At 47.1% G+C, this 72,089-nt stretch overlaps 1 protein-coding gene and 1 long non-coding RNA gene across 2 annotated transcripts; both read right to left on the reverse strand.

Annotated features, from left to right (window-relative positions):
• Nucleotides 1–11,923: 11,923 nt before the first annotated feature.
• On the reverse strand, nt 11,924–14,049 carry LOC112880136. The gene is made up of 3 exons (XR_003226242.1): nt 13,948–14,049; nt 13,742–13,806; nt 11,924–12,387 (listed from the first exon to the last, which is right to left on the reverse strand). It is a non-coding gene; the product is annotated as an uncharacterized LOC112880136 (long non-coding RNA).
• A 19,145-nt stretch (nt 14,050–33,194) lies between these two features.
• On the reverse strand, nt 33,195–36,673 carry LOC112889757 (receptor-like protein kinase 5). The gene is made up of 2 exons (XM_025956530.1): nt 34,025–36,673; nt 33,195–33,916 (listed from the first exon to the last, which is right to left on the reverse strand). Exons 1-2 carry the CDS (start codon nt 36,612–36,614, stop codon nt 33,435–33,437), a joined length of 3,072 nt encoding a protein of 1,023 aa, XP_025812315.1. The 5' UTR covers nt 36,615–36,673; the 3' UTR covers nt 33,195–33,434.
• Nucleotides 36,674–72,089: the final 35,416 nt, after the last annotated feature.

A 72,089-nucleotide genomic window follows, 5' to 3' on the forward strand; every position in this document is an offset into this window, starting at 1 on the left:
GCCGGTAAAATTTTGCTGTTCACATATCATCTTAATGCTAATTGCTCAGCTCTGTGCCCTGATGGAACTATATATAAGCTTGTTGATCCACACATCCTGACCTGGGCAAACCAGAGGAGAGAGTAGTGTACGTGTATGTGTATCTGTACTAAGTCTCATATTTCCCTCTCTCGTACGTGAAACACGCTACTAAGCTTGATATTTTGAATAATTCTATGTAGCATTTTGTGGGCAATACATGCTAAATGAATCCACATACCATGAATGATAGTGTAAAGTTAATTGTCCCGGACCTACATGCATGCTACTGTAGCAGTCTGGATGATACCTTCTAATTATTGGTGTTTCACTTTTGCCATAGAACACATAATGCATGATGAGCACAATTCAGCGAATACGAACCCAACCTAGCTAGATGTACCATTCATCGTGCACTTTACCTAGCTAGCTGCTATTTTGTGCTCAAAGGTCTAATGCCTCTGAAATCAAAGTCCAATTATCCGAGTTCATAGTCGTTGCTAACAGTGTTTCAAAAGGCGGGCTATACTAGCACAATAGTGGTTTTATTATGGAGCTGCGTCTACTGTAATATCTCATGTTTTCCGGAATGTTAATTTCTGCAACAATTTGGATTTTCAAAAAATTTTGTGCAAGGTGTGTAAATGACTAGATCATTAAAAGATTATATTATTTTCTGTGACTAGATCATTAATAGATCTGTGTTCACAGTTTTTTTAATTTTATTTCAGGCTGCACAACAATTATTAGCGCTGTTTTGGTCCGAGGGAAGGCGGTAAAAGATGCAGGCAATGGGGGTGGAGGGGGCCGCGCAGCAGGTGCTACCAAATCCTCTGGCTTACCTCTCAGGGATGCCTGGGACGCGGTCTAGCCTTGCCCTCCGCGTCGTGCAGTTTGTTGGCGCCATGTTGGCGGCTGTCGCCATGTTATCGGCTGACGACTTCTCTGACGCCAGTGCATTCAGGTTAGTCTGCACACGGCACACTCCTCCATTCATCTTGTTCTTCTTATTTTCACAATATGAAAGCTAATAGAGGTGAGGAGTTGCTTTTGCCACGCAGCTTCCTGGTTGCAGCATGTTCTCTGCAAACATTGTGGTCGTTCTTGCTTGCCGTTTTGGACATAGTCGTGATGGTTAGCCATTACCCTTTACTGGATCACTGGGCGGCATCTAAGTTTATATTTGGAGATGTGGTAAGTAATTTTTCTTGTTTGTGCTAGTTGTTTTGTTTCGGTGCAATGTTTCGGTGCATTGTGCTACCGTTTGTCATTTATCTATATCTTATATGATTGTACGTCCTGCAGAGGTTGCAATTTGACCCTAGAAATTTTTTATCTTGCATGGTTTCCACAGATCACCGGTACGTCACCTTCTGCGCAGCGACTGCATCGTGCGGCATGGTCGTTTACCCCCATTACGACATTGAAACATGAGCGACGGAGTTCCAAAACGCCACAGTAAGCGCCTTTATTAGCTTCGCAGCGGTTGTCCCGTCGTTGATAGTCAATTACATTAGCCTTTGAGCAATGTGACTGCAATAGCTTGCTTTGATTTAACTACTAATTGGGCAAAACTGAACTGTCCTATTCTCCGGAATATATGCTCTGTGCTGAGTGAATTTACGAAGCAGTTTTAGATGTACATGTACTGCTGATTGAAGCCAAGTCTAATAATTGTTATGTCAACAACTCAACATATTTAACTAATATTTAATACTCCGATTATTTCTTTTGTTCTCTCGCTATTCATCGACAGGAGAGAGGCTCTCTATTATCTTATTATTATCCTAAATAAGACTTTGTTTCTTGTTCTAGTCCGCTCTATAGTCCATCGTGGAAAAAATACCCTAGTGGAAACAACATAAAATTCATAACAAAAATTCTGTTATGAATTTTTTAGAACCCTTTGAAAAGACATTCAAGGGGTTCTCTAATCAAACCAAAAAAAGGAAACTTCATTTTATGAAGGTTTTATGTTATGCAACCTTTTGGATGGTAATGTAAATGAACTATAACTTTGTAATCCTATTCCGAACAGACTGATACGAAAATAGCATATCCAAATTATAAGAAATCATATGGAAGCTACAAGTGTGGAATTCATACCCTTCCGATTTGGATTCTTTTTCTACTACATAAATATATTGTGAATATGGTCTCAGTAATAAATGCCCAAGTTGTCTTAGGATCCCAATTCCAATAGGATCCCCATGCCTCATTAGTCCATACTGCTCCAGAAAGAATACCTATGGTTAAAAGAGTAAGTCCTAGACTAATGACATGATAACTCCAAGAATCCAAAAGCTTAATTAGTGATATTTGTAATAATTTAGAAATGCGGCAGAAGAGGTGTTTTCCAAAGCACTTGTTTTTGCATATAAATTTGTAATGTGAGAGTGATCGTTCTTTTTGCATATAAATTTGCAATGTGAGAGTGATCGAGGCGTCGAGCAGCACTGACCGGAGGTTTCCAGAATCAGGGGTGTTGGATATAAATAAGCAATATGAGAAAGCTTTTAGCCATTGTTTACAGAATGTATGGACATACCTGGAACGGAAAGCACAGCGAACTAAACACCGTAGAATTTAATAATATATTAACAGGTAAGAGTAATATGAGGATTGAATTGAATCATATGAAGAGCAGAAGTCTTCTTTGACTTATTTTTATTTATTTATTTTTGCGAGGACCTTCTTTGACCTAAGGAAAGTCTAGAAGACTGTAGCTCACTGGTTTGTATATTGTATCTGGCATAAAGCATAAAGAAATTTGTAGCTAACTAGTGATTAGGGTCCAGGAAAGTTCAAGTTATTACAGTAAACGAAAATGATATAAGAAACCACGTCATGGCTAACTATATGTGGAAAAGATTTTCTTTAAGGAATAATCAACGGGGGCAACCAGCCCAAAAGTCAGCTTGTTGTGACATCTAAACATCCATGTTAATAAATCAACCTATGAGCCTAACTACAAAGTGTCACCTTAAAAAAACACTGTGCATCCATAGCATTCTCTTACTCTCCTCCGTATTGTTCATCCTGTAAGTAGGCATCTTTTCCTATTTGACCTGCTGCAAAGTTCCAAGAAGTGATGAACACATCTTAGTTAATCAATAGAAATATCAAATATGGTTGCTAAATTAATCATGATGTTACACCTTGCAGTTCGCAAAGCAATAGAGTCATGCAGACCATATAATCGCAGAAAGAGTGAATTAATATGAAAGTTAAGCTGAGAAAAACAACGAGAACCGATGAAACATGAATGCCTTCGCTTAGATTCATATGACACAGAAAATTGAAGCAAATGAGACCGGGAAGCAATCGGGACTGAATCAGTTGTTTTATTCAGTGAAACAAATTAGTATCCTAATGCCTAAGGAAGCAAAGGCACATGCACACATCAGTCAGAGGCAGTGTCGATATTCTGGTAGTTGATAATGAAAAAAGTTGCCAAAGATTACCATTTCACTGAGCTAAACTGATCCTATCACACCCCAAATTTTCAATTTTAGGATATAAATATCTTTTCGAATTTGTTCGTCCATCATTTATGTTTCCCCGGAATTTACCAAATTTTTAAAAACTTATTCTCAATTCTTTTAGAGCTAATCCAATATACGAAAGCATCTAGATTCCTTTTCGCGAGCCTTGAAATATTTTATTCAAACTCCCTGTATCCTAAACTTTCTCTATGAATTTTTCTGGAATTTTTGAGATTACAATTTTTTGCTGACCTTATTTCATTTTACTTTCTACCTATTTTCTTTCTCTACTCCTTTTGTCTCCTGGATCACAAATTCCTTTCTCTCTCCAGCCGACCCATTCCCTCGCCGGTCCGTTCCCTCTCTTCCCTTCTCCTACTACCCACCCTCTCTTCCCTTCTCCAACCATCGCGCATCGGGGTTCCTATCTATCATATATATATCATATAGAAGATGGCCAGGGGCGAATCTAGAGCAGCTCGGAGGGGGGTGCACCACTTTATCCTAAGAGCAAGGATGCCATAGTGTTTAAACAATACATCAAAATAATTTTTCATCTACCATGCTTTAAACATCAATAGTTCAACATACACGATCAGGAGCAATACAAAGTTAACAAATTCAAAGTATCAACAATAATGTTTACCCCTCAAAAAGATAAAGATAATATTGGTCACTTCATTGTAGTCAATGACAGAATGCCAAAATCATAAACAAAATATTTCTGTCGTAGCAAAATCCAAAATACGTCCAACATAAAAATCCGACTGACCTAGAAAAGAAAAAGGAGGCAGTATTTTTAACTAAGAAATTGTAGAATTATTCTATTAAAGACAGGAGCATTGCATTACCTTCAGAGATCATATTTACGCCCTTTCCCTTCCATGTTCATGAAACGATCAACCACTGCCTCATTGGTAACTTTTCTTAATATTTCTTTCTCCACATAGCAAATAAGTCTATGACTCAGGTGCTCATCACCAATTTTGTTAGACAAATCTGTCTTCACAAGATTCAAGGCTGAAAAGCATCTCTCCACTGTTGCAGTAGCAACAGGTAATACTAGTACAAGCTTCAAAAGTCGATAAACCAGTGGATAACAAATATCTTTAGTTGTGGCCACCATTTTTGAGAAAGCTCACCAATAGTATTTATGTTGGATAATCTATCATCTGCTCGTATATTAGCAATGTAAAGGCAATGTTGGTGTCTAAGATCTCTCAAATTATCAGAATTGAAATCATCAGGATATAATTTTGCTAGGCTCATCAAACTCTCCACATTAAAAATCATGAAATGAGTCTCTTGGATTGAAAGCAGCCGAGCAAAGAAGCAATTGAGAGCTTGTCTCATTAAAGCGGTTGTCAAGCTCTTGAACTAGCCAATCAATAACTTCATTAAGGCAATCCACTTCATAATGATGCTTGTTTGTAATTCCAATTTTTTTCTAGGTTGTTGGGGATTAACATAGGTATCTTCCATTTTCAATTTGTCAATCTCATGCTTGTCACAAAACTCAGTCACTTCATCTAATAATTTGTCCCACCCATCTCTTCTAAGACTATTCAAATGGAGTCTAGTTGATCCCACACATCCAATGGCATTCACAATGTCCTGATCCTTACGCTGCAATGCTAATGACAAAGTGTTTGTGGCTGCTAATGTAGTCAACATGAGATGCAAATAAATGACAAAGTCAAAAGATTTGAAGTACACTAGAAGATTTGATGCTTGATCTCTATTCTTCCAATCTTTGTCATCCTTTTCCACAAATTTTAGCACTTGAACTATTGTAGTAAACATGTTGATCAAACTTTTGAGAGTTCTGTAATGTGAACTCCACCGAGTGTCTCCAGGTCTTTGAAGGCATTGCTCTTGATTTAACCCTGTCTCGGTCTCAAGTTGCCCACAACCTAATGCCTTTCTTAGTTCTTCAGCATTGATATCTCTAATCATGTCCCTTCTCTTAGCTGATCCACCCATCACATTTAGTAAGATAGAAATCCTAGTTAAGAAATTGCTTATACCCTTATGTTTTCTCACAACTGCCACAACGACTAGCTAAAGTTGGTGAGCAAAGCAATGCACATAATAAGCTGTTCTACTTTCTCTCATGATCAATGATTGCAAGCCATTGAAATCACCTCGCATATTGCTAGCAACATCATATCCTTGGCCTCTGACTTGCTTTAAGCTTAGTTTCAACTTTGCGAAAAGAGAATCAATAATGACTTGAGATGAGAAGAACTTGTTTCAGTCACGTGCACAAGACCAACAAACCTCTCTTTCACCATCCCATGTTTGTCAACATACCTCAAAACCACAACCATTTGTTCTTTGCAAGAAACATCTCTCGACTCATCAACTAGCAAACAAAACACATCATTCCCAAGTTCCTCTAGGATAGAATGTAGAACTTCATGTGCAAAACATTCAACAATGTCTCTCTGAATTTCAGCAGCCAGCAAGCAACTATTACCTGCACCATTTTCACCCATTGCCTTGCCTAACTCTGGATAATGCTCTGCCAAGCACTCATGAAACTCTCTGAAGTTCCCTTTGTTGAGGGAGTTCTTTGACTCATCATGGCCCCGGAAAGGCAATCCTTGGTTCAATAATAGCCTAGCAGTATCAATGGAACCATTCTGCCGAGCAAAGTAAGCCCTCTTAGCAATATGACTAATCTGATTGAAAGCAACATATATATGTTGGTCTCTTTGTAACAAATCATCACACTTCTTCATGGCAATAAAGTGTGAGCCACCAACATCACCAACATGTGACTTTAGCCTTTCTTTCCTATGATAACCATTCCAACCATTTACAACAAATGCATCATATCCTGCATCCTTCTTTTCTCTAAATAAGAAACAAAAAAAGCAGTATGCTCTGTCCGTGGACTCACTATATTCAAGCCAACTTCCAAACTCATCAAACCATTCTGGATTAAACCTTCTTGGTTTCTCTCCAATAATTGTAACTGGAAAACTGCAGTTTTGAAGCTGGCAAGGCCCATTTTCCAAGTATTTTCTTCTCACCTTCTCTCTATGATTAGGATGATAAGCATCAATTTATTTTCTAATTCCTGGATCATATTTGATTTCCTCTTCCCAATTGATGTCATTTGGACATGGATTTCTTGAACTGTTACCACCATCAATTTCTGGTGCTTTCCGTTTAAAATACTTCTCCATAATTTTTTATTTACCTATCATTTGCAAAAAGAAATAAATTTTTTCCTTTGATGTCATATAATAAGAAAACCCTAGTTAAAACCCTAACCATGGTCCATGGGCGCCTACAATCTGAATAAATAGCCTAGAATTCAACAAATAAGATAAAGTTTCGAGACTGAATATCTGAACTTGATGGAAATCAAAATTATTGAAATAATCCAAGAGGTTCCTTGCCTTGCAATTTGGTCGAGAACGATCGGCCTGAATGAATTGTTGTTGCCTAATCTCGTGCCTGGTGCCTCCATGGCCGCCGGCGCTTCAGCCGCTGCTGCCGCAGCAGGGCGCGCTGCTGGCTGCTACTAAGCTAGCTATGGCCGGCACTTGCTTGGGCAAGCAAGGGCGAATCTAGAGCAGCTCGGAGGGGGCTGCACCACTTTATCCTAAGAGCAAGGATGCCATAGTGTTTAAACAATACATCAAAATAATTTTTCATCTACCATGCTTTAAACATCAATAGTTCAACATACACGATCAGGAGCAATACAAAGTTAACAAATTCAAAGTATCAACAATAATGTTTACCCCTCAAAAAGATAAAGATAATATTGGTCACTTCTTTGTAGTCAATGACAGAATGCTAAAATCATAAACAAAATATTACTGTCGTAGCAAAATCCAAAATACGTCCAACATAAAAATCCGACTGACCTAGAAAAGAAAAAGGAGTCAGTATTTTTAACTAAGAAATTGTAGAATTATTCTATTATAGATAGGAGCATTGCATTACCTTCAGAGATCATATTTACGCCCTTTTCCTTCCATGTTCATGAAACGATGAGAAGAAGTAGAGCATGGTGCATGTAAAGAAGGCTCGCCACTCGCTGTGCAATGCTTCCAAAAGCCCAAAGCCCAATACTGGACTCTGATTGATATACTTGCCTTGCAGCCCCCATGCAAGCTGGGTTGAAATAGTCAGTCATGAGATTGTTGCGAAGTGTTAGGCTTTATCAAAGGCTAACAGAGAGCAAAATATATAGAGTATCACAACTTGCTAGGCCTGTTTGGCTACCAGCAGTTCCTTTGTTATCTCTTTCTAATGGTACTCTTTTTACTAAGCTGATAGATTAATAAACACGGTTGATATGTAATTATGTATGATCATCTAATGGTCTAGATTAAGTAAAGAGTCATATCGTCAAATGAAATTAATAAATAGTTTAATTATTTATTTCAATTCCAGATAAAAGCAGAATAACAAAATAAGTATTCTATATAACATAAATTAACAAATAAGTAAAAATATAATAAAACATAATGAAAAATTATCGAATTGAATTCGATATAATATGAATTGTGAATAGAGTTGTTGGTGCAAAAAATCGAACACCATGATGATTTCTCACGCGCAACACACTGGCCTAGGAGATTTGCTTAACTCCAGTGCAGGTCCTGAATCTTGAGGTTCGCGGCATGCCAGTCAGTCTGATCCTGCAGCTGGCAAGATAGATAAATTTATGATCAAAAAGTCGATCAACCGATAAGCCGATGTGTCGATATCAACCAATGTCAAATAGGGTTTTTATATAATCGGCTATGTCTGATGTAGATTCTGACAAACAATGATATGAAGACCATAGTCCAATTCATTCAGCGGATGATAATATGATGAAGTGGATGTCCAAAGAACCAATTGACCAATATTGATACAGAATATTAAATGTAGGCTCAATGGTCAAAACATACATCAGCGGAAGGTCCAATGTAAAGATAATTTATAGGCTAGCACTCTGATAAAATGTTAGCATGAACCTATTGACCTAACAAGACTTTGATTACCAAAAGCAATTTAGGAAATAGAACCTAACCGAGACAATATGAGATTGCGCTTAGTAATCTGATCTCATTGAGCTGATAAATCTATCTAATGTGATGGATATAACAAATATATCTAAAACAGCATTATAGAGATATATCGGCTAAGATAGAATATTGGACCTAACCAAGAAAGTCCGAACTAAACCGATACGTTCCTCAACACAATGCAATTAAAGATATAATTGAAATATCGAGTAGGCAAATATATCAACCGAACTGAACTAGAGCAATTCAAGAGATCGAAACGATGCAACCTTAAATAAAGCCAATATAGCTGATACAATTGTTAGAGCAGGCGGAACTTAGGGCTTACCCCTTCACTGGAGATCGAAGCGATGCAACCCGCATCAAGTGCCAACTTCTGCCGATGATAAAATCTCGGAAAAGAGCGTGGTGATGCAATGAAAGTTGTATTGACGAGAGATAACGATTACAAGCTCTGGTCATCTATATTATACTCTAAACAAAAAGACTCCTAATCGGTTACGACCAATTAAGTGTCACAAACTTGCTAAACAAGAAAAATCTAAAAAAATATTAAGATACACGGACTCCAATTTCCTTTTTTGAGTATTTGCTAATAAAGCTTCCTTGACCGATATTATCTGCTTTCTTCCATATACTCTATTGGCCATAAAATTATCAAATTTTGGTGCGGAAAAAGTATATAAATAGTGGCCCATGTAAAAGATGATTCAGGGTGACTAACTATGGGATTAAACGCACTTTGTCTATTACTTGAAAAAATTGAACACGTGACGGAAAAACATGAAAGATATTTAAAAAATAAATTTATGAAAAGAAACAAATAAAATTAGTAACATTATTTCTTTTAGAACATAATCAATTGTCCCTAAATTGGCTTGCTAGTTTAATTATTGCCTTATTATATAATTAGTATATAATTCGTACTTAGCTAGATATGACACTCCTTAGTCCTCTCAATCTTCAATTCTGTGTTTTTTATCCCTTATTATGTTATAGTCTTTTGTATCACAAATTTAATATGTTTCAAACTTTCGTGAAGTAGCTAATAGGTAGTCATCAACTTTTAGTATGTAATAGATACAAGGAATTATTACCTAATAAATGTGCCCTAAAAATTGCAATATATTAACAGCTACAGATCATATAGAACAATTCTCTGTATTTGTGATAAATCATGCTAATTAATTGATTAATTATTTGCTACCACTTCTTTTCTTTTCTCCTTATATATATATGATCCATGTGTAGACCAAGTAAACATTGCAGTTAGCATTTCCATTTGAATACAAACTACTCTCCCGAGGTCACATACAAGTGTTGCCTTTCGCTGTTGCGCCTACATGGAGAAGCACATGAATGCACTAGTCCTGCTTCCCCTCCTTTTCGGATGCTTTGCAATTCATGCTCAATGTAAGTAAAAAGAAACCAAATCTTTCTCCGATCCATTTCATTCAATGTACATGCATGGTGGTTGTCTTCTGGAGAGTTATGTGCTCAAGATGAATCATTCGCATTCGCATTATTTTTAACTATTGTAAGGCCCATTGCATGCTAATAATAATCGATTCAACAACCCTAATCCATCCCATTATGTGTTTGATTCACCCTCATATAGGCCAAGTCATGGAGGAAATGGGTAACGGGAAGACCTCTCAGCATATGCAAGGATGCTTCCAAGCCAGACATCCTAAATGCACGTCAAATCTGTGCTGGTGCTGTCATGGAGATGTCCATACTTGCGGTTCTACACTGGAAGATTGCCAAGCACAATGCTCCAAAAGATGAATTATCTTTAGATGGAACGATGTAAAAACCAATATAATGTACGAAAGTGGTAGCACATGGGCAATAAGAAGCGGATGCAAAAAGAGCAGCGTTGAATTGTTTTCCATCTTCATGATGACATATAACTAGTGCTCTGTCACCGTTAGCAAGATCAGTCCTCTGCTTGCATCATTTACTGAAAGGTTTTGCTACAGTACGCCGAACTGACTGTGGACTATCCATTTATATAGAGCTTGATGGTTATTACACCGAAGAGAAATAGGAAAATATTTTCTAATTACATCTAACTATCTTTTATGATGCCAATTAGATCTAACATAACAATTAAACCTAATTTGACATGGTTAACCTGACAATTAGATCCCCATGTCACAATAACATGTTCTCCCCCATCTTGCACATTTTTCTTTGGAAAAATGGATGTGACAAGCCGGAATTTGCACCAACTCATTCTATCTATGAATTCTTGTGACGTCCCAAGGGTTAGCTCCAGCTCGATTTTAGTAGTATGTATGTGTCATAAAAGATATGGCTTGGACGAAGGGAGGAAAGAGAAAGAAAAGGATGTGGAAAAATTGAATGGGGTAAAATCAAGTAGAGCTCGGTGTGATACAAGCGATCTGCCGCAGTTCCCAATTCTCCTAGCCTGTCCTCATGACCTCGCGGTTTCCGAACCATCGGCAGCCATGGCTGGAAAGGAAAACTGTGCTTACATTTCAACATCAGGAAGCGAGCCTAGAAAGAACGACAGCGGCGCTGATTTCAACATCCCCGTGATTGGAGGGGGTACCGGGATAGCCCGTGATCTGTGGATCGAAATGGGTCAGATGGCATCGTCATTGTAGGAAGTAAGATAATGTGCAAATACAATTGCTGTCATTGCTTACCGCATCTCCAAAGGTAAACAGAGATGCTGCCTAGTGATTTCCTAATGGAAATTTGGCAACCAATGCATACAAGTCCAGAAGGGCCAGCGGGATGGCCCATAGAGATTGCATAGCAGAAGCTGCTACCAGGAAGCTGCAGGCAGAACAGAACCAAACACCTCTCTGTTAGGTTCCTTTTTGTGATTCTTGTAAACAAACTCAGCTTCAGAATGAAACAAGCAAAAGATATATGGATGGAAGAGAGGACCAGGGAGCAGCCCAAACTTACATGAAGGCCGGGACAGTGGGGAAGTCATCTGACGAGGCCATGGCACCGAGCGCCAGGACGGTACTGATGGACTAAACGGTGCGAAGGGCGAGGCTGCAGCACGTCCCAGGCGTTACTGGCAAGTCAGCCACCGGCACCATAGGCGCTTGGCCAGCCACTGGATTTTCCGACGGCGCCACCACAATCTTGTGCATCTCCTGCTCCCTTGCTGACATCTCGCTTCACCTGCTTCTTGCTCTGCTTGCTAGTCAGCGAAGACACGTAATTGAGGAGGAGGAATTATAGCCACGGCACCGGATAGGATGGAAATACGAACAGTCAAACTTGGGATTGCAATTCGTAACATGTTCCGAATCGTATAGATAGTCAGCGAAGACACATAATTGAGGAGGAGCAATTATAGCCGCGACGCCGGATAGGATGGAAATACAAACGGTCATGCTTGGGATTTGTGATTCGTCTTTTGTTCCGAATCGTATAGATAGGGACATGGCAAAGAGGGGGCCAATGCCCCCCTCCCCAGTTTCCTCCATAGCACCGTGGCATATTAGTACACAGAGTACATGGCGGCGAACGCCAAGACAGCAGCTATCAACTGAACGACACGGAGCACAAAGCTGGGAAGCGGGGGAAGCGGGTTGAAGGTCAGACACCCACGCCACTGCAGACAGCGGCGCCGTAGATTGTCCCACCCGTAGATGGTGGCGAAGTAGTAGTTGTTACGTCCATCATGGACTGTGTCGTGGATTGTCCCACCGTAGATGGTGTCGAAGTAGTAGTCGATACGCCCATTATGGATAGCGTCGCAAATTGTCCCACTGTAGATGTTGCCGCAGTCGTTATTTGGTCCACCTTGGACAGCGTCATTGATTGTTCCGCTGTAGATGATGACATCTCCATCTTGGCTTCATGAAGAAATTCAACAAGTTTGGCAAGAAATCAAGTGGTGTGGGTACTGCATCGTAGCATATATACATCTATCTACCTGTGTGTTCTTATACTAATCACAAATCTACGGGAACTTCCACGTACATCAACTAGAAACATGTAGTAGTGTTGTCCATCCATCCATTCATCGTGGGACTAAATTATGTTGATTGACATCTAATCTACGTTATAACAACAGCTGGTATTTAATCTAAGTTACCATCACTGAAAAATAGTATGAATACTAACAATCTGGATGACCGGATTGTTTCAGTGCATCTATATAGTTGAAGAAGAACACAAGAACGTGCTTTAGCACACAGTCCTAGATGAATATATAGATAGACCGAAGAGCATTCAGCCATAATTAATACAAAATAAAAATGAAGAATGAAGTTGTTTAGTCCGACATATAATACAAATCATATTCGTAGCTAGAGTTCAAGAAAACCACGAAGAATTTGAGCACATATTCAGTTGCGGAACTTAAGGGGGGCTAGGGGGCTCGAGCCACCCCCCCCCCCCCTCTACTGCGTAGGAGTTCATGGATCCCCCTCAGCCCCCTCTAATTTTTAGACACCATGAATGGGAGCCTGAAGGTAGAAGATGAGTTAGTCTATTATGGTCAGCCCCCTCTATCTTTATTTTCTGGATCCACCCCTGCCCATGTTCACAATGCATGGACGCATTTAATTTGAACCATTCTGCTCATTGCTGCTCAAGGAAGCATCCACGGATTGCATCATTCAAAATCTCGATTCTGTATGCTAAACAGTTCAAGAAGTACTAATTACACAGAGAAAGCAGGAGGCGTCAAAGGAGAACAGCAGAAAGTGTCTTCGCTTTTCTTGTGTAATCTATCATTTTTGCAGTGTGGTAAATCAAATGTTAGGAAACCTCATTCAAAAACAAGGAGGGGAAAAACACTCTGGATGCTGATACTCATATGAATGTGTAGTTGTTTAGTCATTTACGATGAACATTAGCTAGCTATGGTTCTTGTTACTTTATTAGCATCTCTTGAATTAGTTGCCCTGTAGTGCACAGAATGTGACTCAAATTTTATGTTATCCACAAGCGTCTTCAGCAAGACAAATCAATGCCCTACGGTGGTTTCATTTCTAGGAGGAGATCGGCAAATTAAGGTGACACACACCAATATCAGAATATCATTCTCAACTCTGCCTAACGCAAAGTACAAATCTGACCCAGATCAGTCAAAACTTAATCGGACGCTGAACTGGTCAACAGCCCCAAAACCCCAGCACAGCGTGCAGCCTCACAAATAGGACTGGATCATGTGGGAGAGAAATGATTTGAGGTGCTACATACCTTGGTCGTCTTCCACTCGTCCAGTAGGTACTCATGCGCTAGATCCTCCGATGGAGCAGCGAGATCTACAGCAAAATAGGCTCATCGATCAGTGCCGGGGCTCCAGACTGAGAGAGTAGATTTGGAAGAGCACGAGAGAGTAGATTGCTTGGGCCGGGTGAGAGAAACTGAGAAGAGATCGATGAGGGAGGAATGAAGAGGCGAACCTGTCCTGTGTCTACCTCTCTGGCTTGACTGGGGATGAGAGAGAGTGCGCGAGGTGAGCCACTGGCACTGGCCGTAGGGGAAAATGAGAGAGCTGAATTTAAAGGAAGCGAGGAGGATGGAGAGCTGAATAACTACAGGGGCTTACAGGGGCTCAAGCCTCCCTACCTCCCCAGGATCAATGGATAGCTGCTTAAACTCCCTTCATTTTTTGAAGAAAGAAAAGGGAGATGAGCCCCCTCTTCATATGCTGGCTAGATTATTCGCCACTGTCACGGTGGGATAATCTACGACGTTGTCCATGATGGATGTATTGACTACTACTTTGACACCATCCATGGCAGGACAATCTACGACATTGTTCATGATGGACGGAATGGCTACTACTTCGGCACCATCTACGGTGGTACAATCTACGGTACCATCTACGGTGGTACAATCTATGGTGCTGTCTGCAGTGGTGTGGGTGTCTGACCTTTGACTGTACGGAACCCTCAAGATGCTTCCCACCTTTGTGCTCCATGTCGTTTAGTTGATTGCTGCTGCCTTGGCGTTCGCCACCATGTACTCTGTGTACGGATTCAGCACGGTGCCAGGATTCATGTGTGTACGTGTCAGTAGTTTCATTATTACTACAACCAATGGGAAATCTAACTAGTAACAGAGGTTCTGCTTAATTGCAGCAATGGCTTCGCAATCCGCGTGGTTGTTCTCGCTTGCCCGATGGGACGTTGATGCAATGACCACCAACGTAACTCTCCTCTAACAAATCATTGGGTGGCGTCTATCTTTATTGGGGACGTGGTGAGCACTCAAAGACTTTCTTACAGTGATACCCTTTTTCAATTGGTTTTGATCTTCCTGACGTGTACGCTTGGTTTTCACACGTCACAGGTGTGGCGACCTTCTGTGCCGCAAGTGTGGCTTCAGGGGTCGTAATGTACATCCACTATGACAGACATGGGCAACAGAGCAATGCAGCAGATTTGAAGATGCCGTATCAAGGACGTTGGTCTGCCTTGCTGCCGTCCTGCCATCCTTGTTCATGAACTGGATAAGGTGGTGCGCGGCTACAATCCAGCATACCATGTTGTTTCGGGCAAATCGGCTCGTCCCATGTTCGAACGGGATTTGCATAATTACGGGTGTCGCTGCCCTGATTTCTATGATCATAAAGCATCCAGTGGCCGAATCCGCGATGAAATTTTCGAGTACGTACAAATGCAAAATAGTTAACATGCACTTTCTTTAATTTCTTGGTCAATACCTAATTAGTTACTACTTATTGCTCTATTATCGAATTATTTCATCGTGCATGTAGATTTTTGATGTTTGCATCGATGATGCAAGTCTCAGTATGTGTGCTAGAGGTGATCGGCAAGTTATTGAGTATGTATTTTGGGTCAACGGCTCCACTGCCGGCGGACTGGCCCTTACTGTGCTTTAAAATAATAGCTGTAGAATGGGTACGAACATATGGTCTTTAATTTTTCCTTTCTTATTTTTCTTTTACAATAAGTAGCTATTAATGATATTTTTATCCATATATTTATAATATATATACACACATTATTGCGTGCAGGGGCTGATCTTTTGGACGGTGGGCACCGCCTGTGGCTGTATGTATTCTGCATGCTATCCCTAACGGAGGGAGCACTTACAACTGTGGTGGCGTGTATCACTATACATAGTTTGCCGTTAACCGTTGGCTCCACCATGAGACGCAACACCAATAGATATTAAGAAGAATAAGAAAAGGAGGAGGATGAAAAAGAGGCGATGGAGGAAGTGGTGCATAGCCCCCCCCCCCCAACCCCCCCACACACATATATTGAAGTACTAGATCCGATCATATCCATTTATAATATTATATTATATTATATATATTGCAGCTGGGTGCATTCTCTGTAGATGCAATGATCACCAACTCTGTAGAGAATGCACCCAGGCCAACCGGCGCGCCTGGTCCAACCAACCAGTCCGAAACCGTCCCGAGCAGCACGCACCCACGCGCGCAACCGTCTCCAGCATGCTCCTTCCCAAACCGGCGGCTTCTTATACTAATTTGTGTAATCTACCTACTATACAAAGCCATGCAGTATAATAATTCAATGAGATTGCATGCATGCATGGATGGAATCTTTTATTGGTTCGATTCTTTGAAATAAAATTTCTCCTAAACCGTAACTCCAATTGACAAACCGTTTGTTGCTTGTTACTCAAAAAAAATATAAGATCAATATATTTTATTTCTTTTATGCTAATTGCATTTCTGTATACCACCGATTGCAACTCTATATATTATCGGGTTGCAACTATTTATAACTATATGTACCATTTGCATCTGATCTCTATAGTTAGGTTCATCTGTAATTCTGGATGCAACCAGAGTAGCAACTGACTTGCAACTGAGGAGTAGTAACTGATTGCAACATAATTGGATTGCAACTGGTAGTAATTAGGTTGCAACTGGAACGGTAACTGGGTTGCAACTAGTAGTAATTAAAGGTAAGGTTGCAACTAGTAGCACCTGGTTGCAACTTATCGGTAACTGATTGATTGCATGATTGCAACTAGCAGTACTTGGGTTGCAAATAAGCAGTAATTGATTTTCAACTAGTAGTAACCGATCGCAACCAATAGTAACTGGCTTGCAACTAGGTTGTAACTAGTTGCAACTAGTAGAAATCAGGTAAAAACTAGGTTCTAAGTGGTTACAACAAGTGCTAACTACGCTACAGCCAAGTTGCAATCGTGTTGCAATTGTTGTGGTAACTCATAGTACAGTTAAATTATAATTACATACTTAAAAAATAAGTTTGTTAAATATAGTCTTTATGCTCGATTTGTTAAGCATATTTTTTTCCAACAGCCTGATTCAAACGGATCTAGAATCGGAGCTACGGTTTAGAAAATATTGCATTTTTTCGATCGAAAAGATTCTCTGCATAATCACAAGTAAAACTCATCAATTCCTTCATAAGAAAAAAATAAATTAAAGCTCTAGTTATCTGAACAGGTATCTCTCAGCCAACAAATAAATATTTTGGTCTTATATGAAGAACAAGTATCCTTCAGCCAACAAGCTATGGGTTCTACACTTCTCAATAAACTCATTACTGCAAACTTGAATTAGTAATCAACAAAGAAAATACCAAGAAGACAACAACTTGCTGGATCCCTCTCATGCAAGAGTCCAAATAAATGAACAGGAGCTGAAGTAGAGTCTGACAACAGTGGGAAACCGCACTGAACCAGTTAGAAATCTAACTCAGCACCTGGAAGTTAGCAAGAAGATATCCTGCCCTCAGCATCTGGACAGAGGCGCTCTGCACGCGGTGTGCGTGTGGGATCCGGACAGGTCTGGGGTTCACGGCACATCGTCGGGCGCCTGCTCGTCTCCTGCAACTAGTTGGTTGGGATAGGCGTCGGCTGCTGAATCGCTCCCATCATCCCTGTAGAGGGAGCATAAATCCCATGCGTGTGCAGCCGATTGGAAGAAATCCCATGTGCGACTACGAGATTGCAACAATATGTGCCCAAAATGCTCTAGCACCTGCATAGTTCCGTACCAATGCAGGAAATCACCAGCGGTTCATCCGTGATCGAGCGCCGAGCTGAAGTTAATTTGCAGAATTGAGGTGAAGTCGCGCAGCCGAGACGATTGCCGGAGTGGACGCGTACGGCCTGTTCGCGCTGTTCGTGGAGAGGGCGGGGACGGTGCTGCGTAACCAGCACGACTGACAACGGCTGGCACAGGCGGCGGAGACAACCGGCGCCTTGCTGCCGCAGGTCCAGCGCGAGCAACTGATGGTGCAGCGTGAGCCGAGGAAGGAACCTGTTCGAGGCGAAAAAAGGGGAATGTGATATCTGTGTTAAGAAGCTACGACTGTACAAGCACAAATTGACAGATCAATATGCCTGAAACCAGATGCAACCCCACCTTCCTCTGGTATAATACAAGGTTTAAAATACGAAAGGAATTTCTCAGTCTCATTTCCCTGTACTTCATGGTATTGAACAGCGCGTCCACCAAGAGCAGCATCCAGTTCGACAGTCTTGATTGCAGGTGTACCAGCCTCATCCTATTCATTAATTACAGTGCAATTTGTAAATCTTCTTGTTCATTAGCTAAACTTCCAGCAAATGAAATGACCTTATAATGTGAACACAAACCTGACAGGTATCTTTACCAAGCCAATAATGGATATCGTGCCGAAAAGAACCATTTTTGAGGGCAGTTATCTGTTCAAAGAACCAAATAACTGTTAATAAACATCAGGATTTCACCCCTGAGAAACAATCTAAGCATATAACTGTAATCAGAGCACCGCGCAATATAAACAGAATGTCATTGTTTTTAAGTAGCATAAACAATATACTGAAATGATCAGCTACATTAGAAAGTAACTAGTCCCTTCTAGTATCAAGGATGAAGGATGCATGATTCGATAAACATGTGAACAGGGAAATCAAGATTTAATGATCTTTGGAGTTAAGATGTAAGCAACATAAACAATTGTACTGCTGACATGCAGCTGAGAACATATTTTCCTCATAGATCTAAACACAGGAACTGGCACATTTACAACATGAGCAAAGCTGAGTACCTTCAGTATTATGTACGAATCGCCTGTGAAAAACTTCCCATATGACTCCTTGGGGACAGGAACAGCCTGTAACTTTTCAATCTGCCAGATTTCGAATCCACTGGTCGTTGCAAAGGATAATGCAGAAAGTAACAAATAGGATTGAGTGAGAGTACTGCAATGCCATGCTAACTTATGGGGTGTTTGGTTTGGAGGGATTTATTATAAGCCCCACCAATAAACCTCTAATAAGATTCTTTTTATCCAAACATGAAGGCTTATAGGTGAGCCTTATGCCTATAAGCCTTATAAGCTCATAAGCTCCTCTAAGGAATGCTTATGAGGTTTATTTTCTGTGGGTTCCACCAAAACATCCTCTCTTGTCTCCCACTACTCTTGTCTCCCTCACCTACAGGGGCATTAATAAGGGGTAAAAAGGTCGTTACCAACTACAGGGTTTTTTTTAAGCCGCTGCAACTAAACGCCACTTTAATCTCTTTACTTATTCTCACCATGGTTTCCTATGGAGTCACGGCTCACGCAATATATATAATTGGTGGTTGACCTACAAGTGTTCTAAGAATATTCTACTGAATACTATATTGGATATAATGTAATGACTAATGAGTTCTCACCTTTCATTCGCCACGGTACCAGCTGACGAATTTGATCAGTGCATTAATAAAAGGCTGAAAGGCAAACCCAAGAAATGTGCTGCTTTTTGTGCAACTCTGGGCCAAAATCCGATTGAGTAGACCTGACATCCTAGGATCCAATCCAACAAAGCATCCACATCCAGCTCACTAAATCCAAAACACCAATGGAGTTGCATGACTCGCAGTGCTCAAACACAGGAAACTAATATCGGTTCCAAAACAATCCAACTAAGCAGCCAAATCCGACGACTTCCGGAGCACAACTCAGCATCCAGATCAGCACAGAGCCATCGGGTGGCAGGTGAATAAGCATAAATCGGACCAAATTCCGTCCACCCGGATCCATCTCACGCCCGAAAAGAAAAGGCAAAAATCACTGCTCTCACAAGACTAGTCTCAAAAACAGCAGCTCATACCAATGACATTGATCCAGCTTCTGATCCAAATCACACACGATGGGCATTCTCATGCCAAACGCCAAACGGCCAGATACCAATCCGCCAACCAAAAAAATCAACATAGCAAAAATTCCCCACCACATCAAGCTAAAAACCCATTCACCCAGAACCCAGTAAGCCAGTCCGCCCCACAGCAAATCCCAAAAACTCAGCGAATTCCCGCAGCCCAGATCCGAGGCACGCGAACCCAAGTCGGCCAACCGCATACCCCCGCGTACCTTTTTTTTATGAAACAGGAGGGGTGCCCCCTACTGATCACATATATATATATATAATTGAAAAAGGTAAAAGTCTTTACAGCAAAGTCTCAAGAGACAAAAAATGAAAGGAAAAAAATCTGAGTGATTACACAAGGGCTTCTAGCCATTCCAACATAGCAGTTTTGTGTCTTGTTTTTGCTTTTAGAATAACCAAGGAAAATTCATTCTTGAAGCGCCGAAAACAATCAACTGGGGAGATCTGAACTCCTTTGAAAATAAGATCATTTCTCTGCATCCAAACACTCCAACAAAAAAAGGATGATGATGTCCATGAGGAAGGGTAGGTTAAGCTGAGTTTTAATCTCTTCTAAAGCCAAGAAAGGATCAGTCTCCACAACAACGATACCGAGCTTGTGCAAAAGGGCAGGAAAGAAACAGATGGGATAGAGATTCATCAATGTCCAGTGTGCAGCAAGCACAAGTATATGAAGGCAAGATCATGTTTCTTCTCCTAAAGAGCTCTCTAGTGCTGAGTCTGTCTCTAAGTAAAAGTTAAAAAGAAGACTTTGTGTTTGTTCTGACAAGAGAATTTCAAGAGCCAACGGAAGAGTGGTTGGGTCGCCTTATGCCCAGTTAAATAAACATAGTGAAACGAACCGGATTCCCGAATCGAGAAATCCGACTCCCTGTATCATCGTGATAGTCCCTGGATCAAGCGCTATCACATACAGAACTCATTTCAGGCACAATATCACAGTCATACTCATTATAAGGTCAAACACGGGTTTAATTATTACATAAATCCAGAGGATCTGTAGTACGGAATTTATTACAAGCCTCTCGGCTAGATCGAACAAGCAGAAGGCGCAAAACGGTAGCTAGATCTTCGGCCGTTCATCATCTTCGGGAACCTCCCCCACAGGCGACTTGAGCGTAACTCGGGCCTCAGTCGTACCATCCGTCGTCGTTGGGGTCGAACTCCGGATTGGATCCTGCATCGTACCAGGCTATCCCCAAGGGATGGGATAGGTTCACGTCACCATCTGTATGCAAACTTTATCGTGGTCTATACTACGGATATAACAGAGTTCAAGAGGTAAAGCTGGGATTTCCCTATGCATGCAATAAATATATATATATAAGAATACACATCTCCTTCCATTCCCGACTCGGGCCCTTCCGGCATCCCGGACTCCCGGTCACACACACCTTCCAAAACCACCAGGTCGATGCGAGGACTCCCTCTCCTCGCATCTCAGCTGCCCCCTGGCAGGAAGTTATTCTAGAGGGAGGTAGAAATCATGAGTAGCACTAACTAATAAGAGCAACAGAGGAGTAGGGATGTCCATAACCGAGGACGCGGCTATACGTATAGTTTTCACCCTGCAGGGGTTGTACACCTGGACCCACTCGAATCAACATTAGCCGGAGATCAGCCGACTAATAAACGAAACACCGGTCTACTGAAACGGAATTAGGAGCCACGGCACCATCCGGCTTTCCCGGGTCTTGGGCGCACCCTCCCATGGGAGGTCGCCCCGGGACTGTGAAGCCTCCCATGCGTCTCGGGGAACGTGAGGTCAGCACCTCCTTCCCCTGCACCGATACTCGATCCTCCTACCGGCTTGGTACCGCACTTGCTAACCCCGGACCGGGCCCACCCTCATAATGGGTAAGTGGTGTGCACGCTTAACAGATTCCCACAAGTCATGGTTACTCTCACCCGGTCCTTAACTGCCGAAGCGAGCATCTTCGTCAAAAGCGTATCCACCACGGTGGTCTGCGACTGCACCCTTAACGGGTGCCTCAAACACCTCAAACACGTAACCAAAGCTGTACCCGCCACAGGTACTCCGTAGGGTGTGCCAAGATACACACCCCAAGCCCTCGATCCACGATCGAGTTAGGTTGCCCACTCCCGGCTAAAACCCTAATCACCAACTCCTGAAGAGAACCACTTCACACACGCCAAGACTATCCACATGATTCCCACACATGCACGTTCAAGGATTTACAAGGCATTTCATATGATAAACAAGTAAGATAGGTTGGCAAGGAGTAAGGTATATAGAATGGGCCATGCAGGTTCATCTTGATATAAGCATACATATAGCGATAGCACATCTACAAGCAATGCCTAATAGGAATTCAAATCGTAGATGGGCGTGAACCTAGCGTCTCTTCGAAGTCCTCCTGGGCCTCCGGGTAGTCCTGGCCGTCGGTCAAGTCCTCGTGGTCGGATCGTATTCGTAAATACGAGTAAGAGTAGGGACTAAAGTGCAAATATGCACAAAACTCTGCAATTAAGATCCAAATCACCACAATGCCTACTCTAACGGGTGGTTCATGATTTTAGAAGAATTATGGAACCGGTTTCATAATTTTCGGAGGTCCGGTTGATTTATTATGAATTTTCTAAGGGAAAATCTATTTCTGGAATTAATAAAAGAATTTCGGAAAAGAAAATCACCAAACAGAGACACGTGGCAGCACCAGGGCGTGCCACGTGGCATGCTGACGTCAGCATGACGTCATCAGGGGGGTCCGGGTCTGCTGACGTCAGCAGTGGGCCCTGCTGACGTCAGCTTTGACCGGTCAACGTTGGCCGGTCAACGGTCAAGGTGGGGTCCGCGGTCAACGGGCCCCACGGGTCAGCCTCAGCTCGAGGCTGACAGGTGGACCCCTCGGGTCAGGCCGGAAAAAGAAAAAGGGGCTCGGCTTGGTTCTGGGTCCAATTCAAATGGGCCGGCTCGGTTGGCCCAACAAGACTCGGCTCGGCTCGTGGTTTAGCTCGGCCTGCGGCTCAGCAGGCCGGCTCGGGCAGTGGGCTGGCTGGGCGTGTAGGCTGGCTCGGCTCGGATCCTTCGCGGGCCGGCTTCTTTTCCTCCGTGGGCCGGACTCGTCGCTTCGCCTTCTCCTCCTCGCGGCCCGGCGACTCCTGGTCTTCTCCTTCGCTGACAGGGCGGTCCCACGTGTCGGCCTCCGTGGGATCCGGTGTGGCGGGGTTCGGATCCGGTGTGGCAGATGGGCATGCGTGTGTGCGTGTGGGCGCCGTGGCGCGCGTGCGGGTGTGAGCGCCCGAAGGGTGCTCAGGGAAAGGCCCCAAAGACTTGGCCGCGACGCGAACGCGACGTCGCGGGGTGGACGCGCACGGCAAGGCTGTGGCGCAGGCAAGGCTAGGCTGGGGTGATCGGGTCTCGCGTCACGGGTGCGCATGCACGCGCGCGGGTCCTGGCATTCCAGGGCCGCGGCGTGGCCGTGCCGTGCACAGGGCACCGGCATCCCGGGCCCGCGGCACGACGCGGCGGCGGTAGGGCGACGGCGGTAGCGGGGAAAACGGCGGCGCGTCGGGCTCCTGCACAAAAGTCAGCACGGCGGCCGGAAGGGGAATGGGGGTTCCTAGGGCTTGCTACAGAAGGCTCCTCGGCATCGCCGGCAGCATAGGGGAAAGGGAAAGGGACGGCGGCGGCGGCGCTCACCGACGGGGCTGAAGGAGAGGGCGCTCGGGGCTGCGGAGAGGCGAGGCCAGTGGGTCGGGGCCGTGCAAGAAGGGCTGCGGCGTTGATGTCGTCGTACGGGTCGCCGGCCTGGTGGAGCTCCGGTGGTGGCGTCGTCCTCGCTCGGCTCCGGGTGGCGTCGGTGTCCTTCTCGCTCGGCTCCGGGTCCTCCTCCTCTTGCACTGCTCCTCCTCCTCCTTCCTTCTCTCTCTCGGGTGCGGCGACGTCGGAAAGGGAACAGGGGTGCGGGTGGCTAGGGTTTTTGGGCGGCGGCCGAGGGGTTTTATGGGCGATCCTAGGGCTCGCGGCGCGGGCCCGGACGTCGAGGGCGGCGATGCCCGGCCCCCGTGCCGTGGCCACGCGGCGGTCATCCGGTGGCTGCAGCGCGGCTAGGGTTTTGCGGTGCGGGCGGCCGAGGCGCGGGGGAAAAGGGGGCGCACGCGGGCGGGCGGTTGCGCCGGTTGTCGTGGAGCGGAGCGGCGCGCGGGCTGGCGGATGACGCAAGGGTGCGGGGCCGCGGCGGGGGAAAGAGGAAAAGAGCGGCAGGCGGTTGGAGGCTCCTGTCGCGGAGCGGGGCGACGCGGCGGAGGCGAGCGGAAGCCGGGGTCGCGGGCGGTCGGGAGGAAGGGGAAAGCTGACGGGTGGGACCCGCCCGTCAGCTGCCCCGGGCGGATGGGAAGGGAAGGGGTGCGAGAGTTCGCGAAGCTGGGCTGGGCCGATGGTGTTGGGCCGGCTCGCGTGCGGGAAAAAGAAAGGGAAAAGGGGAGAAGGAAAGAGTTGGGCTGCGCACGAGTTGGGCCGGGCTCTGGCTATTGGACCAAGGGGGGTTAGGAAGTTAAAGCTTGGATTTGAATTTGAATAGCCCTTTTCAAACTCAAATCCCACACAATGGAATCAAACAAATTCGAAAATCCAAATCAAATAAAATGCATCAACCCCTCCAAACCAAGATCTTACACAAAAGTTTTTGAAATTCACGATTTTTGTTAAATAAACCTTCTAGGGATTAACATGGAATGTTACACATAGGATTTAGAGGAAGAGTAGAAGGGGGAGCCCCAAATGTAGGACCAAATATCTTGATCTCCAGAGTCAGGTAGGGCATTTAAGTCTTGTGCTAATTCAAGGAGTTGCTGAGCAGCCAGAGGAGACAAAGCAAGGTGAAAAAGCACCTCGGGTCCTTCAGCATTACGAGCAGCACTGAGTGAAATTTCTGTGGATTTAGCAAAGGAAAAAAGTTGTGGGTAGTGGAGTCTTGGAACTTTGTTTAACCAGAGATCATCCCAGAAAAGGCAGCTAGCCCCATCAAAGACGTTGGCCATAGCTAAGCCTTTAAAAGAATCCAGTAATTTTAAATTGTCTTTCCACCAAAAAGAACCTTGCCGACAAGAGAAAGATGGCAGGGCTCCATTGCTATAATGTCTTTTCCAAATCAAATGTACCCAAGGAGTGTCGTGCCTGTTGAAGAATTTGTGAAGATTTTTTAGCAGCAGGGCTTCATTTTGTGTCTGCAGATTTAGCACCCCAAGGCCTCCTTCAGCTTTTGGTAAACAGACCAAGTCCCGTGCAGCCTTAGCTGGTTTGCTATCGTGTACATCTGCACCTCTCCAAAGACAATGCTTTCTGTGAGCGTCCACTTGCTTGATGACTATTTTATGCAGCTGAAAGGTGCTCATGAAGAACTTAGGAATGAGGTGACAATGGAATTTGTTACCTCTAAATGGCCAGCCTGGGAGAGGTAAAAGCTAGACGCCTTTCACATCTTGTTACCAAAAGCATGACATCAATTACTTAGGGTTTGGTCAGACCTAGGGGCAAACCCAAAAAGGTGAAAGGTAAGGTTCCAACAACATAACCAAAGAGCTTAGCAAGGTGAGCAGTTCTGTTCTCTTCCAGATTGATTGGTACTAGCATTGATGTGGCAAAATTAACCTTGAGTCATGTGGAAGCTGAAAAATCCTGCAAAAGGTTCTTGAGGAACAACACTTGAGAGGGACAAGCTTCCATAATTACCAAAGTATCATCAGCATACTGAAGAATTGGAAAGTCCTGGCTATATTGCAGTGGGATTGGTAGGTTCAAATGGCCCTGGTCCTTTGCATTGTTGATCACACTTTGTAGAAGGTCTGCAGCGAGCACAAAAAGGAGGGGGGGAGAGAGGGTCCCCTTGCCTTACCCCTCTTCTGCAGTGAAGAATTTTCCCAGAAACTCCATTCAGAAGAATTGAAGAGGTACCAGAAGAGAAAATAAGATCCATCCATGACAACCATTTTTCTCCAAAACCCTTGTGTCTCATGATGTTTAGCATTGCTTGATGTTAAATCTTGTCAAAGGCTTTTTCAAAATCCAGCTTTAAAATAATAAGCTCTTTTCTGGAGTGATGACACATATGCAGATATTCTAGGGCCCACGCTAAGCAATCTTGAATTGTCCTGGTCTGTATAAAACCATACTGATTCTTATGGATGAGTTGCTGGATCACCTTCTGTAACCTATTAGCTAGAAGCTTAGTGATGATTTTCATTGAAGTGTTGAGAAGGGAGATAGGCCTGAAATCATTCACTTTGGTGGGACCATCTGTCTTTGGGATAAGAGTAATGTAGGAACCATTTAGACTTTGCAAGCAGACATTTCCAAAATGGAAGGCTTGACAGAGATTATAGAAATCTTGCTTAATAATTGGCCAACACCTTTTGATGAAATCAGTATTAAATCCATCTGGTCCTGGTGACTTGTCAGACGGCAAGGATGCAATCACTTGATCAATTTCTTCAGTAGTAAAAGGTTCCTCAAGAACAGCCAAGTCTGAAGAAAGAGAGAGAAGAGCCTCTAAGTCCGGTAACATTTCCCAAAATTCTGACTGACCCAGTCTGTTTTTATAGGCCTCCCAAAGAATTAGAGCTTTGTCATGATGTGCAGCCTGAGGGGAACCTGAAGAATCCTCTAAAGTGGTGATCAAATTCTTCCTGTGCCTAATGGTGGCATGAGCATGGAAAATTTGGTGCCTGCATCTCCAAAAGTGATCCATCTGATAGTAACTCTTTGCTTCCAGTAAAATTCTGCTGCCTTAGAAGACAAATAAGTTTCTGTGCTAGCAGATTTTTGAAATTCCACTCTATTAAGGTCAAGTCTCTGAATTCCTCTAGGATACCCATGAAGGACAGAATTAGCTTAACATTAGCAATATTAGCTTTTAAACTTGAGAGATGAGCTTGCCATGCCTCAATGACTGTCCTGAGATTCTTGAATTTGCAGTGATATGCTTGGCAGCATCTGTCTGGAAGGTGGGAAGAGACCAGCCATGTTGTACAACATTCATGAATTGCTCATGTTCCATGAGGTAATTTTCAAAGCGAAAAACTTTGCTTTTGGGAATTGGGGTGTTGATAGAAATGAGACATGGCACATTTTCAGAGGTTTCCATAGTTAAAGAAGAGACAGAGGTGCTAGGGAAACTGTTGGTCCAGGATTGAGAGGTAAAAAACCAATCCAGCCTCTCCAAAAGGGGTGATGATTGCTTATTTGTCTAGGTGAATTTCCTGCCATGTAAAGGTAACTCCATTACCCCCAAAGCACTGAGACTCATTAAAAAGAAACATTTCTGCAATGTCTCCTCCTGGCTTATTTCTATCTTCTGGTTTCCTTATGAGGTTGAAATCTCCAACCAAAAGCTAGTTAACTTCTGGGGGCATTTGGATGTTCTTGAGCCAATGCTAAATAGTTGTTTGCCAGAGGGTGTGCAAGGCGCATAGATGTTGGTCAAGACCCAGTCCACATCATTATGATTAGAGGTGAATTCTACAGTGAGACTATAATCATTACTAAAAGCCAGATGGCCATGAAAGAGGTGGGATTTCCAAACAGTGAGAATGCCTCTGAAGCTCCAACAGAGGGCAGGAATTCAAAGCTATCGAAACTAGGAGGGCAGAACTTCTTAATAAACTGGAGGCCAAAAGCCTCTCTCTTTGTTTCTTGAAGACAGATGATATCACAATTGCTTTATACAATTTTGTCTCGAATAGAGTCCCATTTCTTGTCAGAATTCAAACCACGAATATTCCAGCACAAAACTTTCCAAGATTTAAAACCTGATGTATTATCCATTAAAGAACTTAGAAGTGTCACAATGCTGAGATGCACAGGCTAGGTGCATCCAACAAGAAAGCCAGACAAAAAAAACCACCCTGTAAACCAAGGTGTTGTGGAGAAACTGATTATTATAGACCCATAGACAACATGTCTTACTGCAACACGATAGAGAGGAAAAAGAAAGGATCTGAACAAAAGCAAGAGAGATTCTTGTGATCTGGACAAAACAGTCACTTCCTTGGCTTCTTTTTGTCTCGTTTATCACCATCACCATCTTTATTGCTTGGTTTCTTCTTAATTGGCTTCTTTCCACCAGGGGCTGAGGCCTTTTTTTCTTGGTCAGGACAGTGTCTGTGAGGCTTTCTTCATCTATGTAGCAGAAAGAAACCCCCAGGTTCCTTATGACAGAAGGAGAGATAGCTGGAGGTGTGATAGAGCAACCAAGACAACCTTTCCTAGAGCATTGAACAACCAAGATAGCTGGAGAGATAACAGAAAGAAACCCCCGTGTACCTTGATCGCTGACCCCGGCGCGGCCATGGTCCCTACCTCAGATCGCCCGAAGCCGAAGCCCCGATAAGAGGACCAACTTAACCACCCCCACCGCGGGCACCATTAAACAAATCCCCGCCCCTCCTGCCCCAATCATTCCCTAAAGAAATTTGCCGGAATGGAGGATTTGGTCGCCACGCACCTGGGCCGGGGGGCGGTGGCGGCGTCGAATCATGGGGAAGACTAGCTAGCAAGCGGGTTGCTATCGCTGCTGCCGTTAGCGCGCGCCCAGGCTGACGTTAGGGGCCCGCGAAAGCCAGGCGAAGCCTCCAGATTAACTAATTTCAAAAGGGTCACGTTCTTCTCTTATATAATTTAAAAAATATATAAAATCAAGTTAGATTATGAAGAGAGCACTAGAACTATAATTCATTACCACCCGTACATACGCAACAGCCCGAACGATCAGTACCAAGAATAGCAGCAGCAATGCCTTTATGGTATCCAAAATCACGATCCAGGCAAGGACCAATCAAGAAGAATAAGAAAAGAAGGTGGATGAATAAGAACAATAAAAAAATAGGAGGAAGAAAAAGATAGGATGGAGGAAGGGGTGCATAAGCCCCCCTTCCCTCCCCGGCCCACCCACCCACCCATCCCCCACCATCCTGCCCATATATTGAAGTTCTAGGTCCGCTCATATCCATTTATAATATAATATATATTATTTCGTGCAATTGTTGGTTTTTTGGATAATGGACACCGCCTGCCTCTACCAGACTCCAACATTTCTTCATCCTGAATAATGAATAATATCTTTGTCTGGGCTAAACGTAATACCCATCCTATTCTTGCGGTGAGAGCACTGGCAACTCCGGGGACGTGTGTAAACTACACAGCTTGCCATTTCCCGTTGGCTTCACCGCCTAGCGCGACACCAGTAGGCATCCATCATCACGGTTGTCATCAGGTGAAGGATTGGCAGCGCCAGGATCAATCACAGAAGTGCTAGAGTGTGAAGCCTTGGCAAGATTCGTCATGTTGGGTTGTATGTTTTGGGCCTCACGCAGGATAGATGACACGTAATACCGCATACTTGCGGGCTAGTGATCGAAATAGCAATCTGACATGGATTATGTATAGTACAAATTCCAGGCAAAGTGGATAAGATAATCAAGATGTTATATACATCTTGTTATATACACCTAAAATGATCTGTCTAATTATATAGACGAAGCCTAAAATGGTATGTCTAATTATCCAGAGATCCCTCCTGCCAAACATCTGATCGATAATTCTCTCAAGAAATTGAGTGTTGTCATCCTATTTAAAGATACATAATGCAAAGTACCCAATAATATAACTCAAATCACCAACATCTACAATGTTGCATGTTATATTGAAGCAAAGCAATGTGCACAGTACATGCAACCAAACTACAAGCAAAGAGTTACTTTTTTCCAACCTTCAAACCGATGGAGGAGACGGAGGAGGTAGCTATTTTTACATTTTTTCAACATGTATATATGATCATTTTTATGATGTTTAGACTAAAGGCCCCTATTTCTAATTTCGCCCGGGTTGGTTGGCTCGAAGCATTCCATACCCAGGGTGTGTACACACACACCCCTACATGCTATTCTACGTTTTAAGTGTAATTACACCAAAAAAATTATGGAATACATTTTCAGTAATAACCATTGAGCACAATTACTTAACACCATTTTACTAAACGTGATTCAGTAATACGGCAACTCGGTTCAATAATTTCTGGTCAGATAGTTTAGTAATTTGACTGCTGGGTGTAGAATAGCATTACCATATATATACACACACATTATATATATAATGTGTGTATGTATGTGTGTGTGTATACACACACATTATTGTGTGCAGTTGCTGATCTTTTGGACGGTGGCAACCGCCTATGCCTCTATCGGATTCCAACATTTCTTCATCATCAATTATATATATATGTGGTTTGTGAACATAATACCCATCCTATTCTTGTGGTGGGAGCACTGGCAACTCTAGCGGCGTGTATAACTACACAGCTTGCTATTTCCCGTTGGCTTAACCGCCTGGCGCGGCACCATTAGGTATGTGTCATCACGGCTGTCGTCACGCGCTAGGATCAATCACAGAGGAGCTAGAGTGTGAAGCCTTGGCAAGATTCGTCATGTTGGGTTGTATGTTTTGGGCCTCACGCAGGATAGATGACATGTAATACCGCATATTTGCGGGCTAGTGATCGAAATAGCAGTCTGACATGCATTCTGTGTAGTACAAATTCTAGGCGAAGTAGATAAGATAATCAAGATGTGTATAACATCTTTCTTGCTCTGCACGGGTTATATATGATTCACTCGTAACAGACGATGCCTAAATTGGTATGTCTAGTTATCCAGAGATCCCTCGTGCCAAACATATGATCGATAATTCTCTCAAGAAACTGAGTGTTGTCATCCTGTTTAATGATACATAATGCAAATTACCCAATAGCATAACTCATAATCACCAACATCTACATTGTTGCAAGAGATATTGAGGCAAAGCAATGTGCACAGTACATGCAACCAAACAACAAGCCAACGGTTACTTTTTTCCATCCAACGACATCAGTGTCAGATTTGTACTCCGGCAAGTCCATCCTGGGTATCCTCAGATAGTAGATTTGAGGTGAGGGAGATCACAGGGACAAGAACATGATGGTAACATAAAATGAAAGGGTTTTAGACAAGTTCGGGCCGCCGAGAGCGTAACACCCTACGTCCTGTGTTTTGGATTGTATTGATTAGTTAGGGTTTCTCTGGATGAGATGGTTCGTGTTCTATGGGTATCCGCATGGCCCCCTTATATATCCGAGCAGTCGTGGGTTATAAGTTAGGTTAAGATCCTACCCAGGTTGTTTTACAAGGAAATGAGTCAGTTTAGATACGCAACATCAGGGTTACATGATACGACTCATATTCTGATCCAAAATGATCCTTCCGTAGTCCAACCGGGTGCCTGTCCGCCGGGTCGTATTGCAGGGTCATCTCCTGAAGAGTCGGACCCCACTCGGCAAGGAGATACCTAGATCCACCTCCGTCAATATGGTACTTGTACAATTGATTCAATTCTCCAACATTTGTTAGGCCTTCATTAGGCTGGTTTTCTGGATCCAAAACCACTAAACTTTGTTCAGGCTCCATGTTTAGATCAAGCAAAATTTTTCTCTAACAAGGTACTCTACAAAAAAATGTAATATGTTTTGACCTGACAATATTGATGGCTTCTATCTCTTAGATGTTACAATATTTGAGGAGAAACATAGTACCACCATAACTTTCATTGTCGAAGAGTGAAAGATCTCACAAGTTCTCCATACGTCAGTTTCTATCCAGCCCAGCAACGAAGTGTCCGTCCGTCTGCAACGGCTAGAATTTTCCTTCACGGTCGAAATGAAGCCGCCAAGAAAAATATAATTTCCTTGGCTTAGTGTTTAACAACCAAGGAAATATATATTCCTTGGAGGAGGATGAGATCCTGCCAAGAAATTTGTGCATTTCGTTGGCGAGTTTGTTGGACACCCAAGGAAATTGAGGATTTTCTTGACAGACAGATTTATTGAACAACCAAGGCAATGATGTGTTTCCTTGATGGTTGGCAGCTAAGAAAGTGCCTGTTAAATACATACCTTGCTTGTTTCCACTTAAACTTATACTAGCAGAAATTCTCGCGTGCGTAGCTACATATCCACTTAGGGTGTGTTCGTTTCCTGGAGTCTAAAGTTTAGAGGGGTCACATCAAAGAGAATCTTGTCATTTAGAAGTATTAAATAAAGTCTAATTACAAAACTAATTGCAGAACCCCAGTGCTAATTCACGAGACGAATCTAATGAGGTATATTAGTCCATGATTAGCGAATGATTACTGTAGCATCACTGTGGCAAATTATGGATTAATTAGGCTCATTAAATTTGTCTCGCGAATTAGCACCCAGCTGTGCAAAAAGTTTTATAAACAGATTTTATTTAATATTTTTAAATAGTAAGATTCTCTTTGATATGATGGGTCTAAAGTTTAGAGGGTAGAAAACGAACATGTCCTTAAACATATTAATAGTAGAAATATCCGTGCATTGCTACGAGTCCTTACACGCATACAAGTCAGCCCACTGGTGCGCTAGAAAAAGGATTTGTATATGAAATGGCCCAGGGACACATAATAGAAATGTTGGATCTAGTATTTTTCAAATGTTGAAGGCTCCAAATATACTTATGTTATTTTTTCAATAAAAGAATAAAAGTGGGTATCACCCTCTTTAAGGATGGAATCACGAGGTTAAGAAAAAACAGAGAAAAGAGTTGGTAACATAACAAAGTGATGATAGACAGTTCATGCTAATGTTGTCCTGCACTGCACGTGACGGCATTTGTATCCTCCGTTGAAGCAAACTGCGCGTGGATAAAAAAGAGCAAACCACACGCTCTTGTGGGCCGTCCTGGGCCAGCCAGATGTATATATTGGACTGCTGCTGAATTTCAGATAGGGAAGCTTCAGCAAAAGGGGCGAGCATTACGAGTGTGCATTCATAGGGTTAAAGGGGCGAGCATCAGGGGCGAGCATTGTCGGTGTGTGTTCATTGGACTGAGTGTACCTACGTTGTTGAGTATATGAGGTGTACTGTATAATTAGAAAAAGAAAGGGCAAATCCACCACCAGCAGGTCATTCGTAGCCTGACGCACGATCCCATATTTTTTCAGTCGAAAATATTAAATTTCTTACCTTAAATAAGGATTAGATAAGATCTTGCCGCACAATTAGTGTGGACAACCGTACTTGTATCCCTACCTGACTTTAAGGAAAGGGAGGAACCATGCTACAAGCGTCCGATCAAAAATGGTTGCCTCGTGTGCTGATGACAACCGTAGGATTCTTTTGGTTGGACTTTTGGACCTGCTTTTGCTTTTGCAAAAGTCAAAAGCCAACCAAAGGGCTTAAACGCATCAAGTGTTTTTGCCCAAAAGCAGTTTTCACCCCTAGTACAAATGCAAAAGCACCTCCCCCTGCTTTCAAAAGTAAAAAATTACCCACCTACCACTGGTTATGAAAAAACGGTTCGTTGTATTGACCTCCCGTCATCCGCTCGCCTCCCGCCCGCCCGGCCCCCCCCCCCACCCCCGCACCCCCTCCCACCTTGCCCCCCCAGCTCGTCCCGGAGCGCCCCACCCATATGGATGAAAAACTTAGAAAATTTAATATTTTTCTTTCCAAAATATACATTTACATGCGAAATAGTGAACATATTTGTACGAGTATTTTGGTTTATATACAGTCCCACAAACCTTCAGGGGTATTACAGGTATTTCACCCACGGCACACGGTTTCCCACAGCTCACAGCTGCTCTAACCAAACGGTTTTCTGCTTTTTCCACAGTAGCTTTTTCACAGCAGCTTTTCCACAGCCCACAGCTCACAGTAGCTTTTCCAAAAATCATAGCCCAAGCAAACACACCCTGGAGTTAAACGGGATGCGCCACGAAGCCGCCGCTCTCCTCGTCACCATCCCAAAACTTGCCGCCGCTGTCCAGCGGCCTCTTGGCACCTTGCTCGCCCTTCCTCCCCTTGGGGAGTTGTGCCCGTGCGATGTCGTCGTCGCCGCCGTCCCGGCACGCGCCGGCAACGCTGGACGTGCGGTCGTACTGGAGGAGCTGCTGCAGCACCTGCTTCATGGACGGCCGGGACGTCGCGTCGTCCCCGGTGCACATCACCCCGAGCAGGAACACGGCCACCGCGTCCTTGGCGTGCACGGCCCGGTCCCGGATGTCTCCGTCCACGACGTCGTGCAGAGGGCCCCCGGCCTTGTACCGCCGCCACGCCCACTCCACCAGGCAGCACTCGGCGCCGTCGTCGTTCGCCACCCGCCCGGTCGCCAGCTCCAGCAGCACCACGCCGAAGCTGTACACGTCCACCTTCTGGTTCACCTTCACGCCGCGTCCACACTCTGCAGCCAGACACAGCAGAACAGACCAGAGTGGCCACGATTCGTACGGTGTCCATTTAATAAGTCTGAGATCAACAATAGACCTGGCGTCTTGTGCCATTAATTTACCTGGAGCCATGTAGCCGAAGGTGCCGCCGACGGCGGACACGGACTCCGGCTCGCCGGACTTGACCAGGATCCGGGCGAGCCCGAAGTCGGCGATCTTTGCGCGGAAGCCCGGGTCGAGCAGGATGTTGCTGGACTTGACGTCCCGGTGCATGATGGGCTGCGCGGACTCGTGGTGCATGTAGCTCAGGCCCCTCGCCGCGTCGATGGCGATGCCCAGCCGCGTCGGCCAGTCCAGCGGCGCCGTGGCGCCGGCGCCGGCCGGGTCCCGCGGGTGCAGCCACCGGTCGAGGCTGCCGTTCTCCATGTACTCGTACACCAGCAGCTTGGTGTCCTCGCTGGAGATGTAGCAGAGGAGGCTCACGATGTTGTTGTGCCGGATGTCGCCGAGGATCCTCACCTCCGAGTCGAACTCCTTGTCCAGCTTCTCCTCGGCCTTGCCCCTGCTCCACAGCTTCTTCACGGCCACCACCGCGCCGACGCGGCCTCCGAGGTGGACGCGGTACACCTTGCCGGACCCGCCGCTGCCGATCACGTTCTCCTCGCGGAGCTTGCTGAGTATGTCGCTTTCGGTGAAGTCCACCTTGCGGAACGGCGTCACCTTCCACGTCGTCAGGTCGCACCCGCGCGTCTTCCGCCGGATGATGAAGCACACAACGGCACCAATGAGGATGACGCCGGCGACCACCGAGAACAGGATGATCAGGCCGGTTGACATCTGGTTGTGGCCACGGTAACACGCCGGAATGTTCATGTTCAGGTTCACCGTGGCGCAGAGGCCAGGGTTCCCGAGGAACGCCTCATCGAATGCCGGGCTCTGCAGCGACTCGGGGAGCTCGCCGGTGAGTTGGTTGGAAGAGAGGTTGAGGCTGCTGAGGCCGAGGTTGTTCAGCTCCTCTGGTATTTTGCCAGTGAGCTCGTTGTTGGAGAGATCAAGCATGGTGAGCACCGGCAGCAGACCGATTTCCGCCGGGATCCCACCGGAGATCAGATTGCTGCTGAGGTTCAGGTAACTCAGCCTTCCCAATGATCGGATGGAAGGTGGAATCGAACCCGAAATCTGGTTCCCCGCGAGGTTCAGATCGGTGAGGTTGGCGAACCCCGACATGTTGGCCGGCAGCTCGCCGGAGAACCGGTTGTTCTCCGCCATGAAGCTCTTGAGCCCCGGTGCCGAGGACGGCACTTCGCCGGAGAACAGATTGTTCCCCATCTCAATCCGTGTGATGTTGGAGGATATCACGCTGGGCAGAGTGCCGGTGAAGCTGTTGTTCTGTATCTCGACGGTGGTCAGCTTGGGGAACGCCGACCATACCTCCTCCGGGAACGCGCCGGCGAGGTGGTTGTTCTGCAGCATGATGTTGTCCAGCGTGTCGCACGCCCCCAGGGCCGCCGGGAGCTCGCCGGAGAACTCATTGTTGAACAGCACGATGTCGTAGAGCTTCTTGTTGAGGCAGAGGGTGTCCGGGACCGTGCCGTTGAGGAGGTTGTCGCTGACTTCAAGGTTGCCGAGCAGCGAGTGCTTCCCGAGCTCCGGCGGGAGGGGGCCGGAGAGCCTGTTGTTAAACAGCCGGATGTCCACGAGGTTCGGGAGCAGCCCGATGCTCGCCGGAATCGGGCCGGTGAGGTTGTTGTAGTACAAGTAGAGCATTTTCAAGTTCTTCATCTCGCCGATGGCCTCCGGCATCGGTCCGGTGAGCCAGTTCGCCGACAGGTCGAGCTGTTGCAAGCTGAAGGCGGTGACCTCTGGCCCAATCCCACCCGTGAATCTGTTCTCGTAAAGGTACAGGAACTCGAGCTTCTGAAGCTTCCAAACCCATGACGGGATTCCACCGTCGAGCTTGTTGTCGTACAGAGCCAACGTCGTCAGCTCAGTGAGTGACGAGAGTCCGTCGGGGATGCCGCCTGTCAGGTTCATCCCTGACAGCCATAGGATCTTCAGATTGGTAAGCTTTCTGAACTCATCAGGGATAGGGCCTGGCGCGAAGGGGTTATTTGCCAGAGTTAGCGTCTCGAGCATGCTGAGCTTTGCAATGGCCGAGCTCGGATAAGTCCCATTGAAGCTATTAGTGTCAAGAACGAGGGACTTGAGCTTGGAGAACGCGGCAATCGCCAGCGGCACGCTGCCGGTGAAGCCATTGCATGACAGGTTGAGGTGCTCCATCTCCGGCGACAAATTATCGATGTCAGCCGGGAGGGCACCGGAGAAGTGATTGTTGGACAGGTCGAGGTACTGCAGAGCCGAGCAGCCATAGAACGCCGTCGGGAACTGGTTGGTGAGATTGTTGTAGGAAAGGTCTAGGTACGACAGGCTCTTGATGGTGCAAATGGAAGCTGGGATCGGATTGGTTATGTTGAGATTAGGGAAGGATAGCTTGGTCACTTGGCCATTCTTGTCGCAGCTGACCCCTGCCCAGCTGCAGTGGGAAGAAGCGTTCTGGGGATTCCATGAGCTGAGTGCAGGTGGGCTGCCCCAGTCTTTCTTGATTGTTAGGAGCGTTTCTTGATCGGTGGCCAGCTGCGCCATGGACCGCGAGCTGGAGGTGGAGGTGAGGAACACTAGCAGGAAGAGGAGGAGGAGATACGAGTGAGCCATTTCTGTCGCTGTTAGGGGTGTGTGTGTTCGTTTGTGACTCGGATATGGTGAAGTAGCTCAGCATCTGGATTCTTATAAAGAAAAGATGTGGCCCAGTGGGGCACTTGGGGCTCGATGAGTGAGACAAGGATTAACGACCCATTAGTCAAGTCGTTGCGCATGAACAATCGCCACTACATTAATTATTGGTGGAAGGTTCTCTGATCGAAGAATTTGCTATCAGCCACTAGTTTGTGCTTCTAGATCCGATTTGGGGACAAAGATCATCAGTGTCAGATAAGAGTGAATCGTCATTCACTAAAGACTATAGTAGACTAGCAGTATGATGAAGGGGATGTCACTGAAAAAAAAATTTGCTTTCTTTTTGCTAGCCAGATGCTGGACACAAGAACAGTGATCACGGCGTGATCTAGTACTGTGAGTGTGTGACAACCCTCCTCCAAACGTTTTGGGTTCTGTTCCATCCAATTTTTTGGTGTGCTTTACACACATGTCGCCTCTTTCCGGCAGAAAGCAGCCAGCAGGGTATATGTGCATTGACGAGTGGCACCGAGTCTTAAGGCGTGATATTCGTGAGACAGAGCACCGGCCGGCGAGAAAAACTCTGGTGAATATGATTCGCATCGTCCTGAAAATCAGGCTGTGGACTCGCATGGCCCTGCTAGGCCCCTACTTTTTACATTTTGATCCTTTTTTAAAAAATTTCACGTTTGAACTCTTAGGGAAGTATTCTCGGTTTTGGACCTGAGGGTCGGCGCCGTGACTCACAATGCCGAGGTAACACATCTTGACGCCGTGAGTCATAGTGCCGAGGTTGCAGCTCCAGTAAACGTGGCTGCAGCGGTGGTGTTGATGTGGCAGGGAGCTCGGCGTCAAGATCCGTGGCGCCGAGCTCCCTGCCACGTGAGATCCCCGGTTCCTCCATCTCTCTGCGCGCTCTCTCTCTCCCCTTTCCGCCGTCTCTCTCTCGGTTCTCTCTCTTCCCTCCACCCTCACTCTCGGATCTCCGGCGCCGTTGCCGCAGCTCCCCTCACCGGCGCCCGCCTCCTCACCATCATCGTTGCCGCCACCGTCGCTTCCGCTGACCAGCGCGGCCGCCGGCTCCGCTCACTGGCGCCGCCGCTGCCTGCGCCCCCCCGCGCGGGCCTTGGGGCCGGGGCTCAGCTCCCGCGCCCCCGCTCCGCTCGTCGCGTGGCCCTTGGCCGCCCTCGACGGGGAGGCCGCGCTCGCGCCAGCACCGCCGCTGCCTCCACTACTCGGCGCCCGGTAGAAGAAAGGGGGTGGGATTTTTTAAAGCAAGCTCGGCGCCATGGCCTATGGCGCCGAACTCCCTGCCACATCGGCGCCACGTTTACCGTGGGGCTGTCACCTCGGCACCATGGCTTACGGCGCTGAGACGTGTTACCTCGACGCTGTAGGTCATGGTGCGGACCCCAACGTGGAAATACTTCACCCAGGGATCTAAATGTGAATTTTTTGTGCGAAAAGGGTCAAAATATAAAAAAGACGGCTGCTAGGCTGGTAGCTTGTTCCGAGCCTAAGGCCTCACCAAGTTCAATCTGCGTGCGTCTCCATCAGATTCAGAGAAGAAAGGGTGCCTGAGGCATCTGTGATCGTGTTGTTCCTGCGTCAGCATCGGCGGCAGTAATCGTTGGGGAGCAGTTCCTCCGCAGCACCGCAGAGGAGACTCATCCAATCATTGAGTAGGCAAAGCCAAATTGGATCGATCGTCTAATATGACTCATCAAGAAGCATCTTTAACGAATGCTAAACTATTATGTAAATGAATAAGCTCATCACTTCCTGCATGCACGTATACATGATTTGCATGGTGGTACACATTGGATTTTGAGCTATTTTTATGCATTGTTTATTACAAAAGATTCCATATATATACAGACATTAAGATATTTTGGTTTTTTTTTCCTTGGAAATTGAGGTTCCCTTTTATTCTCCCAGGCGGATTGGAAGGGTTATCATGAATTCTTTGAGTTGTTTTCCAAGAGGAGGGCGAGGGAAGAAGAGAAGAAGCATGACCAATGGGGCTAGCTAGGCAAAAAGGACATTTCATCACCTGCCAGCCTAAAATTATTATTTGAACCGAGACCGTGCCGCCTGTGAATCTGGGGAAGTCATTTGAATCAAATGGTGTTTTTCGCAGCAGTCCAAGGGGTTGATTCACCTAATGATGGAATCTGGGATTTGGATTTGTGCCTGCTCGCTCCTTACTTTCTCAACTGATGGAATTGGTGATTCAGAAAAGATAGCACATACAAGATCTCCTCCAAAGGCAGGCGATTTCGCCAGCTGATGGGGACAATATCTGGCGTGGCTGGGAGAAAATCAGGAGGGAGAAGATTCGCTAGCGGGCTAGGGGGCTATAAGAAGGGCTATAGTAGGGTTGTTTGTTGTTCTTTCTTCTAGGTTGATCGAGCTTCCTGAACCTAATAAGGCAATGAGTTTCGACGCATTGGGCTTAGTATCCTTTTTATCAAAGTTTTCATTTTTTTGTGCTTGTCCCTTGCTCTGTTAGTTCTCAATTTTTGCCTTAATCTTCCTATCTCCTGCACGTACATTTTTGAAATTGAAATACAGACCCGTCAGCCTGAAGGTCGTCGGCCGGCTTGCGGTCCCTATCAGCGCGACAGTGGTGCAAGGTGGGTCCGGCCGGACTCCGAAAATGATGAGCATGACTTCCACCTCCAAGACGTTCATATCGCTCGTTGACGCGAAGTCGTGCCTTTAGTTTCCAGCCTCGCAATTAGTTTGGCTACGCAGGTGCCACGTGAGGGCTCCACGGGTATGAACGTCCAAGGCCAGTTCTAATGGAAATTTTATAGCATTTAATTCTACACCACATCATTAAATTTTATAGCATTAAATTTTTTTTAATTAAAAAATAGTTTCATGATAATATATTTTGCCATATTTTATTAAAAAAATTACAACAGAAAGGTAGCAGCCAATGTGTTTGTGACTGGAGGGAGTGTTTTTCGATCTCTCTAAGTCTAGCGGAGTGATATTGTGGATTTACGCAGAGCGTACTAATAAGTTCTCTTTCGACCTGATAACTGATCTAATGTTCTGCAGATCTATCTTCATCAACCTGGCGGTACGCACGGCACGTAAGTGACTAAGTGGGCAGTGCCAGTGCCCCAGTGGCGACCTTGACTAGCTAGCGCTGTGCTGTGCACCAGCCGATATCGACCAGCTAGCGCGAACAACGCGTCTGCATAACGGATTGAACAAAGCTGCCTGCTTGCTCTGGCACCGATGGTACCGGGTACCATTCCACTCGTCCTACGACGTTTCCTGTCTGAACTTTGGCCGGCTCAGAAGGCAGAAGCCGTGCAGCCTGTGTGGCTGTGTGCCCCACAAACCCAACATGCATCCATGCGTCAAAGAGACCCATGTACTACTAATGTCATGTGGCGAAGTACTGAACATTCCGTGGGCTTTGCAACTGTTCTTCATTGGACGTACTACTTACGTCATGTACTACTTACAGATTTGCCCAGCAAGATGTGTAATGATTGGCATCTGTTTTTTTTTTACATTTTGCATTCTTCATGGTGCCAGAACTATGAATTTATTATTCTTCAAATATATTTGAGGCAGCATCCTTTAGTTGTGTTGCTCATCCACAATATTTTTGCAAATAAATTGTACGATTGCAATATATGAATGCGGTATGAATTAGTGTGCATATCATTTATTTGTCAGAGAGATACTAGCTACTCGCACTGTTCCTAAATAACTGTCGCCGTTGGTGTTCGTACCACAAGTTTGTCTAGATTTGTAGAAAACACGTGCAATATTTGTATCTCCAAATAAATTTATTAAAGAACTAGATTCAAAGATAGAAACTAATTATGTATGATAAATATTAATATTTTTCAAAATAGATTTAGTCAAAGTTGTTTCTCGAGAAACGAAACAACTAGTATTTAGGGACGGAGGGAGCACGTCGGAGGACGCTCTTACGCTTTGCATGACTTTAACCAGTCAATCTCGCTCTGTCCCATGCATGGTACAATATACGTACGTGCTAGGTGCTACAATTAAGAATTTGTGCAGAGGGCAGTGCCAATATAAGGCGGCAGTGGCGACCTTAGCTAATAAAGATGTGAATGCACCAGCGTGAACGACACACACAACTGTCATGAGAGACTAGCTAGAAGACCAACCGGGACACGAGGCCCGGCGCTGGCCTATAGCTCTTTATCAATGAAGTGATGTAGAGTGCGGACCAATGCATTGACGCACAAGGGGCAAGGGCCCGTCCTCGGGCCCTGCCCGGTTGAACAGGCTGCCTGCTTAAATTTCTGTGCTGCAGGCACGGGGTACCACGATCCCGTTCGTCCTTGTGTTTAATCTCCCGTTGGAACTTTGGTGACTGAGAAGAAGCCGTGCAGCCTGTGTGTCCCAACAACCTAACATGCATCGTCCATTCGTTAAGCTAAGAGACACATGTGACTATGCCAAATGAACGGGCAGGAGAGCTACAAAGTTGTGTTCTGCACTTCAAAAAAGAGCTTGCTCTGGTTATTTTGCGAGCAAAGGAACGACTTCAAAAAAGAGCTTGCTTTGTTGTAATCTTTTTTATTTTCTTTGTTTCTTTTTTTTTCTTGAGACCGCTTTGTAGCGTAAACCTTTATTTTCTGCTTTTAATATATTAACTAGTAGGAGAATACCCCTCCTGTTTCTTAAGAAAAAAAAAGAAAGCTGCCTGTTATTTTAAAAAGAAAGATAGTCCGGACGGGTGAAAAAGTTATTTACAAGTCGCTGAAAAGACTGACGCAAAGAACGAGTTCAAGAGCGAGAGATAAGAGATGCTAGGTGTTCGGATCCTGCTACGGCTCAAAATGAGGCCTCATCCTTAATTTTTTTGTAAGAGTGTTGGATTAGTCGATTCTTTATGCTAAAACATTCCCGCATTTCTCTCTTTCCAAATCTTAGAGGAAACTAAAATCATGAGGGTGTGCAGGCCCTTCTTCGAGGCGCTTGGGGTAGCGCCGAGCATGGGATGGTTAAATTAGTGCAAGGCCATGACTTTCTTCCATTACTGTACCTCAAGGAAGAACTCCTACAGCCCTACTACATACTCTGAAACTGGCTAATAATAAATGTGAAGTTAAACACATGTAACAAACACGTGAGTGTCAAATCCGAGGCTATGAAACTGGGCACATGGTGTGCATATTTTAGGATAAGAGATGAAATATGGTTTACACTCTACACCAGTTGTCACTCCTTGTATAGGAGTAGAACTAGTCGTAATAGAAGAAAACTACCCGAGTAGTACTCGGGTAGGACTCCTAAGCTGATATTTAGTTCGGATTTCCATGTAACCCTATCCCCACAGACAATATAAGGGCGGGCAGGGACCCCCTCGAAAACAACATCAATATAAGGCAATACAAACCACCACACAGGACGTAAGGTATTACGCATACTGCGGCTCGAACCTGTCTAAAGTTTCATGTTTCTTGCACCTTCGAGTTCTTGATCTCAGGGATACCCTACCTATAATCTACCGCATCGGGGTATCACTCGCTAGGCTTGGAGTTTAAACACCGACAGCTGGCGCGTTAGGTAGGGGTGTTCATCGAGCATCCACCAGCGCACTCGATGGCATCTTTCGAGTTCACTAGCACCGTGCTCGACGAGGGCACAACTTTTATCGTCGGCTCCTGGATCTGCGTTGCCAACGGCTCGGGTGGCTTCAACAGCCATCTGGCCAACACCAGGGAGCCGGAGGTATATGTAGCAACCCAACGTAGCCGTCTCAACGAGTTCGTCGACAATCTCGATGAGATGTTGCTCCCTGACCTAGCTATGGAGATCAAGGAGGGGTCCATTTTCGATGCGATTTTGACTCGTGCTGTACCAGGACTTCTCGGGTCGGATTCAATCTGATCTGGGGAGGGGCGTACCCGACTCTTATTCGAGCTATGCAATGCGGCTTCTGTCCACTAGAAGTCCGTGCAATTTGAGTCCCTCTCTGACCTGGAAGAGGACTTGGATCACCTACTCAAGATTGGAGAAGGAGGAGCCACCGCTTGTCGGGAGGGCCTATCTTCGACAAGTATTCGGAACTCGGATGATGACTTTGAACCCTTCTCGGGTAGTCATCTGGGCCTGACTATAACTTCAACGCCGCAAGGCCGGTTCGTGTATCGGAAAGGCATGGAACCCTCTGAGCTACTTGAATATGACTCTCGCCTTGTGGCATTCATACAAGAATTGCCTTTTCAAGAAGAATTGAAAACTACTTAGGGCATGATCACCTCACAGATTCGAAGCAGCTAAAAAAGTACTCGGAAGACACCTAATAAAGTTCGGAAGAACTCGAAGACGCCTTCAGAAGTACTCGGAAGCCTGCAGTACTCGACTACGAAGAGCTCGCAGGCTTGTCAGACCCGGGGTCATGGAACTGCGCACATGATGTACATATTATAGGATAAGGGATGGGATATGGTCCACACCCTACATCAGTTGTAACTACTTGTACAGGAGTAGGACTAGTCGGAAGAAGGAAAACTACCCGTGTAGTACTCGGGTGAGACTCCTAAGCTCGTATTTGGCTAGTATTTCATGTAACTCTGTCCTTCAGAATATATAAGGGCGGGTAGGGACCCTCTCTAAAACAACATCAATCTAAGGCAATATAAACCATCACACAGAACGTATAGTATTACGCGTACTGCGGTCCGAACCTGTCTAAAGTTTCGTGTTTCTTGCACATTCGAGTTCCTGATCTCGGTGACACCCTATATACAATCTAGCACCTCGGAGGTATCTCCAGTGGATTTGGAGGTTAAACACCGACAGAGAGTTGTTGTAGTAGGGACAAAGAGAGTAGATTAAACTCTCCTCTAGCCACTTCACATATATGTACATTTACCAAAGAGTCGCCCCGTCTTCCTATAGGGCCCATCTATAATCTCTGAAGAAAGTAACATGATATGTGGTGTTGATTCCAAAGGACAGCCCCTGACGCACGCTTAGAGCTCCGACAAAACTAGAGGTGAAAGAGAATCAAAACAGAACTAGGGAATATGACTTACACGTATACAATTATACAAGAAGTGGCCACGCATCCTCGAGTGGCGTCTTATCCGCCAGTTCACTGACTGTGATGCGCTCGGTGGGCCAATAGCATCTACGACTTCTACTGCTGATGCCTGGACTAGCTACAATGATTATATTCGCCCCCGAACCGCACGGCAAGCACGCGACAGATTTGTTCTCTTTGTGCGGCATGGATTGGGAAATTTCTTCAGAAGGAGATTATTATGTGCTCCCTTCGAATCATTTGACCTCCTAAATTAACTATGAATTTAGCTAGCTATCTTCAACCAAACTGGCAATCAAGTCATGATAAGTATTTAAAAAAAACCATGATATATATATATATATTTGAGTTTAATTATGTTGCAGCTCTGCCTAACGCATCACCTAATTCCAGTGCTATTGCATCAATGCACATACAGAACAGGTTCTTTTATCTCATAAATTTTTTAACACATGCACCATGACCACTGTAAGGCGAGCTTGTTCACGACCACGCATCCCTTCCTGATCTTCCGTATTCTTCTTGTGAGCGTGATTGCGTGAGTGCCTCCACATAAAATGTTTTTCTTTCATCAGACAATATGTGAGCGTGAAATGATTCCACACAAAGACAATGGATGCAATCAAATTAATCCCTTTTGGCATCACTAACAACAGATCCCTGCCCACCCTAGCTAAACTACTGAGTAGCCTAAGTACTTTACTTTAATAAAGATAAGTGTATGAGCTTCATTTTTAACACACTAGTAATTAATAAGTATATAGAGAGACTACTCTATGAGGTGGAGTAGTCCACGAATGAATGAACAAGTTTGAATCTTGAGGGGCCAAGTAGAGCTGGAATATTTCATCAGATCAGCCGTGCAATAGTGCAGTGGATTAGTACCATACCCTTTGTTGTGAAATTTTGCTTTAGGTCACAGAGAAGGTGTTAAAGACTGAGCCTCTATCTCTCCGTGGACAAAACTACTGTATCCCAGCACGTACGGCTGCGCAAAGGGTATATAGTACCCTATAGCGATGCAAAGAACTTTGTCATTTCTGTTCCTTCACTTCCATGCATGTTCCATCACCACTCTTGCTTGTCTTCCCACCAAAATAGCTCCGTGGCAGCTTTAGTACCGGACTAAATTGTGTCCGGTACTAATATGCGCGAGGAAAGGTTGATTTTCTTATAGTGTGTGTGTATATATATATATATAATCTACCAACAAGCAGACAAAGACCTAGGTTGGACACGAAACTGTATCGTCTTCGCTTGTTCTTTTCCCATCCAATACAAATCAAGAGATTGTTGTATCGCGCGGGCGTGATATGCTCTTTTCGTCCATATATACGGTTCGTTCCAATCCCCTCAGGCCTACAGAACATCAGTCACACACTGATCGATCATCACGATAGGATCCTGGCCAACTAATAAAGACTTGGCGGTCGCAGTACGTAATCTATAGAGAAGATAAGATTTTGTGATGTAACCTATGAGGAAAAACTAATGGACTGCTGCATACTTGGGTGGACGGATGAGTCCAAGGATGAACTTTGAATGTTGAATGCTGAGATGAGCTAGAGCGAGAATTATTAATCATTGTTAGTCCAAAGGTACAGCACGGAGAGAAAAAGATGAAAGCTATGGTAGGCAAAAATGATCCCATTAATTCTCTGGTGGCGTTCTTGGAGGAGATAGTGGCGCCGTACACGGGGACCATATCGATGCTGTAATATATTGGGAAAGTATGTTTTACGACGAATGTGGTAACATCTCTTGCGTTGTCGATTTATTATATCATATTTTATATTAGGTATTGTTGCATGGTAAAAAAAAATGAGGCTTGGATCAACAACATAATTTTTGAACGAACGATCAACAATATATATATATACACACACACTTACAATTAACACACATAGTAGGTACTACTTTTTTTGGAAACACATAGGTACCACTTGATTGTATAGCTAGTTTAGTGATGGGCCCAAACCTACGTCAATGAGGTGATTAGCATTTGCTGCTGATGATTCGATTCAATGGTCCTCTCTCTGTCCCTCTCTCTCTCTCCAAAGGACCAAAACAGTTGTGGGGTTCATGGGCCAAGGCAAACAGCTTTGTCTGTCTGCTTGTGTGTAATATAATAGAATAGAATAGCCACGTGCAGTGGCCCAGATTTGCATGCCCGCAGCCCAGCGGATCGGAATAACTGGCCCAAATCCAACTCTTTCGTGTTCTCGAATTTTTTTTAAAAAAGGGTTAAAAAAAAATTTAAATTCAAAAAAAGGGTGCCGGTTCGGGAAATTTCGAAAAATGGGTACCTCCCGCCCAATGAAAGGGCGGGATGACGCATCCCGCTCATCCAACGGGCGGGGGGTCGGCGGGGGGAGGAAATCCTCTTCGCAGGGGCCTCTTTGCGAAAAGTCAGGCGACATCCCGCCCTTCCAACGGGCGGGATGTCCTCCGAGGGGCCTCCCGCCCGTTGGGAGGGCGGGACGTTGGCCTCCCGCCCGTTGGGGGATGCCCCCAACGGGCGGGAGGCCAACGTCCCGCCCTCCCAACGGGCGGGATGTCCCCCCCCCCCCACTATTTAAGCCCCCACCCACCCCTAATTCTCATAAAATTCATCAAAAATCAGAAAAAAGAAAAGAAAGAGAGGAGAGGAAGAGAGGAGACGAAGCGGCGAAGCCCTGTCCACACGTCGGTTTGGAGGTATTATAATCGTATAATTATTAATTATTTTTACGAATATTTGTTAGGGTAGTTATACGTAGAATTCAGTAATTTTAATAGTTTTAGAAATATTTGTTAGGATAGTTCTATTTTAAATAGTTTGAAGTATTTTAATAGTTTTTATAATTGCAGTAGTTTTTAGATATATTTTTTAGGGTAGTTATATTTCGAATAGGTTTCGGTATTTTGAGTAGGTTTCGGTATTTTGAATAGCTTTTAGAAATATTTCTTAGGGTAGTTATATTTTGAATAGTTTTTATAATTGCAGTAGTTTTTAGATATATTTTTTAGGGTAGTTATATTTTGAATAGATTTCAGTATTTTGAATAGCTTTTACAAATATTTGTTAGGTTAGTTCTATTGTAAATAGTTTATAGTATTTTCAATTGTTCGTAGCAATGTGTCTTACGGTACTTATATTTTTCATGCAGATATGGCGCAGACACCAGAGCTCCTTGACGCGCACATCGATGAACGGCACAGGTCGTACCTGGCTGCGGTGGAGGGGCAGGAGCTTCACGAGTTGCGCCCTCGTGTAGCAAAGGAGTTGTTGCACCTGGACGACCGCTGGCTTGACAGGTGATACTTTAAATTTTTTTTACGAAACTAATGTATAGCGTGTAAGATAATTGTAACCACAATGCAAAATATACAGGTTACGTGAGGCTGGTTTGCTGCCACTCGCACGTATGCTTCAGGCCGGCGACGGTCAAGACGGTGGCGCGAAGAAGCGGATGCAGCTGGACCGCTCTCTACTTGCAGCGTTGGCGGACAGGTGGCGTCCGGAGACGCACACGTTCCACTTGCCGTGCGGGGAGATGGCCCCCACGTTGCAGGACGTGTCGTACCTGCTCGGGCTTCCCATTGCGGGTGAAGCTGTTGGCCCGGTTGCCGTGCCACCTTTCTGGAGGGTGGAGCTGCAGGAGCGGTTTGGTCCCGCGAACCCGCCACTTGTTGTGAACGTACCTGATTTGCCCGGCCCCGCCAAGAGTTGGGTAATACAATTTAGGGTACGTCCAGTTATTTTTTATTTAATTTAATTGAATCATATGTGAGTACCTCTAAGTTTTGAACAAATATATTACAGGCTCAGGATCTGCACCCTCTGGCTGGGCAGTACGAGGTGTCACGATACCTGGAGGCGTATCTGTTATGGTTGTTCGGCTGGACTCTTTTCTGCAACTCTACCGGCAATTACGTGGACAAGGTGCTCATGCAATACGCGCGCGCGATTGCGGATGCGGAGCCGGGCCAGGTACCTGGGTGGAGCTGGGGATCGGCAGTGCTTGCTGCGACGTACCGAGGTCTTTGCCAGGCCTGTTTGAAGACGGAGAGGACTGCCGTCATCACAGGCTGCCCACTTCTGCTGCAGCTATGGTCGTACGAGCGATTCGCCATAGCGCGTCCCCTAATCAGCGAAGAGCCTTATCCACCCGAGATGTACGGGATGTGGGACGAGGATAGCCCCACGATGGGTTCGCTTTGGACCGATCGACGGGTAAGTTCTTTTAAGCTCTTTAATTTACTGTTATACGTTTCTGTATACGAGGAGTACCGATGCAGTTGTGTAATTTTTTCAGATGAGCTGGGCACATCGGCAGGTCCGAAAAGCATACCCTCAGTTCGTGTCCGAATTTGATCGGATGCGGCCACAGGATGTCATCTGGACACCGTACACCGCTGCGGCTATCCAGACACGTGCGCCGCATGGGTTGTCTTCCCTCTGCACGCGTGACGAGGAGTACTGGCTGACAAAGGCGAACCTAGTGTTCGATATTCTCGTCGAGCCGTACTGCGTCGAGCGTGTGATGAGACAGTTCGGGCGACGACAGCAGTTTCCTCTCCTACCTCGAGCGTTCCAGACCGTGCCGCGCAACGTACACGAGTAAGTTTGTGATAACACGTTTTGTATGACTTATATATTCGTTATCATAAAGCAATGTTGAATTTCAAATGTTCGCAACAGATATTCGCGCAGGGGATATCATGCCAACGAGGTGAAATGGGTCGTCAAGATGCAGGAGTACGTGCAAGGGTGGCTAGACGCACCTGACGATGTGTGGGACGAGCCGCAGCCACACACAGAGGCGTCTTACAACGCATACCTCCGCTGGTACCTCCTTCGTACGCGTCCGTTCGTCACTCGTTCATATATTCATGACGCGGAGGATCAGCACCAGCCGACCATTTCTGACACGTATCCCTCGTACCGTGATCAGGACCAGCGTGGCGCGGTACGTGTTTCGCAACTTGAATTATTAAATATTTTTTCTAAAATATCGATACCAATAGTAATCTGCATCCCATTACGTATGCAGATCGATCTGATCAACTTCGCGGAGGTCGAAGCTACATCTCAGATCACGTTGATTGAACGTGGAGTGCGTGTACCGGAGGCACAGTACAGGGACAGCTTCCGTAAGATTCAAGACAGCTTGACGCGAGCGTTACGTGCACTGACGTGTCGCGGCAGAGACGACGTGGGGACCTCCAGTTCATCTCATGCGTCCGCCCACGTGTACACAGCTGGCCCGTCGACCTCTACAGCACCGCACGCAGCGTCCAGCGGTACTGCCGCTAGTTCAAGCTGTAAGTTCTTCATAATTGCCATTTCAATCACCTATGATTTACATGACTAATTTCATTTCTTTTTGTAGTCATGCACTCGACGGCAATGGGACCTCCTCCTGCAAGAATGGAGCCTCAGACGTTTGGCGCCTATGCTCCAGGACCGTCTCTCCCGTCAGGCTCGAGGCCAGCTGCACCGTACTCTTATGGCTATGCTCAGCATGCATGGTCGACGGGAGCTCCTGCATACGGCGGTCCATTCGGTGTGCCGGACTGGGACGCCTGGGAGGGCGGCTCCGCCACTTGGTCAGAGCTGGTGGGCGGCGGCGCCGAGCCTGACATCATTGGTCCATCCCAGACATATGACGCTCCAGGTGCACAGTCCCAGGATGACCCCTTCACACCTGCACCTCCTCCGCCTCGTCCTCACCGTGCTCCAGATGCATTTACGTACTCGGAGGACCACATACGCCGACGGCCTAGGGGCGGGAGGCCCAAGAGAGCGCGAGGTCCGGGACATGCGGAGTAGATACTCTTGATTTGGTGAACTTTTTATATTTAAACTGTTTTTGTATGATACTATTTTCTTTTTAATCGGTTGATCTATCGTACTGTCGTAATATTCGGATTCTACGTTGCAAAACGTTATCGTTTAACCATCTTCATACGAATTTTAGATAGAGCAATCTTCTTCGTAAAATTGAATTAAAATTTTATATGTACACAAAAGAATATGGCGAATCAATATTGCATTTGAAAACAGTCTAAATTTCAAATAGATTGTAAATCATAAATTACAAAGGAAAATAACAAAAAAAAAATGGCTCTAAACATCCCGCCCACTGGCCGGGCGGGATGCCTCCCGCCCTCTGGCCGGGCGGGTTGCTCCCTCAGGGACCCGTTCGCGAATAAGAAAAGTTTCTTATTCGCGAAGGGGCCCTCGGGGGGGCCTGGAAAAAGTTTTTTGAGGATCCCGCCCGCTGGTTGGGCGGGATGTCCCCGGCCCCACGCCTCCCGCCCGATGATCGGGCGGGAGGCACCCATTTTTCAAATTTTTCTCAACCGGCATCCCTTTTTCGAATTTTAATTTTTTTTAAACCCTTTTTTAAAAAAAATTCTCGTGTTCTCCCCCATTTGAGTTGGTACAACCGGACTTCAGATTTTCCACCGGATATTGATTTGGTTGTTGATGGCCGCGTAGCAATCGGGGGCACGAACGGGCATCGCAGCTAGATACCAGTCGAGTTCGTTACCGGCGCGCGTCCGTCCCGACTCCAACTCGTGCGACCCCAAACGATCATAACTATCAGAACTCGTGCGATCTTCTCCTTATCAGATCCGAACACGATCCCGAACGATCCAGCAACAAGCCCGCAACCAACTCCGCGAGGCAGCCGGCGATCGTAAGCCTTCATCAATCCCGATCGACGGCGGCCATGGAACACGCCGCAACGGCGGCGAACAGCAGCCCGCCTCCGGAGACGATCGCGCTGTCGCGGCGCGGCCTGGGCGCTCGGGGGGACGAGGAGGCCGCGGGCGCGGCGCGCGGCTCGCCCCGACGCGCGGCCGGCGCCGGCGACGCCTTCGTGGCGATGGAGGCGGGGGCGTTCGTGCACGAGGTGGGGGAGAGCGACGGCGAGGAGGCGAGGGCGGAGGTCGAGCCGGCGAAGCAAGCGATCATCGACTTCTTGGGCGTCCGCCGGCGCGACGAGGACGGGAGGGCGCGCGCACCCATGCCAGATCAGTACTACCCCGTCGGCGCGGCGCCGGGGATGGGCGAGGGCGTCGGCGTGCGGTCGAGCCCCGCGGCCCGGCCGGGTGCGGCGGGCGCGCTGGACGAAGACGGCGTCCGTGCTCTTTGCCAGTGGAACCTCCAGCTCTTGCTCCCGCCGTCGCCTATGCGTTGCGGCGTCGAGCTTGCGCACGCCGCGGCCGACGACGATCTCTCCGACGGGCCCGCATCGCCGGAGGACTACGAGGGCTCGCTCGTCATCCCAGACGACGCGGTCGAAGGCTCCGCCGCGACGGCGGGCGGCGCACCCGATCCCTCCAGCGGGTTCGGCTTCTTCGACCTGAACCAGCACCCGTCCAACGATATGCCGGAGGACGAGGGCTTCACCGTGGTCCCCGACAACGCGGTCGTTGGTTCGGGTTCCGCCGCGACGGCCGACGAAGACGGCTCCGTCGAGTCCGTGCGCGACGCGACCGTTCGTCCCTCCTCCAGCGGGTTCGGCTTCGACCTGAACCAGCCATGCCCCTCCGAGCTCCCGGACGGTGCGCCTGCAGACCCCTCCCGCGTGCCAGACCCTGCCCTCCCAGGCCCGCCGGAGGACAGCCATGCAGGGCCGGACGCCGACGAGCGACCAGAGCTTCCGGACGGTGGTGCACCTGCTGCGTCACAGACTCGACGGCAGCGTTCACTTTCTAGGTTGTTGGACTGGGCTCTCGAGTGGACTGATGGGCTGGCACTCGGCCGCGGCTGGAAGAGAAGCCGGAGATGAAACATCCACCGCAGAGCACACAAGAAAGCTAAGCGTGTATCTCCTTGACCACCTCATGTTAAACAGCAGCACTCCCTTCCGTGGTGTTACATTTTTCTTCTTTATCGTGTATCGTGTTTGGCAGTGTCAGCATTGTACTCCACTTGATCAGTGTTTTGCTGATCCTAAGAGTTGCACATTTAAAAAAAATTGTGGTCGCAACTTGCAAACACGACATTAATCACTACAAACTCTATGGAGTTTGTTGGACGGGACAATTTTGGATATATTTGAGAAGCATGGGGTCCAGATTTAATATAGATTATTATGTGTTTCGTGGTGAGCATTTTCTATTTGTTGAATCTCTGTTTGTCAGAGGTTTTGTGTCTGCTACTATGTGGTAGACAGAGTCTATAATTAGGGAGGGACGCAGAGCAACTATTTTCTACCGTTCAACTAGAAAACAAGGCGAGTAGAGCTCGGTCTTAAACGTTGGATCGTGCGAGTAGAAATGATGGAGAAGCTTAGTCCAAAGTCGCGTCACCGATTCACTACGTAGCCGATGCAGTCGTATGGCAAACGGTCTCAAAATTTAGTCTAGATAATCTAAAAGTGGTTAAAAAGGGTCACATTCTTCTCTTATATAATTTTAAGCTAAAAATATATAAGAATCAAGTTAGATTACGAAGAGAGCATTAGAACTATAATTCATTACCATCCGTACATACGCAACAGCCCGTACCAGGAATAGCAGCGACAATGCCTCTATGGTATCCAAAGTCGCGATCCAGGCAAGGACCAACTAAGAAGAATAAGAAAAGAAGGTGGATGAATAAGAACAATAAGAAAAATAGGTGGAAGAAAAGGACTGGATGGAGGAAGGGGTGCATAAGAGCCCCCCCCCCCCCAGCCCACCCACCCACCCATCCCCCACCACCCTGCCCATATATTGAAGTTCTAGATCCGCCCATATCCATTTATATTATTGCTGGTCTTTTGGATAATGGGCACCGCCTGTGCCTCTATCAGACTCCAACGTTTCTTCATCCTGAATAATGAATAATATCTTTGTCTGGGCTAAACGTAATACCCATCCTATTCTTACAGTGAGAGCACTGGCAACTCCGGGGGCGTGTATAAACTACATGGCTTGCCATTTCCCGTTGGCTTCACCGCCTAGCGCGACACCAGTAGGCATCCATCATCACGGTTGTCATCAGGTGAAGGATTGGCAGCGCCAGGATCAATCACAGAAGTGCTAGAGTGTGAAGCCTTGGCAAGATTCATCATGTTGGGTTGTATGTTTTGGGCCTCACGCAGGATAGATGACACGTAATACCGCATACTTGCGGGCTAGTGATCGAAATAGCAATCTAACATGGATTATGTATAGTACAAATTCCAGGCAAAGTGGATAAGATAATCAAGATGTTAAATACATCTTGCTTGCTCTGCATAGGTTACATATGATCCACTCGTAATAGACGATGCCTAAAATGATCTGTCTAATTATATAGACGATGCCTAAAATGGTATGTCTAATTATCCAGAGATCCCTCCTGCCGAACATCTGATCGATAATTCTCTCAAGAAATTGTGTGTTGTCATCCTATTTAAAGATACATAATGCAAAGTACCCAATAATATAACTCAAATCACCAACATCTACAATGTTGCATGTTATATTGAAGCAAAGCAATGTGCACAGTACATGCAACCAAACTACAAGCAAAGAGTTACTTTTTTCCAACCTTCAAACCGATGGAGGAGACGGAGGAGGTAGCTATTTTTACATTTTTTTCAACATGTATATATGATCATTTTTATGATGTTTAGACTAAAGGCCCCTATTTCTAATTTCTCCCCGGGTCCTTCAAATCTCAGGATCGGCGCTAAGGACCATTGATGGAGGAGGTAGCTAGGCCGGCACTACTATAAAAACGACCTTTCGTCGCACACGGTTAGTACGGGTCACTCTTTACCTAGTACTAAAGGTGGCACGGAGCTATTTTAGTACTGGCTCTAAATTTGAAAGCTCCCAAAGGCATTTTAGTACTGTCACACCCGGTTTTAAGGATAAAACCAAATGCATAACTATATGTATGTCAGGATTAAGTTTCATATATATAGTAAGTTTATCAGTGAATAATCAATGATAGTATCACGAAAAGAGAATTAAACAGTAAAAGAACACTATGAGAGTTATACAGCTTATTCTGAAAATGAAGACTCCAAACTTCACAGGTAATCGACCGGGGGTTGCGTAGGCCTAGAACTCAGCATCATCTTCAATAGACTTCACATCAACTTTCTCTTCTGAGCAGCAATTATAACAAGCGTGAGTATACTTATGATTGATACTCAGCAAGTGTTGGGATTTATATGATATGAAGACCAAAATCAAGGAAAGGCAGACTGGTTGACTGCAATAAGCAATTTTAGTTGGTCAAGTTTTATTAGCACGTAATTACTAAAGTATAAGTTTATAACAATCCACATTAAAAGAAAGTGAACAAATATAGCACAAGCATATCCAAAATCATAAACATGGTTCACGATTTAATTTATTTTCAAGTTCATTAATCATGTGAGGGTCCAAGCCGTTCTTAACCGTGAGCACGGCTGATATATCAGTTTTCACTCTACAGAGATTGTACATTTTACTCACAATTCGTATTTTCCTTGATGTCCGAGTTTGCAAGGCCCTTAAACACTTTTCAGGTGAGTGGCAGGAATTCACTATGATACCTTTATAAAGATTATGACAATCCGCTAAGATCTCAAGTCAAAACGGTCATAACTCTCCCTAATAAGGAAGTGCCTTAACCAGGACCACATATCAAGAGGACGGAGCTATACCCCGACGATGCGACCTCTCTTGCCCTTTCGGTAAGATCGTCATAAGCTAGTATTTCTAATTAATTAGCTAAGACTAGAGCTATATAGTATTGTGGTTGCATTGTTTTTCTAGGTGATTCTTCATATTCCAATTAAAGCATATGATCTTGAAATTAACAACACATAGAGCATGAACATGGATAAAAACAGATATTACATCATCATTGTTGTCATCATGGTTATAATCATTCCCAAATCGAAACCAGTTATAGCAACTACTACCCAACAGAAAGGTAAAACCCAGGTTAGCAAGGAATGATCACAAAGAAACATGCATGCATAAGGAAATTTGTATTTATTATAATTATTAGGATAAAAGAATGATGAAGGAAACACTTGCCTTTCTTACGAAGAATAGTTGATCAGTGTCTTTAACTCTTGTTCTTGAAACTCTTAATCTTCAAAGCTCTTGGATCGCGCTCCTTCTAACGTCATACAAGCATCGGGCTCAAGCACAACAACAAACAAAAAAATAAAAATAACTAAGAACAGATACACCAAACAAAAGAAAAGCTTTAAAAGAACGTACTAAAGGATAGGACTCGCTGCTACGGTCAGAAGAGCGCAAGAAATGCGGAAAACGGAGCTACGGTTGAAAGGAGCTACTGTTGAAAAGAAACAGCTATCGGAACGTTTGTCTTATAAAAGAAAAAATAACTATAAGCTTCATTTATTTTATTTATAAAACATATGTATAGGATATTTGAAAGAAACATTAGAAATTATAATTAATTCATATTATATTTTGCATTTGTAAAAGCAGAATAGAGCTTAGTCAAATTTTATTTATAATTATCTATGTATAAATTACACTAATTAAACAATTAATTTGAAAAAGAACGTGTGAGAACATCTAAATGCATAAATTTATTATTCGTATTCAACTAAACTAATAATATTAAAACACAATTAAGTTGGTATTAATCATATTAACATCAATTAGATTTTTAATTAGAAAATCTAGATGAAATTAAATCTATATTTAATTTTAAAAGCGAAACAATGGTACAACAACATTACTAAATTGAAGCATATGCTAGAAAAAACTAACGCAACAAGAATGAACATAAACGGAACAAAGCTGCAAGGATCTAGTCGCAGCTAAGTATAGAATTCAGGGGCTAGCTGCTGATTTTTGCAAGACACAGCAAACAGTGGTCCCGAAACAGCCAAAAGCTTGGGTTAGATCTGTAAAAGATCAAGCTTGGGATAGACTGAAAAGAACTAATAGATCTAGAGGGTTTTCTGCGATATCGCAAGACACAAAGAAATCTACAAAAATTAAAGATTCTTTAAGGGACTAGATTGTAACCGGCATGGGAGAGCGCAGGAGCGGGAGAAAAGAAAGAGGAGGAGGAGGGGTTCCGTTTTACCTCCTACCCATTGCGGAGAGTCTCGAAATTGGCTGGTTTTGACTCGAGAAGGGGGCGGCGGCGTTTTGCTCAGCGAGTTCCTGGGCGACGGTGGCACATAGAGGCGATGAAGAAGGAGGTGCGGCTACAGCAGCAGAAGGGGGCGACGCGAACTGGCTGGCGGCGGTACTAGGTATGCTGGGCGATGGGGGAGAGCGAGCATGAGGAAAGCGCGAGGCAGCAAGGGGCGACGACGGCCTCTGTTTGGCTCCTGGTGGCGGCGTGCGCTAGGGAGAGGGGCGACGCAGGCGGACGCGGGGCAAAAGGGACGCAGGGGCTCAGGCGCTCACCGTTTATAGGCGGCGCTCGGAACCCTGGCATGGCACGCACTCCTGGCTCCCTAGTGGCGGCTGATGTGCGCTTCCTGGACTCAGGTTAGATGGTGTTGGGCACCGGTCGGTCCTGGAGTTAGGCGGGCTGGGTCGGGGAGGAGCGTGGCCTAAGAGGACTAGCTGAGCTGACCTGGTGAGGGGTGCGCTGGTGAGGGGTGCAGCGCAGGGAGCCCGAGCTCTTCCCTGGTCAGTTCGGTCATTGGACAGAAGCTAGGTAAGAGGAAAGAAGAAGATGACAGATTGGGTCACCATGTCATAGAGAGAAGCGGTAAGGGAGAGGGAGAAAAGAGTTGAGACGGCTGAAAAGAATGGGCTGACCTGAGGGAAAAGATGAGAGGGGAAAGGAGGGAGGAAAAATAAATCAACTCGTCGGATTGGGTTGGGTCGGCTCTGAAACAAATCAGATCTGGGAAAAAGAAGTCGGATCGGGTTTGCGTGACGTACACACCGAGCATGAGCGGTCCAGTCCCGGACAGAGTCCAAAATAAGTACGTCACGAACAACTAACTCGGTCTGATCTGCAGGTGGCACAGAAGCGTTTGATGAGGCCGGACATGCGTGGCCGAACCCGACTCGATCAACGAGCCCTGGCGCGCACACAGAAAAGCGAAGATTGGCATGGCATGGCTGCCATGTGGCGGAAGGGAGAGAGAGGAGGGGGAATGGTGGCAGCCGAACTAGGTCAGATCAAGTTTGGATCGAGGTAGGTTCGGCTCGTTAGCGAAGATGGTCCATTCAAGAGCATGAGAGAGAGAGAGGGGGTCTGCAGCGACGGTGTCAGAAAACACCGAAGACGAGCCACGGGATCTCGTTTCGAGCACGATTTGGTTAGGGAGAAAGGTTAGAGAACAGAGAACTCGATAGGGCATCTAAGGTTGTCGAAGAGGATAGAGAAAAAGGACGTTGTTTCGAGCACGATTCGGTCAGGGAGAAAGGTTAGAGAACGGAGAACTCGATAGGGCATCTAAGATTGTCGAAGAGGATAGAGCAAAAGGACGGATAGCGAAGAACGGCTCAATTTGACTATGACGAGAAATTAGGAATTACAGAACGAGCAAAAAGAAAGGGAAACAAAGGGAAACAGGCTTGAAGTTTCCTACGCAATGGGCAAAAAGGTCATAGCGGTGTCCGAGCGTAAACTTTGCGGCACGGTTATATGATCTAGGTTAGATTGCACCAAAAACGAGTTGAATCCATCCTAAGAAGAAAAGAAAAATGATTTCATTTTTCAACAATATATTTTCAAGCTTAAATAAATTTAGAAAAGTCTAGATAAATATTTTAAATTATGAAAAATATATCCTGAGGATCTGACAAATTTCGGGGGAAATCCTAGGACACAATGAGTCCAAATAAAATACTCGGAGCCCATGAAAAAGATTTGAGAACGTTCCAATAAATTGATTTAGCTATAGGAAAAATAAGAATATTTGCTAGAAAAATTCTCGAAAATTTTAAAGATAGATGAACACATTTTAAAAAATATTCGCATCCTAAAATTGAATATTTTAGGGTGTGACAAGTACGAGGCCAAAACACCGACAGGTACTAAGTGTCACCTGTCACTTTTTAGTACCAGTTGTTGTTTTGGCCCGGTACTAAAATGGCGTGGCTATTTAGTACCGGTTAATAACACCCCTAGTAATAAAGGGTGACATTCAGTACCGGTCGGTGTCTTGGCCCGATACTAAATGGTTCTACACGAGTTACTTTAAAAGGAAAGCATCTCGCCCACCCAACAATGTGTGATGCGTAGTGGGATGGTAAAGAAGCTATGTGCGAGGCCGGAGGTTAGTGGATTCGGATCCTCGCGGCCGCACGCACATTTACGTGTGAAAAATCCGCGTCACTTGTGACTACGATGCGCGTGTGCGGGTCTTCGGGGGTTTGTTATATTTTTTTTCATTTTTTTGGGTTGTGCGTGCAACCGATACTAAACGGTCCTCCATTTATTATCGGCCAGACGGCACCGGTTGCGGGAAACAGTACTAAGCGCGTCGTATGACCCTAGTTTTTTAGCGGTACGGGTTTAATTTCCATCGCATGGCTCTTGCATGAAGTATGAAGCTTGCCGACCAAAAACTAGCAAGGGTCAATTAGCCGGGCAGCTAAGACGGATGTTTCACTAGACATCTTCGCGTCCATGCAAAGGAAGTATGGTGGGGTGGCGGGCCCTCTCTCGGACGAATTGCAACATCACTTTCGTGAAACTGCGACGACTTGCAAGAGTGGCGGAGTCACCTGGGGCGGCTCCAAACCAGGGACAGAAGACGTGGACTTGACACACTCTTCATGCTGGCAACATAGTCCACCTGGAAAGAACAGAATGCCTGTTTGTTCGACCGTTGAGCTGCCCTTTTCTAGGAGTTCATGGACAAGATCAAGTCGGAGATACGTCTAGGTCCTAGCTGGAGCGTCCGTCTTGGTTGTCTTGCGGCGACTAATCTGCTTTAGATTAGCCTAGGTGTTTCTTCTTCTGATAGTCTCTGTTGGGAGATTTTACCATTTTTTTTTCATCGTGAGCTAGACTCCGTGTTGTGTAACAACAACTGCTTTTCGTTCTTAATATGAAGATGCGCAGCTCTCCTACGTAACCGGTAGTCTTTGGAAAGGTTAGTAACAGCTTCTTCTTCTTTTTTTGTTGAACCTTTAATTTTACTCCGTATAGTAATATCTAGGATGAAGGGAGGACGAACGGGTCACACAACGACCGCGAGCCACAACACGAATCGAGTTGGCATTCCGCGCGCGTGGAAGAACCCGGCCACGAGTCCTCCCTAGCCGTCCGATCGCAAGGTACGTATACCGCGGTGGGGGGAGGCCCGGAGGCCCCCCGCACGAGTCGAGGTGGATCCCCGCGCGCGCCCAGCCCGGCCGTGCCCAACTCCAACTCCTGCAAGGCTACCATAACACTCCGAGCCCTGGCCTCGCCTCCGAAGAGTCCACCGGCATCACGCATGCACGTCCGTTCGCCGCCGCGTCCCAACCAAATCCGATCTCGTAGAGAGCCGATCGACGGCGGCCGCCATGGAGGACACCACAACGGCGGGCGGAAGCCTGCCTCCGGAGACAATAATCGTGCCGTCGCCGCGCGGGCAGAAGCGAGGCGCTCCCGACAACGACGAGGCTGCGGGCGCGGGCGCGGCTCGCGGCTCGCCCCGACGCGCCGCCGGCGTCGACGCCGTTGTGGAGGACGAAGAGGAGTCGTCCATGGAGTTTGTGGAGGAGGAGGACGACGCGCCTCCCGCGCGGCAACTGTTCCACTTCTTGCACGTCCACCTGGGCGCCGCCGACGCCGACGATGGCACCACGGCGGGTTCATCGTCCACGGCGGGCCAAGAGCCCGTCGACGTGACGCTGAGGCTAGGCGTGAGGCCTCTCGCGGACGACCGTGGAGGGACCGTCGACGCGACGCTGAGCCTGAGGCTGGGTGAAGACGACGGCGGCTTCCGGTTGCATGGCGAGCCTGTCATTAGCGCCATGCATGCCGCAGGGTGCGGCGTCCAATGCCGAGCTGAACTTCGATGACGACGTTGAGTTTGGGTGATACGTCGCACCCGATCCCTCTCCCTCCGTCGCCGCCGCCGCCGCCGCCGCCGCCGCCGCCGCTGCCACCACCAGAGAACGAAGGCTTCCTCACGGTCGATGACTCCGCGATTGATTGTTTCGCCTCCACGGCGGACGAAGGCTCCATCGGCTCCGCGGCGGACGACGCTGGCGGCCGTCGGCCATTGAGCGTGCTGGACCTGAACAAGCCCTGCCCCTCAGAGTTCCCGGACGGCGCACCTAGCACCTCCCGCGTGCCGGACCTGGAGCCGGTGGACGACGACCATGCAGCGGACGTCGACGAGCGCCCTGCGGTGGCGGTGGTGGTGCAGCGCCACCAGCCCGGCCACTGTTCATCGACTTCTTCTGCAGCCCTGCCAAGATGTCTGAGCGCCGGGCGTCCAGATGACCGCTGAGTCCAGCTAACTGTCTCCATGCACATTGCACAGTACCGCGCATGTTCAGGGGCTGGTCCTGGACTCCTGGTGTCACGAACTTTTGGCCAAGAACCAGCTTCTCTGCGTCGCCGGCCAGTGATCTGTAATACCCAGTTTTGAAAAAAAAAAAACTCTCCTCTCCCGTGGGCCTGGCCCATCTCTCCTTCTCTAACTCTCTCACTCTTTACTCGGCCCAGCTAAGCTCAACCCAGCTCCTTTCTTTCTCTTTCTCTCCCTCTCTTCTCCCCAACCGGCCCAACCTCTCTCTTCTTCTCTCCCTTTTTTTCCGTGTGGCCCAATCAGCCCAGCCGGCGCGACCTGCCCACCCCAGCCCATTCCACCACCCTCTCCCGTCTCTCTCACCACCAGCGGGGCCCCACCCAACAGCCCCATCCCCTACCTCCGGCCGCCCATCTCCCCACCGCAGCACACACCGTCGGCCATTACCCTGCCTCGCGCCTACCCGCCTTCCCTCCCTCTCTCTGCGGCCGCCTTGAATGCCTGCACTACTACTGCCGCCACCCGCACACCTCCATTCCGTGCGCCTTCATGGCCTTAATGGCCGGCCACCCGAGCATCGTCGCCTCTCCGCCCCTCCTTTTCTCCCTTCCTCCCTCTATAAAGGCCAAGCCTGAGCCCCCTGCCCACTCTTCCAGCTCCCCCTTGCTCTGCGCCCCCTCTCGCAGCGTCGCCGCACGAGAGCTTGGAGAGCCGCCGCCGCCCCGTTGCTCCTCCTCGACGACCAGCCGCCGATGGAGTTTCCCCATGTGGTGAGGAAGCTTTCGGGCCCTTTTCCCCTCTCTCTCTCTCGCACCAGCGCCGCGGCGATTGCTCGCCGGCACGCCGTGCCCGCCCCTCACCACCGGCAGCTCTGCCCGGCTACGCCCCTACCCCCTCGACACCACCATCGCCTTCGCCGTCGCCCCCTCATCCTCACCGGCCTCTCCGCACGTGAAACTGATGCCGGACGCTCGGTTTCGAGCAACTCCGGCGAGGTCCGCCACCGCGCGCCGAGCTGCCTTGCCTCCGCCAAAGCCACCCAGCTGAGCCGTGGTGCTGAGCCGAGCCTTCCCGCGCCACCAGCCGACCATCAGAGCCGCAGCCGCTCTCCACCGTCAGATCATGATCCGACGGCCCAAGTTTAATCGAACCGGGTCAATACCGGTCAACACACCCCACCATTCAAGCCTTTTTGCAAAAGAGCGCATCGGTTTGTTCAAAATAAACCGCCGTCCTAGTTAGTTATAAGATAATTGCTATTAGGTCCTTTTTCTTATATTTTAGCCCCTGATCTTCTATATATTAGAACCCGCAGTCCCTTTGTTTTTCTAGTCTAACCCCTATATCTTTAGTTTATTTTTGTTTTAGCCCTTAGTTTTCTTCTGTTAGCCCCTGTAACTTTCAAAATCCTCGCAAATAAGCTCCTGGAACCTTGTTTTAGCCACATCTTTCTCGTTCTAACTCCAATTTCATCGATCCTCGTGCTCATGTGATCCTTGCATCATGCTCAACATCTTTATCATCTTATTCTATTCTGTTTGTGCTGTTGGTTGTATTGTTTCTATTTTTTATTGTATCTTGTGCTTCTATGATCACGTAGACAACATGCCGTTCGAGGAAGGACAAGCGTTGCAGTTCGAGAAAGAGACGCAACAGTTTGGCGAGGAAGACAAGTGGACTTCTCCCCCTTCATATTGTGGTAGAACCAACCTAAATTACACCGGCTCAAGTGCGCTGATCCTTTCTCGGAAGGCATTAAAGGCTCAATCGCACTTGAAACGGTGTAACCCCGTGGTCTGTCGGGTAAAGTCCCGATAAAACCACCTAACTCAGGATCAAAACAATGTGCCTCGCACGAAGGCGAGTCCAGAGATACAAACACCGAAAATTTTACATCACAGGCATAATATTACATTAGTAATCAAACATGTATTGTAGCAAACCTAACTAGTACGAATTTATACAAACTGTTCATGGTTAGAGTATCTGCAGCGGAAAACAAAATGCGACACTACCAGACATCGCACAACGGATGTTGAGTTAAGCCCATGCTCAACATCACTCGGAGGGACCTGTGTTGGTCAGGGACGGATCCCACTCCACGAACCAACCATCAGAAAGGGCATAGGGCCAGGGTGCAGACAAGGCCAAGTCCTCAGAGGGATTACCTGGAACAAAAGTCATATTGCAAGGCTGAGTATACTCATACTCAGCAAGGCTTATCCGTTTTATGGTATACTTAGCCATGTAACTAGACTATGAAGGCTTTTAAAGGTTCTGGGTATAGTTTCAGTTGAAAAGCAACAAAGAGTAGATCCTTAATTTCAAATTTTAGCTTCTAGGTTCTAGTTGATTATCCAATCTAGGTAAGCAACTATAACTATTCAGGCATGGTAGAATCTTTTAAAAAAATATCATCTTTGACCATCATAAGGTTACTCTTGTTATTCTATGTGGCAAAGGGATCAAGCAGTCTCAATCTCCGCGAGAAACGGATGATTCTGAATCGAATTTTACAACCTTGTAAGGGTAAACCTAACTCACACGCTTGGAACATCCAGTGATCATTCCAAAGCAACCGTTTACCTTTCATTCCGACTCGTGGATCAGTGCCACCACAAGCGACTTTAGGACCATACGCACATCCAATATGCAGGACGTACGTCTGTAGCGCGACTACATGACCGTACTCCTGTCCGCTGTGCGGAACGTACTCCCGCACGTCGGTGCGTGTGAAAAACCAAATTATGAGTGGTGGGGGTATGTCCACTCCTCAGGCCGATCGGTTACTAGGCTTACCGCTTACCATATTTCACGGCATGTGGCTAATACTTTCAAACGTTTAACCACCACTACCACACGCTGCGACCTTATCAAATTTTCATCAACACAGATGGGGTTTTTACCAAAGCCATGAATCATAATCACAACCCGTCCGTCATCCTTATAGTGGTTGTAGAAATATAAACATTGCAACTCCTATAAAGCTCGCGAGTGACAGGAAATCACTCAACTTCTACCAGCCCTATTAGCTTAGCAGCTAGTCGGACTCTGGTTCGAGTATTCCATACATAGGTTCCTAGGAATATGCAACTAGGGTTTCAGTACAAGTCCTGGAAACTTAAATGTACAAGTAGATATATATGAATATATAAATTGCAGTGTAGTAAAAAAAATAGCGGTTTATGTCCGGGGCTTGCCTTCGCTGGTGGAGCTGGGGTCAGTGATGTCAAAAACTTCCGAACTTTGTTTCGGGGCTTCAATTAATTCCTCGGTGAAGTTCGCTTGGTCTTCCGAAATGCCCTGCTCGGGTTCCGGAATCAATTCGTAGGTTCCGTCGGCGAGTGTAGTCGAATTTACAAGATATGCAGTGATTTGAAGCAATGGTTGTTGATTTAAGAACTTTACTTCATGATAAAGTTGCAATCCACCAATTCAAAGTCAAAGCATCACAAAACAAGGATTTGAATTTTAAGAATTCTAATTTACTTTTTGTAAATTAAACTTATGATAACAAGTTTTATTTTTAATTTGAAATCTATAAAGGTTCTAGTCTTAAATTTTGATAGGTGTGTTTACCTCTATTAAATGAGCTTACTGTAAATTTTTCATAAATTCTTGAAGATAGAAATTGAGGTATTTCAATTAAGTTCAAACTTTAAGTTTAAATTCAAACCTTAGACAAAACAGTGCTATAAATTCTTGAAAGATTTACTATGAACTACTCAATTACAGAACATCACATAGTAAAAAGATCTAAGCATGAGAACCTTAGTAATATACTTGAATAAATTTAAACCATTTCAAGCTTGATTGGCATAAGTTTAAATTAGTTTAAGCTAGGGTTTAATACTGTAAGTGAAATTTGCACACAAGCTCGCTCATACCCTAAACAGGCTATGTCGGTGTTTAACCGGCTGCCCACCGCGGGGTATACCCAAGGTGGTAAGTTTTGGGTGAGGGGACGCCGAGATCAGGAACTCGAAGGTGCAAGGAACACAAGACTTAGACAGGTTCGGGCCGCACGGAGCGTAATATCCTACGTCCTGTATGGTTTGTATTGCCTTCTGTATAGAATGACCTAATGATCTTCTCTTTTGAGGGGGGTCCCTGACCTCCCTTATATATCCGAGAAGCCAGGGTTACAAAGATGCTAACCAACCCCCTCCGAGGGATCACACCCAAACTGATCTTGAGTAGATCCTCTCTGTGTTGGTTAGCTCTATCTCCTATTTAAACGGGATAAACAAGAGATAAACAAAACAAATAAGAGACAAGACGGGCTTAATCTCTTAAACTTCGTAACGTGCCCAGCCCGGTGGCCCCGGGTCCGACAAGCCCCCGAGCTCTTCGTAGCTGAGCACTGCAGGCTTATCGAGTACTTTCGAAGCAGTCTTCGACTTCTTTCTAACGATTCGTCCTGAAGTCCTTCTTCGAGTACTTGCTTGGCTGCATCGAAGCTATGAGGTGCTCATGCCCCGAATTTTATTTCTGATATGGCGTGCGATTGCAAAATCGCACTCCATATGGAGTAGCCCCGAGCCTTAGGTTGAACCGGAGAATCAGGCTGGGGATCCCGCTTGTCAGTAGTCTTCCTTACCCTTCAAAGAAATTTGAAAAATAAGTAGTCGATGCCACGTACCCCGCAGCCCCCGAGCCTTGAATCCAAATCCCACAAAGTTTGGAGATAAGAGTCCAAAAATCGTGGCATACAGGCTAAACAATGACACGTTAATGAGGAAAACGAAGGGACGGTACAAATGATGTAACTAGACCATAGATTCGAAAAACCCCTTTTTCCGGGCTTATTAGCCCTGAAAAAATGATTAATCAAATATGCAATCTAATCAAATCACCAAATGACCCCTCATCTTCGGATTAGTCCATGAAACGGCGCTTGACCTTCAAAACAGTAATTTTCCCCCACTCCGCTGGTTATTTAACCCCGCGATAACTGGAGGGAAAAACCACGCTTTCAATCTGCATTCCATCGAGAACCACCAAATTCCCCAATCCAAACCACGCGCCGCCGCCTTCCCCCAAGAAGAACTCCCACCCCGACCTCCCCGCCCCTCTCCCCGCAACCCCCGAGCATCTCGTGGCCGGCGCATCGGAGATGACGTCCAAAAAGTCTGAGATCGAGGGAGTGAAGAAGGATGCAGAGCCATCAACCGCGGAGTGGACACACAGTAAGTGCTCCCTCAACAATCTGAAAAAACTTATTTTCGAGGGGTTGCTGCAAGAGAAAAACCTCGTCAACTGGCGCCCCTCTTTCCGTGAACCGTTCCCCATGGAGAATGTCGACGAAATCGTCACATTCTACCATTTTGCCGAACGGGGATTGGCCCTCCCCACTTGTTCTTTCTTCCGCGGCCTTCTTTACTACTACGGGCTTGAGCTCCATCACCTCAACCCAAATTCCATCTGCCACATCTCCATTTTCATCCACTTTTGTGAAGCATTTCTCGGAATTGAGCCCCACTGGGATCTATTCCGCTTCCTTTTCCGCTTGAAGCCCCAACCGACCATGAAAAAACTCGCTGTGGTAGGGGGCGCCGGTATCCAACTGCGACAGCAGGCCGGCGAAAAATACCTTGCATATAAATTCCCCTCCAACCTTCCTGGGTGGAGATTCCTCTGGTTCTACATCGAGAACCATGCGCCCCCCCTACCGACGAAGTCGAGCAAACCGCCCGTGGTGAGGGGGGAATGGAACCTTGAACCCTCCGGTATGGAAATGATCCAAGTCAAGGAGCTGCTGGAGGCCATCGACGCACTGAAGAAGGAGGGGGTGACCGGCGCCTCCGTCATGTTCTCCTTTTACAAGCGCCGCGTCCAACCCATCCAACAGAGATGTTGCCTGGGCTTCGAGTACACCGGCCCTGCTGACCCTTCTCGCATGTGCACAGAAGAGGTGCCAGATGAAGTCGCGCTCCAGCGGGTTCAGCGAGTGCTGCTGGACGTGAACACCGTGCCGTACGTGCCCACCCTGTACTCCGCGCAACATCCGCCCCCGCCGGTAAGTGCTCGACTTCTTGTTGCCGAAGAAATCGACTACTGCGCCGATACTGAACTGAGGGATTTTCCGCAGGGACACTCGGAACTGTACTGCAGCTACCCGCCGCAGCCGGACCTCCCCCGAGCGTATCACCTCCTTCCTTCTGCAGTTACGGCGGCCAAGAGAGCTCGCCTTGCTGCGATCTAGAGCCGCAACGATGCCACCGAACGCGGGGTCTCGCCAGCGGGGGAAGAAGCCGAGGGAGGCCCGCGCCCTGTTGCCGCCGTTGCCACCAAGGCGGCTGTGACGCCCTGAAAACTTACCAAATTAAACCACGCGCTAAAATGTTTCAATGAAAAACCATTCGTCGTCAAACCCTAACTCTAACCCTTGACGACCGACAGCGGATTTGACCGCCGTCCCAATCCCGCACCACTCACACAAGACCGCTTTCCGCGAATAGCGCTGGCGCGACTCTTTTCCTCGCGCAGCGCGCGAACGCCGAGCACGCGTGGCCGACCCGCACGCGATCACCCGCCGCGTTCTGCGCCGGCGCTCCTCGTGCCGCGCGCGAATCCCCGCGCGCGCGTGGCCGACCGGCCGCGGTCGCCGCCGCGACCGGCGCCGGCACGCCTTCCCCTCTTTCTCTTTTCTTTTCTTTTTCCAATCTCTCTCTCTTTCTTTCTTTCCTTTCCTTTCCTCCCTTTTTCCTTTCTCTTTTTTTTCCCTTTTTCCTCCCTTCTTCCTTTTCCCTTCTCTCCTCTCCTCTCCCCTCCTTCCCCTGCCTCTGCTCCCGAGCACCCCCACGCCGCGCGCCACCGTGCCGCGCACGCGCTCGCCCCCGCGTGCCCCGCGTGGCCGCGCGCGAGCTCCTGCCCAGCCGCGCCGTACCCGCGCCCCCTGGCTGCGCTGTGTCGCGCCACCAGTACACGCGCACGCGCGTGCCGCGCCGCTCGCCGTGCCGCACGGCGCCCACATGCGCCCACCCCCGCGCGTGCCGCACCGCCCGTCGATTGGCCGCGCCGCACGCTGCCGCACACCGCCGCCGTCCTGCACCACCGCGTCGCGACGGCCGCAAGCGGCCGGGGCGCCATTAATGGCGCCCGCACCGCCCGCCGGCCCTTCCCACCGACCCCCATCGCTCCTCCACGCGGCCGCCTATAAGTAGCCCTCCCCCGCACCTCGGCACCTCCACGAACGGCGCCACCACCCCTAGCCCCTTCTCGCACGCTCCCAGCTCCGCCGCCGCACGCCGCTCGGCCGCCACCCGCAGGCCTCCGCCGCCCCACTCCCACGCCTCGCCCCGGCTCAAGGTGAGCAGGGGAATCAGTTCCCCTTGGCCCCCTCTCCCTTTTCCCCCACGCACCCGAGCCACCCCGGGCCTCGGCCGCCGGGATTAGGCCGGCGCCGAGCCCCTTTTCCCCTTCCTCTGTTTCACGGGTGAGAGGAGGAAGAAGAAGGGGTGGTTTTGCGTTTAACCCCCCCGCCCTTACTCTCTTTTCTAAATAAGGACCCCCCCTCTCTAATAGCTCCCTTTCGCGAAAGAAACCCTGCCCACTCTATTAATTCAAATTGAATCCCTCCGTTACATAAAAACCCAACCATGCCCGACACCCTTTAGCATGCCCTGATTAATTCTAGGTTTCGCAGATAAACCCTTACCCCCTTTAGATAATTACGAACAAGTCCCTGGACCCCCGTTTAAGCCCTGAAACCACCTTTAGCGCGTCATTTTATGTGCAAAACGACCTCCGATTGACCCGAAACTTTACCACGCCCTTTCTAGTATAGTTTTAGCCATGCCATTAAGATACCACCCAGAGATATTGCCCCTAACTCCGTAACTAAATTATTTCCGATTCAAGCCTATCGTAAAAGCTTTTAGTTCTTTCGCTTGATTGTGTGTCTGTTTGTTTGCGTCGTAGGACACGGAGTAAACGACGAGGTTCCCGACCGCGACCAGGCAACTGAGGACCAGTACTGCGGCCCCGAACCCGAAGGACAGTGCTTCGATCAGGACTTCCCGCAAGGGTTTGACGATGGCAAGTTCAATTCCGCCCTTTGATGCATATTTCTGTCCTAGTTTTTATAAACACGACCCAATGGCCTGTTTTATAAAATTGCATTGTTTTGCGTGCTGGAAACCCGATAGGATAGCCACCCTTGCTTGAAATAATCATACTTTGACTGCCTGATTTATAAAGAAAATGCGTGTGTGTGGGAAGGGATACAATGTGGTTTTGAAAAGCGAATTAGATGAGATGGATGGCATTTCTGTGTGAATTGCCGCTGATGTGCTCGTACCTGTGTGGTTGAGCGTGGATGGGAGATATCCATCTTGTCACCCCTAAGGACCGAGTTGATGTGACATCTCACCTAGCTTCTCGTAGTGCGAACCACTTGACCGTTGTATGGGCAACGGCTTGGCTCAACCCCACTAGTTAGTCTGATAGCCATCAGGAGAGCTGGGAGCAACGGGTGATCAAGGAGACGGGATAAGCTCTGTGTGACTTATGCCCCGGTTAAACCTCGGTGTTAGGTCGAATGACCCCTTGATAGATCCCGTGATGGCTAGTCAGGTCTAGCTACGGTGGGTAAGGGCTTCGATGGGATCTGCACCGGCACTCAGGTGTTCGTGCTGTGGTACCCCACCTGTGGGTAAAGTTGCACACCTCTGCAGAGTTGAAATCTATTCGAATAGCCGTGCCCACGGTACTGGGCAAGTTACGGTGTGGTCACATAACTAGTGTTTCTCTCTGGGAAGGGTTGATCCAGTGTGAGTTGTTTGGAAAGTATCCGGCAGTGGTGCCGTGTGCTACGGCGGACGGGGAGTCCGGTAGCAGTTTTAAACTAGATCCTGTGTGGATCAACACCGTGTGCCCCTCGATGCTTAACGACTTGTTTTTGAAAAATGTTTTAAAACGAACCTTTGCATAAAGTCAAGTTTTCCGCAAATGAACCATAACCTTATCCTTGGATTATTCTGTGCATGTAATTCTGTGATAACCCCTCCGTGGGTGTGATTGGACTTGCTGAGTACGTTTGTACTCACCCCATTTTACTTTACAGTGGAGGATCCCGACTACATCCCCGAGAACGACGAGTAGGGTCCCGTCCTGCACCCAGTCTTGCCTGTGGGTGAGGTCACCGTTGGAGCTCCGCATGGCGCAAGACTCTGACGATCCTTTGTTCGTAGCTAGTGTAGTTGTGTGGGTTCTGGTTGTAATCCTCGCGATAGTGGCGCTTCACTGCCCATTACCGCGTAGAGTTGTACGGTGATGTACCATCTGATGTAATAAAAGTGTTATCAGCCTCCTGGGACTGATAAAGTGACACTTTTAAGTCTTCCCTGATGGGGGGGACGCTTCAGGTGGTATCAGAGCCGTAGGCTGGCCGTAGGACGTAACCCTAGGAGCGAGACCCCTTTTCAGACCCTAGAACTTATCCTGGTTTAGATATTTTTTTTATGCATAAGCACTCACCACTGGTCTTTGCCTTGTTCCAGATGGCTGGCAATGGATGGGTTAGCGGAATCTGCCACGCAGAGCCCGGCCTCCCCAAGCTACTATTGCTCAGCCTGGAACGCATTGGAATCATGGAACCACCGGAGTATGCCTACCGAGAATACATCTCCGGGGGCACCCTCCGGTGTGACATGATGATTTTTATGGAGAGGAGCACCCGCTACCCTGAAGTAGACCCGTGGTTCATCTCCACAAAGGGCTTCCGATTCCCCGACACCTACCGAAAGGCCGCCCGTAAAGCCCTGCGCCGATTACGTGTGCTCTACAGGCACTACCTCCAGCGGACTCCTATGGGATTTTTCCCACCCGCTGAAAGAAGTGGACGCACTTGGATTGCCCGGATGAGGGGACTTGGACGAGAAGAAGAAGATTTAGAAGATGCGGTCTCCCACCTATCCATCTACCTTACTGGCTTGGATGCACTCTGCCGCGAACAGTCGGCACAACTGAAGAAGCTAATCCATGGGGTTGAAAAGTTAACCCAGGAGCTGGAGGAACAACGGACAAGAGCCGCAAACGCCGAGTATTCCTTAGCCGCCCTCCAAGCCCAGATGCAAGAATACGAGAGCCGCAACGGGATAGGTGGATGGATCGAAGAAGAAGAAGAAGAACCCATGGAGACCCATTGGGACAAGGGTACTCAGACCGAAAATGAGATGGATCGGTTCCTTCCAATAAAGAAGCGCTCTATCAGGACTGAGGAAGAATCCCCATGATAGGACTAGCACCCCTAGCAAAAACCCTACCCTAATGACCACGTATCCATGAAAACTGTACCACCCTTGTTGTAATAATAAATATCATCTACCCGCTTTTGCACCTATACCATGTTGTTTACCCTACTTCTGTTTCAGATGGCTGAGGAAGGATGGACCCAGGGCGATTGCCAAGCTGCACCTGGATTTCCCAGCCTCTTGATCAACACCCTGGAGGACCTTGGCGTTACAGAGCGCCCAAGGTACTACAGCCGAGAGTACGAACACCATGGTACCCTCCGCTGCAGGGTGATCCTGGTCATCGCCAGGAGCAACCGCTACCCCGACATCCAGCCTTGGCGAGCGACCGCCACAGGATTTAGACACCAAGATACCTACCCCCTGGCCATCAGAAAAGCACTCCGTTATTTGTGCCGGATTTTTGAAGAACACCTCGCCCCCACGCCAGCGAAGTTCTTCCCGCCGGCCATCAGGACCCCAGTCTGGGAAGCACGCATGAGAAACCTGGAGCGACGACGCCACGAAGAAGGCCCCCTGTACCAAGTGGCTACTTATCTAGCCGCCCTGGACCACCTCTTTGATGAGCAAGCCAACCTTCTGAGGGAGCAGACCCATCGAGCCGAGCAAGCAGAGCTCGCAGTGAGACTGCAGCAGATTCGAGCCACCCATGCTGAGGCAAGAGCCGCAGCCGCGGTTAGCAGCGAAGCCGTAGCCCAAGAAAGCCTCAGGCAAGCTCGAGACCGGCGTATGCAAGATTGGACCCGTGGCGGAACACCAGTCCCAGCGATAGGGGAAGACCACGTTTTACTCGGGACACCCGTCATAGGGTGGGGATCACTCTTCGGGAGTGCACGAGCCCCACCCGAGCACCCTGAAAGCTCTGCTGCCGCCGTCGAGAGGGATGCTGCAGCGCAACCCTTGACCAGTGGAAATCCAGAGGACGGCGAGCAAGGATCACTCACGCTTTCCGCCCCAGAAGAAGGCCGGCCCCGCGAGTAGAATGACCGACGCCACCCTAGCGATGTACACCCCAGCCCCTTTTTGTCTAAAGTCGTGCCCTCGGGCGTGACCTGGACAAGTAGTGCGAGACCGAGCCCTACCCCAAGCTGTACTCCCTTTCCGCAGTAATAAAGTTGTTTGTGCCTGTTGTGTGTGATATTGTGTGCTGTGTGCTGCTTGTTTAAGCATCTACTGGCAGGGAGTAGATTCCGCCGTATATACGTATTAAACAACTTAAACATCACCTAATCGAAATCCCACTCTACCCAATCAACAGATGATTCCCCGGAGCGTCACGAGGGCCTCCCGTAGCCGGAACCCCGCAGCCGCTGGTGCCAGAGCACAGCCTGCTGGGCAGAGTCCTCCTCAGGCAGAACAAGAAGTAAGCCAGAACCGAGGAGAGAATCAAGGAGAAGAACAACTACCACCACCCCCACCCCTCGGAGACCTGGCGCAGATCATCCATAACCAGACCCTCATACTGGAGACCCTGGCAAATGCCCTCATTAACCGGCAGCCACGAGGGCAGAATATGAACGACAAGCTGACGGCCTTCCTAAGGACCAAGCCACCTACCTTCGCCGGATCCTGCAACCCGTTGGATGCTGACGACTGGTTGCGAGTAATTCAGAGGAAGCTCGAACCATTCGAATGCCAGGACCGGGATAAAGTCCTACTGGCAGCCCACCAGCTCACCGGAACGGCATTATCCTGGTGGGAAAACTATTGTGCTGCAGCCGAAGATGCCTCTACCATCACCTGGGGAGAA

Source organism: Panicum hallii, chromosome 1 (assembly GCF_002211085.1).
Source record: "Panicum hallii strain FIL2 chromosome 1, PHallii_v3.1, whole genome shotgun sequence".
Lineage (NCBI taxonomy): Eukaryota > Viridiplantae > Streptophyta > Magnoliopsida > Poales > Poaceae > Panicum > Panicum hallii.

Excerpts from the sequence above, each read along its gene's own strand:
- LOC112889757 (XM_025956530.1), bottom strand. The coding sequence starts at position 36,614 with ATGGCTCACTCGTATCTCCTCCTCCTCTTCCTGCTAGTGTTCCTCACC. Across the intron at positions 33,917-34,024 it reads CTTCGGCTACATGGCTCCAG|AGTGTGGACGCGGCGTGAAG; the intron begins GTAAATTAATGG and ends GTCTGGCTGCAG.